General features: G+C 40.3%; 1 long non-coding RNA gene across 4 annotated transcripts; it reads right to left on the minus strand.

The window, feature by feature from the left end:
* Positions 1-379: 379 nt before the first annotated feature.
* LOC115605000 lies at positions 380-55,438 on the minus strand. Of its 4 annotated transcripts, none has more exons than XR_003990468.1 (6): positions 55,294-55,438; positions 53,847-53,996; positions 52,673-52,809; positions 50,737-50,782; positions 50,547-50,645; positions 380-878 (listed from the first exon to the last, which is right to left on the minus strand). It is a non-coding gene; the product is annotated as an uncharacterized LOC115605000 (long non-coding RNA). The 4 variants fall into 4 exon arrangements; XR_003990469.1 differs by lacking the exon at positions 380-878 and adding an exon at positions 1,608-1,793; XR_003990467.1 differs by lacking the exon at positions 380-878 and having other exon boundaries at positions 50,524-50,645.
* Positions 55,439-64,415: the final 8,977 nt, after the last annotated feature.

The raw sequence follows: 64,415 nt of genomic DNA on the forward strand, positions 1-64,415 counted from the left end.
CTTCTATGTAAAGGAATATAGGGCACAAGTGTTTTTACCTTTGATATACTATAGGATCTAACAATATTTAACTGGTGAAGTCATTTTTGTTTCCAAACCTGTGTCTCAAATATGCTTGGGAACGTGGAAACTCACAATGCCCTTATTCATGACATCAAAATCAGTTCCATGGTAACACATTGTGATGACAAAATACACAGATTGCAAGGTCACAAGTCACACTTAAGAACAGGCAGGGGAGAAATTGTTAGTTTAATGAATAACATTAGCCAATTCCAATAGGAATAAAAATAAAGAAAAAAATAAAGTGCCTAAAGTAAACACCCTTAAATGCACTTCAGAACCATTTCATCTTAAGTAGTTCTTCAAAGGCAGAAGGCTTCCACAGCTTTCACCTCTGCAGCAAATAGAAGCCCACATTAAAAAGAAAAACAAGACGCCATACGCTAATGATGGCAGTAGCAGTGCTTTCCCTCTGTATGCACAGAGAGAAACTGCAACTGCAGGGAAGAAGCTTTAGAAGAAAAGGAGCCATGTTAACTCCAGGCTAAATCCCCCAAAGCAACTCATGATTCTTATGCTTAGCAAAGGCTGGGTTTTCACACACAGTGATGCGCCACTTTTGAAGCTTGCATTTCTTTGGTCTGTAGCCAGGTATTTGAAATATTTCTGTCACAGAAGTCAGCAATGGCAACTGTGGTACAGATATTTCTGATGATTTTGAAGTGATTCCTCCATTGATTATTTACTGAACACTGTGTCACAAGAAAGCAGTTCAGATTTACAAGGTTTTAATGTACACAGGCCATCTCTGAAACTTAAGCTGCAAGGACCCTACTATACGTAGGTATGAGAAATCACTGCAACTAGATCATCACCTGCAGAAGAGATAAAAGAAGGAAAAACACAAATGAGAAAATTGCCATCCCAGTATCCAAACAAATGCCAGACACCTCTAAGACTTTGACATCACCAGCAGATTTGCTTGTGAATTCTCAGGGTAATGACAGGAAAAATTTGGAGTACTTCAAGCAAATGAACCAGAAAATCCCGTGGTTAAGGGAATGTTCTTGCATATGGCATGTCTTAGGCATTAGGTGGTTGGTCCACGAAGTTACTGTTCCCTTCTGACTCTTACATCAAAAACTTCTTTGAAATCACAACTAAAATATATCACATACAATTTGTTTGATGTGACTGTGTCATAAAATTGGCATTGTATGTTCTATGCTTACCACAGTCTGAAAGGTCAATTGAGAGGATAGATTTCCTTTAACCTCTTGTTCAAATAACATCTTATTTTTATTACAAAAGATGTTATTTCTTTTTTTACCATATCATGGCAGACAGCCCTATCCCAATACATCCTTACATAAACAGTGACTGAATAGCCAAAAAACAAATTGCAGCTTAAACTCTACAAAGAGAACCTCAGATTAGTTTCCTTTCCGTATATCAGAGCAAAAGATTTGAAAGATCAGAGCATTTGAAAATAGATTGGGAAGCAGCATATTTGATTCTATTTAAATGACATAAAATCACTGGATTATTCAAAAATAATGAAGCACACTTTTGTAAAACATTAACATTTTTAACATATTCTTGCACTCTGGCAGCAAACAGGATGTTAAAATTCCCTCTATATTAAATAAAATGGCTTGACAGTTGCATACATACTTAACCACAGGTGGGGGGTTCTTCTTAATCTGTTGTCTATCATGTGATGCTTCATAAGCAAAGAATAGCAGGCCATGCTGCTTTATTCAACTGGGTTATGCTTTTACTCTTTCTTCCTGCATGTGAAAAGCATAACAGAGAACTAGCAGAGCAGAAGTAAGATGTGTTTTGTTAGTTGTCTGAAGCCCTGGGGCCCGGAACCGGATAAGTCCTGATATTATACCCTGGATTGAGCAGAATAAATCCATTTTGTTTCCTCCAAACATTTAGCCATTAAAAAAATATGAGATAGAAAAACAGACTTTGCTGTCTGCATGCCTTCTTGTAAAGCTTGTATTGTGGAAATGTCAGAATCATTAGGTCATTGGCATATATTTTGCAAGCTAATGCTTCTAGTTTAATTCTCACTGGGGACTGCATGTCTGCTTTTCAAATAAAACCCAGACTGAAGAAGGTGAAGAGAGCTTAAAATGATGCTGGTAACACTCTGTGATGGCTGGTAATACTTCTAGATATGAATAATTAGGAAATATCAGCCAAGGTTGATACAACCACAGCTATTAAAGTACCAAGCCCCACAAAAGTAATTGGTAAGTGTTAAAATTGCCTTGTAAATATCTGTGGCTCCTTTTAAATGTGCACAGAGATACGTGACTGAATAAAGTTTTAAAATAAATACAGCACAAGAAAAAGATTTAGTATGTGAAATTGTGCACATAATAAAAGAAGCACGGCGGGTTATACTTCAGAGAAGACAAGTGGATGAATTCACTCCTGAATCACCAAAGACAGATGCAGAAGAAGTGGTTACAGAAACACAAGCCCCATTCCAAAAATAGCTACTTGCCTGTCAAAACATATATCGCTGATAAAATCTGGCATGAGTTGAAGAAAGAGGTTAATACTAGTAGACATAATAAAGCAAGTAGAAACACTCTCAACTCACAACTGGATAAATAAGTCTTGAACTTGCAGCAGTTACTTCTCTGCCTGAATGCATACTCTCCAAATCAGCTCTTCAGCCCTTTACAGACACACAAAAACGCTTCCTTCTGCAATAGAGCGCATAAGCGCCTCTACCCCCGAGAGAAAGACAGATCCCTTCACTTATAGTCCTGCCCTTGCAGAAGCCAACATGGCTCCCCCAGCGTTGGCACCTCCAGGCTTTCTACCTTGAGCTTGGGGCTCTAATGAACTCTAAATAGCCGCTCAAAACCCAGCCAAAACCACAGAGAGCTACCTTGTTTTTATAGGATGGCCAGTTTAAACCATACGAAACCACAAGCTTAGCGTGATTTTTGATACCAGTCTATAAATCAACCCAGGTTTATCTAAAAATGAATTTAGAGTCAGTAGGCAAGTTAGTGAACTTAAACAAACTTTTGGACAAACAGTTTGTCAAAAGACAAAACAGTTTTTAATCTGAATTTTAAGCAAATCCTCAAACTAAACAAATCTCATGCAGTTTCTGTTTTCATTGTGGACATCTTGCACAGCCCTAACTAGTTGCAGATTTCTGGGTCCATTTTTATGTTTCTGATCCATATTTTGTGGTTGCATGCTCCATAAGAAACCTACAGGATATATCCTGACTGACTTTCACAGGAACTTCATGTACTGTGACACACTGGCTTAGAGTTACATTGCTCCAAAACATAGGAAAATCAGCTGTGAACACTGAAAGATGCTATTTCACCTGGCTATCCATTTCAAGCTACACATTTAACTTCTGAGTACTTTAATAAATGAAAACTTTCCTGTAAACTTCTTTAAAGTGTAAATGCAAGACCCAAACAGATCCTGGGCAATGAATAAGCATAACTGGAGCTATCAGATCAGAGATCTGTAAAAGCTAAATCATGCTCTGATGTAGAAAACTTTTCAGGTTTTGCTGATCTCTTTCTTCAACCTGTTTTCCTTTGTATTTATTTAAATTAAAATCAGTTGGGCTCTACAATCTATGCTATGTGCTACAAACAAATATACAAAGATTGCTCTATGTCGTTCCTCTGAAACTGTGACAATTGCATTATCCTATACAAAAAATTATGATGAATTCATAGTCACACAGCTTTTATCTGTAAGTGCCTTCCCCTTTTTCAGCTGAAAAAGAGGGTGAGATGATCTGTAGAAAATTAGAAATGCAAAATTAAGTTTTATTCAATTCTGTTTATGGTTCATTCTTGTCCTTCAACTAATATTTGAGCAGTTCAAAGCCAGTTGGGAAAAGGTGGATTTCCAAAATCTTGAATACTGGAATAAAATAATTTTCAAAATGTATGTCCCAAAATAACTAAAAATATAATCTGTGCAATGTAAACAATCCTGTTAGAGCAGCAGTCTCTGACAAAGAGCAGAATGTCATCTTAAGTACCAGTACCTTCAGTGAAAGTCTGTGGACTATTCAGAGAGAAAGATGGTTCACAGAAAAAAATGTAGAAATCTGAATTAACACAGTTTCTTTGAAATATTGTGGAACCAAGTAAGTTTGAAAACATTTTCAAAAAACAGATAAATATTTTCACAATCAGCTTTGGATATAAATTTTCTCTGATTATTAGCTCAGTGGTACATCTATTTATTCTTAACTGCTATAAAAAGGGTTTGCCAAGTATTGGCCTCATGTATTTTCTTTTCTAGATCAAGCACAAGAGTAACTGGAACATGATTAAAAAGAAGCCCATGTTATTGTTCCTGGGAGAACGACGGCAATGTTTCTGTGGGTTAGAACAAAAGAAGACACATTAGTGGATCACAGAACCAAAACTGAAGAGGAAGACTGATCTGATTTAGGTACCAAAAGGAAGTCCACAGAAGGTGGAAGCAGAGACAAACGGCCCAGGAGGAATAGAGACACTGCTTGACCTGGCAGGGATGGAGCTGGGAAAGCCAAAACTCAGCTGGAGCTGGCACTAGCAAGGGATGTGAAATACAAGAAGGATTTTTTGTAAGTACATTGCCAGCAAAGAGCATGGGCCCATTGCTCATTGGGATCTAATGACAAAGGACATCTAAAAGGCTAAGTTATATGATGCTTTTTTGCCTCAGTTTTCACTGTTCGGCTTTGCCCCCCCTGACTTCCCAGGTCCCTAAGCCTCATAGCTGAGTCGATGGCAATGAAGCAGTACCCACAGCAGAGAAAGGTGAAGTTAGGGATCACTTAATCCACCTGGACATACAGGACTCCACGGACCAGAGCAGATAGGTCTGAGGGTGCTGAAGGAGCAGCCCAACAACACTGTGAGGCTGCTCTCCGTCCTCTTCAAAAGGTCACGGCAGTCAGTGGAGATTCCTGACCACTGGAAAGGGCACATACCACACTGCTCTGCAAGAAGGTAGCAAGGAGGATGGTCCATGTCAATCAGCCTTACTTTGGTCCCTGGGAAGGTTATGTATCAAATTTCCAGGCATGAGAAGAGCAATAAAGTGACCTGGAGCATACATTTACCAGTGGCAAAGGATGATGACCAACCTTCTCAGTGACCAGCCCTGCGGACAAAGGAAGTGGGGAAGGCAATGCATGCTGCATACCTTGGCTTTAGCAAGGCTTTGGCATAGTCAAATCCCAGAACAGCAACAAAACCAAAAACAAAACAAAAAAAAAACCAAAAACCAAACCAGAGTGTGCATGCCCATACTGTGAAATGGAAAAGAGAGGAAAACGTTGTGGGACTTTTCATATACATCTAGAACCAGTAACTGAAATATTGTGTTTTCATAGGTAAGAATTCAGTGCAGAAGTTATTCTCACACTCAGAGTGTGTATAGGCTACTAGTTAGCTGATGTTACAGAAATGGTTTTGAAAAGAAAACCTCTATTGGAAAAAAATTGATAAAAGCTTTCTTTGATGACACTAGAGTGAAATCAAAACATTATGTGTGGATATGAACTCCATGTGAAAGTATAATAAAATCTTGAAGAAATAACATTTATAATTGTTTTCTTATAAAACATTTTCAGGAAAGGGAGTACTTACTCAAGAGGTGAAAATGCCAGATATTAGGTTGTTAAGAAAGTGAATAGAGTAGGAGGACAGAAGCCATTAAAAGGTAGAAATTATATTCTCAGATGTTTTTAATGGCATAGAAAAGCTATCAATGGAATACAAAATACAGTTAACAGAACCCAATTTCCCTGTTATACATGAGCCAACACATACTTCGAAGCGTACTTAGATGAAAACTTAAGGAAGAAATTAGACTTCTTGCTCTGAGTCTAGCAGAGAGTACTAATGCACCTTTTAGAAGGGGTCTTTTCTACACCAGGTCCAGGAAAGAAAACGGAAAACCTTTACCTACGCCTGCCTCCCAAGGGGCCGAGTCAAAGTCTTTGTACAGAACTCCACATACCTACCAGGAAAGACACTTCTTAATAAATGTATTTTGCCTCTCTCCCTCTCATCTCACCCTAAGTACTTCAGATGGGTTGTGGAAAATTTCTTTAGAAGAGGAAATCGTGTCTGTGAAATTTTAACTTATGCCCTCTGAACACAGTGCTTTACCACAATTTTTAGGCTATGCTCTGCACCCATATAATTCACAAAAGGATATCCAAGCATGGGAAGATACTGAAGTTTAGTGATGGTATTTTGCTGTAAGTATAAAGAATGAAACTGTACCACTGGCACGGACCTGGCAGTGTAAGCTTGGAACTTAACAGACAGCAATGTAAATGTAGGGGTGAATAATTAACTTATGTAGGAAAACCAGGACTGATCTAGGGGACCTGCTCGGCCTTGGGGGGTTATAGATGGTTATCAATATTTCTCTACTTAAAGAGAAGGAAAGTACACAGGAATGATAAATTTGGCTGAAAAAATTCTACCCAATCTTGCTGCTGTAACTGTTGATCTAAAAACTTTAATCTGAAAAAAAGGACAGTGAATGAAAGATGTTAATCACAACAATTAGCTGAAGAACAATTTATAAAGAAGATGCCCTTCCTTTGATTTTCTGATGGTAATTGCTATACAAAATTGGCAACTGAGCCCACTATGTGAGGCCTCACAACAACATTTTTGCAACAATGGGAATCACCAGAGACTGTACTTAATGCTGCAGGAAACCTGACTCAAGCTGAATGCTAGTGAATACGGACAGGAAAAGGAAAAATCTCTGGCGTTTCTGCATGCACAAAAAACCCAGTTCCTTGTTTGCAGAAGCAGACTGCAAACCGCTTATGACAATGGTGCCAAAAAGGGTTTCACAAACACAACTTTCCTTGAAAAGGTTATTCTTTCAATTGTAGATGGATGATTTATAGCTAGAATATAAACCTGGGAAAGACCTTGTGTCAGCAGACATTCTGTCTGAGCTTTCAATAAAAGAGAGGTAGTACAAACACCAGAATCTGTTGCTGTTCATGTAAACAGGTTCAAGAAAATGTTCTTGGTCTCAAACAGGATGCAGCCTGTCACTGGAAGAGACCATAATGCAAAATTGAGACTGCAAAAGGTAATACCTGTGATTAAAGCTGGCTGGCCTTTCAAACATAAACCTACTCCTTTTAACAGCTTGGGAAGAGAAATTTATGTTGCAGATGGCACTTTACTCAAAGGTTCTAGATCAGTTGCATGTAAAGTTTTAACATAGGGAAAAAAAAAAATGAGTACATGAAAGATGGGTGGACACCAGAAGCTGAGAAGACTAGTTAAAAACACATGGTATTTGCCTCAAAATTAATGCAGATATAGGGGGATCCCCCCCCAACAAAAAAGTCAAAATAGGAGAATTCAGGAACTGGGCGAGAGGGAAGAAACTATGATTGTAATTTTAAACAAACAAGGTTAGACCTATAGGCCACGTTTGGTGTACATAGGTTTATGTACATAAATGAATAACTATTCATGGTTTTATTGTGGATTATTATTCCTAATTTCCAAAAATATCACCAGTAGAGTATGCAACCATGAAATCACTTAAAAATCTCTGCATAGAATTTACCTTGCTTGGAAAACCCATGATGCTGTGAATGCATTTTTGTAAATTTTAATAAATATATTGAAACAAATTGAAGCAGCAGACATACTGTGACAGTATATCACATGACTTAAAGTCTTTGTAGTCGCAAAATAGCACACACAAGGTATCTGATGGCAAATGCTGTTGTAAAAATCACTTGTTTCCTGTAAAACAACTTTATTAATTTCTATGAGGAGAGTACTAAGAAAGTCCACACAAATAGCACACACAAGGTGTCTGACAGCAAATGCTGTTGTAAAAAACACTTGTTTCCTGTAAAACAACTTTATTCATTTCTATGAGGAGAGTACTAAGAAAGTCCACACAAATAGCACCCATCTTAAACCTGCACAAAAGAAAGAGGAAAGACAAACATCCTGAGGTTACAAGTTTCAAACCAGAGCAGACAAGAAAAGAGAGAGGAGGTCAGCTAACACTGGTTTAAGGGACTGAACAAAACACTGTGGAGAGCTACAAGCAAAGCAGCACCAGCTCAGAGCCCGATGGAGAGCAATGCAGAATTTGTTGCATTGTCACTTAATTTTTTCCCCTCCTTCATAGAGAAATAAAAGTCCTTTGTGAGATCTGACACCTTATTTTGTTTACTTAGCTTACAGCTATAAAGGTAAGCAGCCTAACTGTGATGAGGGATCCATCTCCCTTTTTCCCAAACTCTTCCTCTGAGCAGTCATTAGCTTACATTGAAAATGCCAAGTGATTTGTTGGCCACCACCTATAGGCATAAGATGAGCTTCACAGAACTTACAGTTGAGGTAGACAACTGTGGTGATGGCAGATGGCAAAAGGAAAGCAACTGAAGTTGAATATTAAGACATAGGCAGAGAGAAAAGAGACATACTAATTCCTTTACTATGTTATTAAAAATTTCCCTTTCCATCTCCTCTAGCACCTTATTTCAAGAAGTTTAAAGAAAGTTTAAAGTTTAAAGAAACAGGTCATCTTGTGGGCAAAGTGAATTTTGAAAAGAGAAGGTAGAAGACAGGCAAGATTCATAGTGCAGATATTCATCTGCTCCAAGGAAAATCTCCCTGAGACTATGGGGTGCAGTCATCCTGCAGTGTCTGCTCCTGCTTAGCTGTATTACTTCTCCAAAATTGGTGAATAGTAGTAGTTCAAGATCCCTGAAGTAAATTTCTTGATTTGCAAGAAGAGACCTATGGTTTTCTTATAGCCATTTGGCCTGTCTTGACCCCTTCCTAGACCTCTGCCCCATTTTGTGCATTTAGACCTCAATGAAGGAAAATAATTTATAAATGTACTTAACTTTAAAGAGACGATTAAAGTCTACAGACATCAATAGCAGGTAAGCACATAATTATGTATGTCTAAAATAAAGATGAGATTCATACACCTTAAGTGCATTCCTGAAAGGATTTCTTATGGGAGATTTTTTCATCCTGTTTTGCTCACCCGTAAAGAGTCTAGCACAAAGACTTCTGTAAAGAAATAAAAGCAGAATAGTTTCCTTGGCAGGGATGTTTAAGAAAGAAACAACAGTTTGATTTGCTTAGAACACAGGATATTTTATTGCATTTTAATTTCTTCAAACATTTTTAGTATCTGTGAGAAGAGGTTTTCAAGTCAGTGTAATCTACTTTTTTGATTTTTCAAGTATAATGCCTATGCCTCTACTTTTGATTCAGCCACAGTAAAAAAGAAAGCTTCCTTCCTTTTTTGTAAGGCCTGTTTGATGCTGTTTCTTAATCTTGAACTAGTTGTTGACTCATATCAAATGCAAATCAAGCCCTTTTACAGTATGAATCATAGCTGCCCATGGTTAAGGGGGTAAGAGGAGATGAGAAGGGAAACATTGCATTTCTGGACAATACTGATGATTGAGGGCTGGTGTGACTCATACAAGAAGAGGGCTGATATGCACTTTCAAGTCAACAACTTTTAGGAGATTAAGAAGCAACTTCAAATGGGGTTTTCAAAGGGAGAAGAAAACAGGAACTGGAATAAGCAACAGAGTAATGTACAGAGCCACATCCTGAAGTCCCCACTGATGCAAGATTCCCATTGACATGAACTTTACGGTTTGAAAGCACTAAGATTAGAGTTCATGGTTTAAGACTGACCATCAGTTAGCTGGGAGTTTCAAACATCTGCAAGCCCACTCAATAGAGTTTTAAAGTAAGTAATACCCAAAAAAAAAAAAAAAAGTAAAGTTTATATTTCTCATACATATGGCATTGTTAGGAAATCTGTGGACATATCTGTGGTACAAAGAAGAGAATATGGAGGGGGGCCTTTCCATTTGCTGAAAATGAGATGTGGAGGACAGCTCACAAAGAAGGATCAAATAAATTATTTTTGTATCCCACCTAGTTTTACTCTGTATGGGAAATTACTGTAGAATTAGAAAAATGTCTGCCCATGCAGCAAAGCACCACTTTGCTGATGAGAGAAACAGAAACATTATAAAATCAGGAAGCTAGAAGCGTACCCACTTTTGCTATTTATCATAGACAGAAATAACTTTTTCTTCACAAACATAGCTCATAATTTTTCTTCAGTTCACTAAAAACTGAAAGCGATTTTTTGCTGTTCCTTTAAAGACTGTTTTGGGGGGTGTTGTTTTATTTAATCAGAGCTTGTTCCATGCGTTACTTTCCTACCTACCACATACATTACTGCACATGAGCTCCTTTTGTATTTGGCTACACCAGATTAAATTGCAGAACCTATACTACTCGCTCTGGAGGACAAGGAATCAACATGTCTTTTGTGTATGAGCAAGATTCTGTCTTAATCCCATAATAATTTTCTAATTCCTTTCATATTCTTGTCACTGGTGATTAAGACAAAAACTTGGCAAAAGGGCTTTGAAACAAAATCAAGACGTTGCTCAACTAGTTAAAAAGAGCAAGGAAGAAGAGATTTACTTGTTTTTAGAGCTGCAACGGAACAAATACTTCTACTTCAGAGTTCAGATGACTTGGTTAAGAACATTTTGGATTAAAGAACAAACACAATTAGGATTACTTGGCAATTACACTGGGATAATCAGCCAATGATCCTGCACAAAGATATCCTACTTCTATCACTTTTACCCAAAGGAGGGCATTGTACTTAATACTGATGATCCAACCAGTGCCTGCTATCAGCAGGGGGCCATCTATCAACCCTTTGCCAAAATCTCTGGCCAAAACTTCACCCTCCTTGTCCCCATCATGCTTGCCAGAAGGTGGGGATCCACAGTGGGGCTCAGGGCTGCACTGTCTGTGGGCTTCACCTGCCATCCTTCCCACTCTAGAGAGCACCAACCAACTGTACTAAGCCACATGTTCTGATATGACAGATTAAACACCAAGAATGAGGAAATCAAACAGCACACGAAATCTACCAAGCAAGTTTGCTGGACAAATATTTCCAATTAACTCTGCAGCTGGGGCCAAGTTCACTCTGAAGCTGGCTCTGTAACCAGAAACCTTGCAGTCGGCCAGACAGGTTTCATGTGGTTGTACTGTGCTGCATGCAGTCTGGCAGTGGAGAAGCTAGTCTTGGGGAAAGGACACAGTGGGAGGATCATAAAATTGGGGGTACTGTGTGCTTCAGGGCTGGCACTCATCTTTTTTTAGTTGCCATTTTAGCAGGCAAGGCAATGGGATTCAGGTGCCATACTCCCCTGGGCACCTCTGGAAATGCAGGTGGTACTCAGAGACCACAACACAGAGATGTCCCTGTTGCTTCCTGCTCTGAGCAGACCTTCTGCCTCAGCCCAGCCTTTGTGGGACAGTTTTATGTTCATTCACCATGAACAACACAGAAACTAAACTATCTGCCTGACATACAATGTTAAAAAGCTTAAAACCTTCTGTCTGTCAGAATCACTCCTGAACGCAAGTCAAGCACTCACAACACACTGTTCCTTCAAACCAATGTCAGATTTCTGTCTTGCCAGACCTTCAGTAACTGCAGCTTTCAGGTTTTGGCTAGCACTGAAACAATTTCTGTAAAATATACCATAGATAGCTTCACATTTGAAAATATCAGCATGAATAACAATATGTTTGATATGCACTCAACCAGTTATTCATTGGTTAAAAGAGTAAAGCCTCTAAGAAATATTTGAGAGAATATGCCCACAGAAGGGACCAGTTTGCATTTGTGGTGTTCACTCTTGTCTGCTTAAAAAGAAAATAGGAAATTGGGTTGACTAGGTTTTCCATTCTAATGCAACTTTCTATCATGATTTCAAGGTGTTGATTACACACAGGTGGTGTGACAGTCAAGTGATGAAATTTGAGGCTTGTGACACAGAATACTTACAGTTTTGCATAGATTGTAACATTTTCAAGTGAGCAATGCTATGCCAGATTTACAACCAGATTTACAAAAAAGAACCATGATGTTAAGGCCCCAAATTCCTACTTGCAAAGAAACGGGCACAAAAAGCAACGCTCCCACTACCCAGTAGTATCTCCTGTGCACCTCAGATCAACCTCTGATGGAACTGCTGTGTACTCATCATTCATTTAGGTAAACTCATGTATCGGGGTTTCTGTTTTAAATTCCTCCTTTAAAACATTGATTCAAATATCTTAACATGTACATGGAAATGCTGGAGGAATAAGCTCCCCAGCAATGTTTATCTTAAAAAATTAAAAAAAAAAAAAAAATGCATTTCGGCATATTTTACATAGCAGTGTTTTCTATTTCTTCAACCAAAATAAGATTAAAAAAACCTCCTGCCCTAGCTCACAATCCCACCTCTACTTTTCTCACCCTTCTTTATATCCCAGCTTGGTACATGTTTATTAAGGGCATCTAATGGCTCTTTACTGTCTCCTTCCTCCACCTGCAGTGGCTGCTGCAGTGCACTGCTTTGGCTCTTGGATTGCTGTGTGGTCAGATCCAGGCACTAGACGTAATTGAGTGTATGACATCTGCAAGCCCTGACCAGCAGCCGCTGCCCTGCCCATGTGGGTTGGACACATCCACAACTCATGGGCTCACAGCAGGACCCTGGTTACTCCACGTTCACTATTTGTGACCCATGCCTGCATATGCAAACTCCTGAATGCTAACAGGGCTGCAGCCAGCCCTGCATACACCTATTTATTCAGGCCACCATGTGTAACTGATTAACAGAAAAGAACATTTAATATCAACATCCCCTGGTCAGGTTATTCCAGCCTAGATTTCAGATTCGTTCACTGTGAACTCCAGTTTGGTCCTGCATTTGTCCACCCAAGATGCCATCACTATTACTTGAGACTGGGATCCCACTGCATTAGGCCAAAGGCACATACACAGAATCAGCTGCAAGAAGCAGCAGTGCTCCAAAGAGCTGGCAGCCTGAACATTAGGAGGTGAGGTGGGAGGACAAACAGACAACACAGACACAACAACGCTCTGAAAGGCTGAAGTAGCTCAGGAGCAGAAGTCTTACTTTCAACAGTGCTTTTGAAAACTGCATCCAAATTGACTTCTCCAAGATCACATAGGAAGTCAGCAGAGAAGTTGATATGAGTCCAGTACCCACACGACCCCAAAGCTCCTGCAGGAAGGCTGGAGATAGATTTCAAACAGTATAGATAACCAAACCATGAGATTAGATCCGAGTCAGGAAAAAAGTTAAGCAGTCCCACAGCGCTGCTGAAAACAAGCAATATGGCACTGGCGCAAACGTTAGCCTCAGCATCCAAACCACTGAAAAGAAAACCATGGCGGCAAAGCTTGCAGAAGAAAAGGGCTCAAAACCTCACAAGCAGCTATGAGGGAGAGGAAAAGGATCTGCAAACTATGCAATCATCCATACAAAACTGCATCAGAATGTACGGGTAGCGAGGTCCTCATGGTGTGATGAACAACACACATCCCTGGCTCATGACTTAGTGCAAGCTTAACATGAAAGAACTGCAACTGGAAAGAAAACGAATGTAACCAGAAGAAATTGGAAAATGGACGAAGGGCTAAGGGGGAGGGAACAAACCCAAGTCCTTCATTTCTCTCATTCAAGCAATAGAAAGTCCCAAATTTAAGCAGCAACTTCGAATTCTGTTTTGGGTTTGGCTTTTCTTTTTATGTGGGCATTTTTATTTTTTTTTTTAATATTATTTTTTATTCTAATATGATGCCAGCAATAGCAAACCATTTGCTGCAAGAGACGGCTGTCCAGGTAAGTAATGAAGTGGTAAAACAAGAGTTCCTAATGCCTCAGACATCTACTCTGTCTAAGCAGAGGCCTGGCTTTAAGGTGCTAATGGACAAACCAATATGGAGACAAATCAATCCTAGCCTTCATCAGCCAGTGGGGTAAGCACAGTCCACTGAAACTATAAGGACTTTTCTAGACATCCCCAAAAGACCACGCAGGGGAAAGGTTCATGCTGTGTTTGCAGAAGCAACCCAGTGCTGCTGCCAAGATCCAATTTGCTGCCCAGCCACACCACATACCTGCAACTGTGCAGCCCTACATTGTCCCTCCATGGCAAAGGGGACCCTGCCTACTTGAGGAGACACAGTGGCTTGATACAGTGACAGGTATGACTGGAAAGGGTCTCTGCAGGGAAGCACACCAGAGTTGTGTGTTGCACTCATGGCTGTTCCCAAGATAAGTCACTAAGAGCTCTGTAGACACCGTCATGGGACAGCACTGTATAGGGAGAGGACATTCAAAACTCCATGCAACCACTGCAGAAAATTGCTTTATCTTTAACCTATATCTCCTCAATGAAGCCACGTAGCTGTACTCATGTTCTGGGCATTGTTTATCACAAAGGCTTTTTGTGTGTGTCTCCATAGCAGTCCCTTTTCCCTCCACAGGGGTGTACAGGTTAGGTTGTCTTCTCTGTCGGCAGCAGTCTGGGCTTATTTATCCTCCTGGAAAGAAGTCTGAGTGAAATAAATATTCTTCGGCTCTCAAAATCAAGGCTATGAGAGGTTTAGGGTAAACAGGCTTTGTGAAAACTTTCTATACAGATGAGCATTTCGCAAAGAGAAGTCCTTGGCTGTATCTTGCACCCCAGGCAATAGCAGGCATCACTGCTTTTCACATTAAACAAATCTGTCCTTGGGGTTTGAGAGGGGGAGACGGCCACGGCCTGAGTTGTGGGGGTTTTTAGCACCTAGGTGACTGTAGGTGACTTCCCACTGCAAATTGAGGCTCATACTGGTTGTTATACCTTATACTAACGTGACTTTGGTAGTATCAGTCACTCACAATGCCAGAGTTTAAAAATCCTAGTGATGAAAGAGACTACAAAAGTGATATCAGATACTGATGCATTAACCAGAGAAGCATGACACTGAGATCGGTGTGCCCAGACTCTTATCTTAAGCACCCTAAAAATACTTATTAGGCTTTTAAACTGAAATGTTATGTTCATTGCCTCCACTCCCCTGCCCTGCAAAAAGCCTTCAAAGTGAGACAAAACAGAATAAATAGATTAAAAGCAATTATTTCACCACCTGAACCCTGTGCTTTTGCAGGGTGCATCTTTTGGGGCTTGCTTGCTTTTACCATCCATAATTCTGCTTACAGTGAGGTAGAACCTATCTGCCTTGCAAAAGTCTCAGCACATCTTGAAGTACCTCAGCATGCATCTGCCCTTTCCTCAGAAGCCGCACGCTCCCTGCTGCTTTACAAGCCCCGTGCCTGGCGCTCCTTTTTCTACCCCTTGACTGGCACTTAGGACTTTGCAGAACACAGGCAACTGTCCTGGGAATTCCATGGGAAGGATAAAAAAAGAAGGAAACCCGCTACATTGTTGTAAAAGATGATTTACAACACTTGCAGGTAATACAGTGCAGAATAATCATTGCCCTCATTAAAAATTGAAGATCAACTAGCAACTTTAAAAAATACAGAAAAAGCATAATTTAGTCACTTTCCTAAGGGAATAAGTCCGAAAAAATTGCAAAGCAGTGTGCTGCACGACAAGGTTGACTCAGAAGCTGAATTTTGTGGAGCAAAGCTCCCCTTGCCTTGCAACACGAAAGGCATGGTGAGTTTAGCAGACATCTACATATGCTGGTAACATTGGGAAAAGCAAGAGGACAACAGAAGGTACGAACGTGGAGATTTCACTGACCAGACCTGAGCCAGAGCTTTCAGAAAATGGGGTGAAGAAATGTGGACCTCCTCTGGTGATGGTGGTGTCCATCTTCACCTGGAAAACAGGGCTGCTCACGCAGTCTCTCCTATACAGTCTTGCACTAAAGAATATTCCCAACTTGCACCACCAATTTCTCCTCTCCATATAAAAGGTTCACACAGTCATAACATCAGCTCCACTAAGCTACACAGAAGCACTCAGAAGGCTAATGTTCTTCTCTCAGTTGGCCTGTTAAAAAGACCCACAACTAGTAATTTTATTCATTAAGTTTCCAACTATGTTACAGTCTGTTAGTCTTGCTGCCTCTTGTTCAGTCATCTACGTGATGGCAATGTTCAATGGGAAACGTTCTTTTCTTTTCAATAATGGCAGGTATGTTCCCTTGAAAAATCCAATCCTGCAATTTGATTTTTACTTCATGCATACCAACTCTCAGGAAGAGATGTTGGGGGATAACCTTGCTGTGGGAAAGACAGGTTGCTTTTTCTAAGAGATGTTTAGAGCCTAGGGAAAGTGAGTTGGAGAAGCATACAATCAGCAGAGAAAATAATTCAAAATAAGGGAGCATTTAAAATCCTTTCTTTGGCTAACATTGGCAGTAAACATCTCACTTGAAATACTGCAAGGAAATTCAGCTTGCCTGCATGGGAGAGCAATGGCAGAGTAGGAAACTAAATCCAGTAATTAACAGTGAGATTTTAGCTCTGACAACATATACATAGACAGCACAAAGAACTTTCTAGTGTTTTGTATTTCTCCATAAGAAGAAGGGCAGAGTTTAAAATAATGCAGCGGAGTTGGGTGAAAGTTAATCATTCAAAGGCAGCTCCCAGCAAGAATCCCCTGACCCTCTTTTTGGAACTCTGTGGACACGTGAGTCTACATGAGTAGATCATGTTTTGCAAAATCGGTGCCTGATGTCCTGGCTGAAAGAATTCATCCTTACTGCTTATGCAAAGAGTGATCTGGAGTAGATGCAATAGAAGTACAATGAAAGGGATACAGGACTTGCCTGATCGTTCAACCGTAAGGGTGTGCTGAAAGATTTCTTTCTGAGCCTTCTCCGACACAACTCCACAGTGAAAGCTACTGCACTGGGTCTACAGAAGCCTGATTACTGTGCACACCATGCACTAGCTTGGCAATGAAGTCATTCAGTAGTCTGATTAAAATAACATCTTCTAATTCCCTTTTTGTTGTAATTTACAGTCTCTCTCCTTTGGCTGAACCTGCCAGCCATCCTGGAGGTGAACAAAGAGAATGTGCTAAAGTTGCCAATTCTGGGGCCTGGTGTGAGAGAAAGCTTTTGTTTCCAGAGGTTGTATTTACTCTGGAGACAGTTAATCAAAGCTCCGCAGAGCATTGTAATTCTTCTGTTCCTTTCGTACGGGTATGAACTCTCGGTGTCTGATCCTTGCGACTCTCTTTTAAACCCCCACAGTAAGCTCACTCCAATGTATCTTACAGTAGGGCTGGTTAAGTAAGATCCATTGCTTTTTCAAAATGGGTTTGGATAACTAAATTACCTCACTTGTGGTGTTGTAGTTCATATTAGCACCATGGACACCAGCTAACACAGCTGAAATGAGTTTCAGGACTATTTCAGCAGAAGGACATTTAACACTCAGCCCAAAGGGGACTTGGATGGGGCCAGTTCCATCGAGGAAGGGAACATTTGGGACAATATAGTCAATATGTCATATGCTTAAAATAAAATCAATGGACAAGCCACACAGAGACATCCAAAATGAGCAGGTGATAAAGGTGCGTGCCTCAGATCTCCTGATCTTCTCAATATGCTATTAACACTCCTCTAATAATCCACATTGCCTCTGACCATACATGAAGACTGCACATTCAAAATCAATGCCTGGCAAGCCATTTGTCTTTCATTTAAAAATCACATGAAAAACTCTCTAAGGTACTCTGGTGACACTAGTAGAAGCTTTTTATTCTCAGGTACAGCTAAACAAAATGATAAATCTTTTCAAACAGCTAGGTTCTTGATTTGGTCTTACACCAAGTCTGGAGTCTATGGCAAAGCAAAACTACACTGGAGCTACTTGTGCTACTGAGATTCTGGCAAATTTAGTTGGAAGCTTTGTTACAAAGCACAACATTCTCTTTTCAGCTTAGAATTATATAGGGAAGAAACTTTCTTGGTAAAAAAAATTGTGTGGTACTTTACATGCAAAATTTATAAGCCTCTTTTGAAATACAGATACTTGACTAAATAGATTCCTAAAGCCAGTAAAGGTTTTTTTGAGTATGGACATGGATGCCAATTATCCTAAATAAACATTAAATATGAAGATCACTCATTTATTTTTAAACTGTTATTTATTTTTTAAATGATTCCATTACAAAAATGCAAACAAAGCACACCAGAAACAGAGTGCTCTGAGACAACTCCCCTGAGCACTGCCTGCGTGCACATAACAAGCCCAGAATATGCGTTATGGGCAGTGAACTCTAAATAATTTCAGCTATCTCCTTGGAGAGGATGCTGCTGTATCTAGGACCAGTTCTGGGTGGTCTCCAGTTGCATTGGAGAGACAGTTTTAATAGAGATAATTTAACATTGTAAACTATTTTGTGACTCTGGGGAATGATGACAGTGAGAAAACTGTGGTATTTAACCCACATTTTTTTCACCATCTCTATGAGACGAACCACACCAACACCTACCTATGTCACCTTCAGTTTGTTTAGACTGAACTTTGGCCAACTCATTCTAGCATAAGCCAGATAATGAAGCTGTGAAAGAAGCACCATACACCAATCCACCAAGTTTGGTGGACAGGGCATTAGAGCAGGATGCGGAGCTGCGGATTTGTCCCAAATTTACTGACTTGTGACCTTGGTTCACTTTGCCTCTGCTTCAATTTTAGCTTTGGTACTCTTCCAGCATGCTTTTGTAGAAATATCTGCAACTGCAGGTAAGCTAGGGCTTCTTGTATGCTATGGTGCCAAATCCAAACAGCAGTAGCAAAGCATCAAAGAGGCTGTACTCTGAACTACTAACTGAAGGTTGCCTACACACCAAAGCATGGAAATAGCTCAGAAGCCAGCCAACCCCCCTCTTCCTGCAGGGAAAGCATCAGGAGTGCAGCTACACTCCACATACCCCAGGTTGTGGTCTGCTGAGAATTGCTTCATCACATGGCATGTGGTCCTTGACTTCTGAGCTGTGGAAATTATGAACTGATGATATCCAATATCTTTTCTGCTTTCCCAGTATCATGTTTCAATTAAAATCATTGCAACAGATACTATAGAAGGACAATCTGTGCTCAGAAACAGTAGGAAAGGTGATCTGTGACACAGGCTTTGTGTTAAAATGTAGTCTACCACACATATGAAATCAAGTCTCTGAAAGACAGCAGAGGAGAGCAATACAACCCCAGCCTACAAACCAGTGCACTCAGATGCATTAACAAAAGATCATGGCCAGTTGTAAAAAAATACTTGAACACAAAGCCCTTTTGTATCATCAGAAGATGATTGTGATCTAATAAGTCCAGCTCAATATCCACCTGAAGCACTCTCAATTTGCTTCTGTCGTTCCTCACTCTTGCTTTCTAGCATTAGGTCCACGCCAACATCTGCGAGAAAGCTGCTTCTAATTAAACATGGAAATTCGTATCTCATGCACTTAATTCATACTGTGCTAGCATACACAATGCTGATAAAGTAACAGAAGTGATTCTAAGCCACAAACTGCTAAATGGGGCCTCCTCTCCTTTCCAAAGTGTTGCTTATTGAAGTGGCAGCATTTTGACTTATTCTGTCTAAGACTGTACCACTGAAAATCTACAGTGAAATCTGTGCCCTATTGAATGGCAAAACCCCCAGCAACTTTAGCAAGGCCAGGAACAGATTTCATCCCTTGTATCTATAGCAACTCAGAGGCATAAATTGCATCCATGGGACCTTAAAAGTCAGAAAGCAATGGGTGGCAATCATAATGAAGCTGTTTTTCCCAGGATTCTTAGAAAACAGTAGACAAATAAATAAAAATCCAGAATATTTTAACATTTCATTTCCCCAACCCCTCTTTATGAGCAGCTACAAGTCCTCAGAGTTTCCCACTGCCAGTGGTCAATGATATCATTCACAGTGATTTTTCTACACCCTTCATTCGCTGGCCTTTCTTGGGGATGTTACGGTTTCCTGTGGGCTTTGGTTTGATTCGTGTTTTTCTTGGCCATGAGCTGACCTGAAAATATGAGGCTATTTCAGACAAAAAGTATCAAAAAATAAAATAAAGTATGTTTTTTCAACCCCTATGGCCGCACCCCCATGCCTTCTGCCATTCTGCCCAGTTAGCATTTTTAAAACACGTTTTATTTAATATTTATTTGTGCATTCAATTCAAACTGCAGGACTACTCAAGGCAACCAGACTATAATTACAGACGCTGTAATTTGACAATAGAAATCAGGTTCTTTCAAAAAGTGCTTCAAGTCTATGGGGCTGGATGGGATCCACCCAAGGGTACAGAGGGAGCTGGGGAAAGTGCTCACCAAGCCCCTTTCAATCCTTTCTCAGCAGTCCTGGCTTACTGGGGAGGTCCTAATTGCATGGAAGTTAGCAAATGTGCTGCTCATCTACAAGAAGGGCCAGAAAGAGGATCTGGGGAACCACAAGCCTCTTAGTCTGATCTTGGTGCTAAGGGAGGTTATGGAGCAGATCATCTTGAGTTCCACCAAATGGCACGTACAGGACAACCGGGTGATCAGGCCCAGTCAGCATGGGTTTATGAAAGGCAGGTCTTACTTGACTAACCCGATCTCTGTCTATAACAACATGACCCACTTAGTGGATAGGGGAAAGGCTATGGATGTTGTCTAACTAGACTCTAGTAAAGCCTTTGACACTGTTTCCCACAGCATTCTACCGTAAAAATTGGCTACTTATGGCTTTGATGGCTGTACTCTTCCCTTGGTAAAAAACTGGCTGGATGGCTGAGCCCAAAGAGTGGTGGTAAATGTAGTTAAATCCAGTTGGTGGCTGGTCACAAGTGGTGTTCCCCAGGGCTGACTGCTGGGGCCAGTTCTGTTTAATATCTTTATCAATGATCTGGATGAGAGGATTGAGTGCATCCTCAGGAGCTTTCAAATGAAAGCAAGGTGGGTGGGAATGTTGATCTGGAGGAAAGGAGACTCAGGGAAACCTTACAGCTCTCTACAACTACCTGAAAGGAGATTGTAGTGAGATGTCAGTCTCTTCTCCCAAATAACAGGTGATAGGACAAGAGGAAATGGCCTCAAGGTGCACAAGGGAAGGTTTAGACTGGATATTAGGAAAAAATTGCTTCATCAAAAGTGTTGTCAGGCATTGGAACAGGCTGCCCAGGGAAGTGGTTGAGTCACCATCCCTGGCGGTATTTAAAAGACGTGTTAATGTGGCACGTAGGGACACGGTTTAGTGGTGGACTTGGCAGTGCTAGGTTAACAGTTGCACTCAATCTTAAATGTCTTTTCCAACCTAAAGGATTCTATGATTTTATAAATTCTTGCAAAAAGACACTTACAGAGGCTGTGCCATGACTGGTACATTGATTACTCCTGTCACCGAAAACAGGCCTCCTCTTGCCACAGTATGCCACTTGACACCACAGCAAGGCATGAGTTAGGGCTGTAGGACCAGACCTCACCCTGATAACCAGCAGCACCTTCCTGTACTGCCTGGGTGTTCCTTTGGAGTTTTCTTTCCCTTCACTTTCCCCATGAGCAGGCTCTGCTGAGATGGCAGGATTAGGTGATACTGCAACGCATGCTAAAGGCTGTCCAGCCTCCCCTTTCCTTCTAAGGAAACCTTCCAAGCTTGCCATAGTACAAATTGACATAGTATTTTAACAGATTGCCTATGTCTATGTAGGCAGCCAAACATATAATTGAAGGAATATTCTGAATATTCTAATATTCAATTAGTCATATTTTTCAACTGGCACGAGTCTAACACTGTAATCACGTCATTACAGGACACTTGCACAGTTCGATGTGGTCTTTTTCTAATAATACACAAGGCAATGGCATCATTTTGTCCAACTGAAAATCTAGATGGTGGCACTGAATCTAACTTTTTCCAGCTGCTAAAATGAATTTCATCATTCAATGAAAAGAGAAGAAAAAGCCCCCAAGTGAATTGTATTTCTAATGCCTTGAAAGCTTCACATAAACCAAAACAGCCTGCCACTCTGAACCCTGTAGATTTATCCAGTCCTTCTTGCATGTTGAGGTGCAGTCATGAAGGAACTGTAAATTATTAAGGATAAAACTACCGTTATTGTGACTGATGCTACTTAGAACTACATTCCTTCTTACTGAAGAAAGGCATATACTGAAGTCCAGACCAGCCTAACTGCTGCAAAACTACTTTGAACTAAATGAAATAAAATGATTCAATAAAACAGAAAACAATTTTGCCAGTGGGATGTGAGAATTGCAGAGTGCCAGATACTACAAATTTTGTGCACTGTCTTCTGATAGATTTGCAGGGAAAATCCCTTATGATTCCACAAAGAAGGTGAACATGAAAACAACCCTCTGATGCAATAAAGCTCATCAGAGTCATCATTACCCAGGGTAAAGGTGAGAGTCTTAGAGGGTATCTACAACCTGGGTGATTCCTGGAGAATTTTAACCCAACTTACAGTTTATGTTCGTAACCGTCTACCCATAGCTTACTTTATAACAAGAAAACTCATGAAAGAGCTATTTGGACAATGCCAGTGAGACAAAGGTCCCCCCACATAGCCAAATGAGCAATACAACTTGTATTTGGCAGCCCTTTGGTCCCACAGCCAGTCATTAGAGATGCATATCCAAATGATTGTTCTTGCTGTTGCTCTTACTTGTCTTGCTTTTGTTCCCTACTCATGCTAGGCAGCAGAGGAGTCAAGGAAGGCTTAACATTGGACCATAAGCAAGTATTCAAGTCATCTCTCCACTGAAGAGGCCATTAGGTCCTAAGGTCAGAAGACTCTCCCCTGTAAAACAAGCCAATACCACTCAATTACCCCAGCACTGGAGCTGGTACTTTCTGTCTTGTCAGTACTTATCTTCCAGAACAGGCTTTGTCTGAAGACATTAGGAGACTGAGGACACCCTGCTTCCTTTAGCATTTTGTTGCAACACATAATTACTCTTCATTTAGTCATTTGCTCCAACTGCTCCAGTGACTCATTAGAAAATGAGTGATACTCACCCACATGAATGCAAGCTCACAGGACTTCAGAGAACAGTATGCAAAGTTTTTTATCTCTGCTTTTCATCTGCAGCTGACTTCTCTCCAGCCTTGCTACAGCTGCTTTGATTTCACATTGGCCAGCTTCCATGCCATCTTTCACTTCTTTTGGGGAAGACTGTACTGTTTCATTGTGAAGGTGGTTTTATGCCAAGCTCCTTCTGTTCAGAGATGAAATTTCCCAAAGCGGTGCCTACTTCTCCATTCCTAAACCCTTCTTTGAAAACTTTGGTAATTGGCTTTGATTTTCTAAGATTTGGAGTATAAGGCATCTTCTGACAAGAGATATCAGGTGCAGGCCCAGTTTTATGGAAAACATAGATCTTGTTTTCATGTCCCTAAATAGCAAATTAGAATTACGGGTTTTCGTTTGTGGGCTTAAAGATCTTGACAAGAATGCTTATCCACTGGATTATAATTCCACATCATTTGGCAGCAATTGCTCAAGTTGTCATGAACAGTTTAAATCTCCACCAGTCACACAATTTGCTCTTTGGGAAGCAAGTAGCTGGTTAAAACCAGATGGCACAGGATCAAAATGTGAAGAGATATCCGCATGGGACAAAGCTGGGTCTAATGGAAATACTTATGAGACCTCTAAATGGTACCAGAAGTAGGTGTGTGTCACATACTGGTTCCATAACTTCATCAACTTGCTAAGTATTTCTGGACTTTAGAATATTACTCTAGAATGGGATTCCAAACTTTCATCTATTACATTAGATCTAATATATTAGATCCACCGCCACAATGATCTATTTTAAAATATTTCATATGCTTAACCTTACCTCTGTGAGACACTAACTTTTAGAGTTAGCTTGGATTATTACCCTTACTGTAGAGTAAACCTCTTTTATGCTTTTCTGGGTTTTAGGCTGACAGTTCTCCAGCCTCTAGTCCTAATGGCATTCTGCAGATTTAATGGTATTGACACCTGAAGCAGCTAAATCATCAGGGGCATTATTTAGCCACAATTTGTTCTACAGGTATTTAGGAAAAAGCTTCTCAGCCCAAAGAAAAACAAAATACGGTCCAGTACCCATACAGTAGTGTAGGAATAATGCACAGGGACAAAAGCTTTGCTGTGGAAATGCTTCTACTGGGGCTACATTAATTTAGAGGTCCATTTCCAGGGCTAACTTTGCTGTCTTGACCACTACACCTTGCTAATGACCTTTGTGGTTACAGAAGAAATTTATAATGAAGTTGAGAGTGGAAACCAGCTGTTTCACTTCTTAACCAGTGTCCTGATTTCTGATTTATCCTTCCTGATAAGTCCTTCTGATTTATCCTTGCACAGCACCAGTTTCTATCATCAAAAGTTGAAGCTTCAGGACAACTAAGAAATTGGGCTTTTTTTTATGTCACAAGGATGGTAACCAAGTTGCACTCTGAATACTCTCAGTTGCTAACTGGTCCACAAAGGCTTCAACTCCCCACAGTCCTGATGGATAACTTCTATCAGGGAAATGAGCATCTCTTTCTTTGAAATCTAACAACTGCTGTGCCTGATCCAGTTCCACCCCAAAGGGGCTGCAGCACATGGGGGCTGGATGACTTGGTGATGTTGCCTGACACTGGTTGCACCTTGACGATTGGTAAGGCCTCCAGGACAGTAGACAAGATCAAGATAACAATGTATCCACCAAACAAAGTGGCCTCCTCTCCATCAGGCTCCTTAACACTGATGTATGGCAAATCAGACAAGCAGCCAAAGCCTAAAAAAGGGCCAACAGACTCTTATCTTGCTCTTTTTATGCTGCTGTTGTCACTCAGACTTGGACTCTGTTGGATGGGCTAGACACAACAACCTGACAGGGTGGAAACTTTGTAAACATCCCCAAAGATTTGCCCCTTGGAGTACTCTTGTCACCTACAATGGAGGACATAAGTTGTTAAGAAGCTGCATTAGGCTGATCAGATTTCCTTCATATCCTTACCTCTCTCCTTTTCACTCTAAGGTAGCTTACTGCCAATGCAATAAGAAGTTGGAGAAAAACTTAATCTATTATTGCCTGCCAACAAAAACCTGTAGGCTGACTGGTACAAGTTGGTGACATTTCCTATATGTCTGCTCAAATTAGGGGCAAAAGATGTCCTACAAGCTTATTCACTGTAATTCTTTTACTGGGAGGTGTGATTTCAAACAATACTGCGTTTCATCTCAAAAGCAGTACTGAACATTTACATCATAGTAAAGAGGAAAGCACATTTATTCCTATGTTTAATTTTTTGCACTGGCAATACCACAGAGAGATAAGTTGCATGGAAATGACCATTTCTATGTCTTACAATGAAATTACACTGTTCAGAAGCAGCATGCAGGTTTATTGAGGGGAGGAGGGTGAATGTATCTTGTGTACCCTCCACAGCTGGAGTGGTCATACAGCACAAATTTCTGTGCTATGTGATGCTCTTCATCACTCTCAGACCCTGCTTGGTCACACAGCAGTGCTATGGTATAGTTAGTCTTTCCAGACATTGCTTTGCCAGGCACAGGTAGTGGAGGTGAGAGGAAACATTCTTCAGGTGTGGTCTTTGAGACGTACTAAAGGGCAACCATCAAGATGGTCTTAAAATAAAGTTAAGGAGAGCCACTTTTAATAGAGCCATTGCTCTTTCCTGTTGTAGCTGTAGGTGAGGGATTTGCTAGCATGACATTTCTGTGATACGGGATAACATCTTCTCCTTTGGGAACTGAAGTAATATGACTTTATATGCTAAGAATTGTCCTTCAAAGGTTCATCTTCCACTCCTGAGTCGGAAAACAACTGTGGCATTAAACATTACCGTCTTAGGGATGCAGTCTCTACGCCTTCAGTTCCCTACAGGCACGTCCTGTGCTAATCTAGGATAACATCATGTTACTACAATTACTGGAAAGCTTCGCAGAAGTCAAGAAAAGAAAAAAATCAGTGTTAAGTGAAAACAATCTTGAACTAACGTTATGCTACAGCATCAAAATATTCCAGATGGATTGTAATGACCAAAAGTGCAGAATGTCAGCTATATTGGAAGCCTCTGCTGAGTTTGATTTGTGGATTTTTCTTCCTTCCCTCCTCTGCTTTGGTCTTCTTCACCCCCACCTTATTTTTATCATGTCCCTTTTACCAATGTTCTCAGAGATCCTCATCTGAGTTTGGTTCCTTTGGAACAGAGCCCTGCACATAAAATTATCTAAAGCAATCTTCCTTTTATTCTAATACTGACATTCATAATCCTCTAAGGACTTAAAAGAAAAAAACAGGAATAATATCAATTACGGGAAAAAGGCATTTATAAGCTGAAAAGGCATTTTGATCTGTTAAAATAAAATTTAAAAAAATCAGCCATTTGCGCAACATTTCCCAGGCTAATCCCCAGCATAATTCAAATGAGATGGTTTAGCATACAAAAAATAATAGAAATTCTTTCTATGGGATAAAACCACAAGATTTTATTTATTTAAAATAATTGCAGCTGGGGGATAAAGAACTTGAGCTGTACCAAACATCCAGTCTCTGTTCAGATATCACAAAAATTGCTTCCCCTCTCTTTCTTGTTTGTAATCACCTTTCTATTCTAAAAAGAATGAAGCCCAGGAAATCTCAGTTGTTGATTATTCCAGATCTTTGAAAGACACAAGATCATTTGTACTCCCTTTAAGAGTACAGGAAAGGACAAAAAGTGATGCCTTGCACAAGAAAGAAGAGAACATCCTCCTCCTCCTTCCCAGACAAGTGTATTAATAGCCCTCTGCAAGCTATCTTCTGAGAGCAGGCTTATGCTGATATCTAATGCTCTAACTCCACAACTATCCAGCTATGCCATCATGACTGGGAAGATGCTATATGTGTGGTAGGTGTGATCCTCCAGTATATAAGACATCTTTAATTAAATGTTTGTGGTAAACTGCTATTTGAAAACACAACTATTTTAGAAATAGATCTAAAACCTAAGAACCATGGTTCTTCTCCGCACTTCTATCTCTGCTTTCACTCCAGTGCATATCAACATAAAACCATCATATTTGCAATTTCACTTACAAGTTAATATTTGGGAAGATTTAGCTTCACTCCCTGCATTGCTCAAATTTCTAAATTCCTCCATGTTCACTAAAAGAAATTATCGAACAAATAAATAAAATATTTAAGTCTTTTTCCACTTCCCTGAAGAACAGACTAAGAAGTCATGAGGTCTGGTAGCCATATGTTCCTTAAAGCTGGGACAGCTCTAAGAATCGTGAATCTAAATGATACTTTTATGTTGCGGTTTTCTTGTTCAAAGCGAAGAGCAGAGACCTAATCCGTCCTCTGAGCACCTCTGAGTTAGGGTCAAAACTGGGACTAGGATTCACATTTCTCCAATTCTTGCTCTTGCTGCTCCTTTACATCAAAGCATGACTGTCTTAGAGTTGTGCATTTGCTGTCAAATCATATACTTTCCCAAAGCTCATAGACCCTCCAGCCCTGTCTCTCTTCTGCAACTGAAAGACTCCTCAAGCCCCACTCGGAAAACTCATGTGCAGTTTGACAGAGGACAAGTGATCTGAATCAACTGAGTTCTTTTGCATACCTATTTGAGGAAAACATGGAAATAGATAAAATACACACAGATGCGAGACTGTATGATGCTTTCAGCACCACCTCATGCAGTCTTACCACCAGCTATTATTAGCGCACAGGGACTAGAATCTCTCTCGCTGTCTGTACTGTGCTAACTTGAAACAATCCTCATATGAGGCTGAACAGCCTCATATGAGATTCACTGGGAATGTGGGTTCATGTGGTGCCTTCATGGTATCTCCCACCCAAGTGGCAGGGTTGGCTGGCAGGAGTGAAGGGGTAAAAGCTGAGTTTTTCCACTTCATGCCTTTAAGAAGACTGTACTCCTAAGGGATAAAAGAAATATCAAGAGTTTGGATAGTGTCCTTTCCTATAAATTAAGCAACAATTCACTTTCAGTGCCAGTGGACTGAAATTATGTTGGAGGATCATAAATCTCCCATGTCCATAGGTAGCTGTAAGCCATACCTATGCCTCTGGGGTTAAGTGGGTTGGCTGTGAACGAGTTGTCAGGAAGCTTCAGGTCTGAATGCTGAAAGGGGATGGTGAAACCTCAAAAAAGCTGCCTCGAGCTACTTTTTTCCTCTCACTGCTGCATCCAGTTTGTCCAGCTTTATTTGCTCTGTCCCTCTGTAATTCCCAAAAGAATATCCTGGTCTGCTGCCATATCTACTTCCAGTTGAAAGCCAGAGTTTCCAAGGCACACATAAATTGAAACTTGTGGAAGCAACATTAACACTAGCTTTTCCAAAGTTCATGCTAAGCTATCAATGGAACAGACAGTAGCTGAAGTGAAGATAAGACTAATGCATTCACTTTTCATTAACAAACTTCAAATTAGTTCATTTTTTTGAGAGGGTGATGTTACCATAGCTCTTTAAATCATATAGAAACACAGTCTGTCACATTAGCATACTCCAGTAAATTATTCTAAAGTATTTTCCTGCATTCAGGTGAACATGGACTGCACAGCTGATAGTCAAACAAGTAAAATGTTTTAGCATTAATCTGTTTCTATCGAGTTGCATGGATATATCTCAGAGTATTTGATGTTCATACATTTTACAACCACTAGGAATATGGGCTTTCAACTTTTAAAGAAAAATATGCTACTGAACTGGATGGCTGCAAAAAAATAGCTAGGAAGTATAATCAGTGTTCTTTGCCAAGGTTCAATCCTTCCGGTTTCATACTTTGCATTTCAAATTTTTAATCCAATCATATTATTATAAGACTTATGATTCCTGAACACTTAAAATCACACAAAGGACTCACAAAGCTACTTGACTATGCAATTTCTTCTACCTCTTTCTGATGCTTCATTGCTATGGAGTAACCAGAAAACTCTCTCCTTTGTGCTGCTGTATACCACACACAACACAATACTAACCACAGATATAGTCAGACTTCTTTTTTTCCCTGTAAGTTTAGAAAATGCAACACACTTTGAAACATAACTTTGAGGTCTTTAGAGCCCACTGCTCTGCTATTAGCTTCATCTATGAATACTCTGCAATGAATTGGTTTCTAACCTCTTACACCAAAAAAGCCCCCAAGCCCCCTTTAGACAATTTAAAACGTTTAAGATTTCTGTAAGTTCAACAGTCTAGGGAACATAAGCATGAGGAATTGTCCCCATCAAAGGCAAATAGATGTTGCTATAACCTTTCGAAAAAAACCTGCTCTTGGAAGTGTTATAGTAAATATGTAAATATGCTTTGAAATCTAATATCCTTCCTGAAGTGGAAGCCCTGGAGTACAAGAGCTCTTTGAGAGTATGTTTTGGTTTCATGAGATCGTACATATGCGATACTGAGCTGTGACCAGCAAGGCCAAGAGTCATCGCTACCATACCCTCTTGCAAGAAGATTGCAGGGAGGAGAGCTGTCCCAATGAAACGAATGGATAAAAGTGTGCACTGTGACAGTATCCAGAGGTCTCTGACCAGGAGTTAAGAATCTATTAGCCCAACGAGTAATCTATTACCACGAGTAGATGGCTTCTGCCGCAATGAAAATCATCTGAAACACTTTCTATGTGTCTTCCCATTTCTTTCATGTGGAGTTCCCTCCCCTCACACAGCATTTCACCTGTTTCTGCTTCCAGCAATAAAAGATATTAGAGGTGACATAAATTACATTGCCAGAGCAGTTGCACTGCTCTGCATCAGCTGAGCACCTTATGTCTCCCTTTCCTTTGAAAATAATTCATGTCACTACTGCTTTCACCAGAGCAGTCCACACAGGCTGGTGGCTCTGATGGGTTTCCCGGGAAGGGCGATCATTAGGTGAGCCCCAGAAAACTACTGCCTTTCCCAGACAGAGTCTGAATTGCACAAGATTTCCTCCTCTGGCTGTCCTGCACTATCAGAAATCAGTTGTACTTTCTTTTTCTACTCTGAGAGAAATAAAATTTTTGTTCTTCTCCCTCAAAGGGTTCTGGCTCCAGCCCACTGGTTCACTAAAGAGGATTGGGAAGTAGGAGCAGCCATTTGTCCTCAGGAGACTGTTTCTAATTGTGGAACATGGGTTGGTGCTGTTACAGTGAGTAATATCCCAGCTGTGGCGCAGGAAAGGACATTTCTAGGCCAGGAGAAAAGCAGAACCAACTCAGATGTTTCACAGGCTTGGGGAGTTCAGCAACAGCAGAAACACAGGTACTGGGTGGAAGAGACCACATGGTGCTCTCCAACAGGAAGGAAGGCACAGGTTGATGGCACAGGTTGGCACAGGTTGATGAAGAGCTGCTTTCTGCCAGACCAGTGCACCGAGAAAGTACTCTTAAAGGGTGCTATTTTGCTCCCACAAGCAGGCAGTCTGAATAGTGGGTAGCTCATGATCAGCTTGAATGACTGAAACCAAATCATGTTACAAAGCATTTCATTTTCTGTTCAATTCATGTCTCATAAATTTGAGGCAGGGAATTCATAAGCTACCCATTGCTTGTGAAGCATCTTCCACAAATATTCCTTTGGACCACCTCCAGGGGAAAGAGCTCTCTCATTTTCAATTCTGTCTGTTAACTCCTTCAGAAACCTACAGATGACATCTGGAGAGTTTGCATTCAGAAAACTACAACAACCCTTTGCTTTGCGGGCGTAACCCCAAAATTTCAAAGGGCTTTCTCCTCTGAGGGCTTTCAAAACTCCTCCTGTTCCTTGATAGGGCTCTGTAGATCATGCAACATGAGGAGGCTCTTGGCAAAGTTCCCACCATGGCTCTTTACCTGGCGTCTGCCCCACATCAGAGCTGGAGCACTAGTGGGTAAGCCGCAAGGAGCAGCCAGGGGAAGCAGCTGCAGAAGAAGTGTGAAGAAGAAAAAATTATTTGGTTTTGCTATGAGAGAAAGCACAAGCAGGACAGGAAACACTTGATTTACCTAATCGTGCTTCTAATTTTCATTATGGAAAGCAAGGGCAACATGGGTAGCACTGCAAAAACCCATCATAGACCAAAATCACCTAAACTCCAGTCTTGTCCTTTATTTTTGCCTTTTCTGCACTCGTAGAGGGGCTGGAAATTCTGGTGGGAGAGGGCCCTCATCTGCACTGTACTGATTTGCAGAGGCAGTCATCCAAAAATAATATTCTGGGTCGAGTTCCTGGAGAGGGACATTGGGGTTTTGTGGTGGGGAAAAGCTGGCAACAGTGACTCTGATCTGTAAAAATCTTCCTTCACCCCTTACACATTTATTGGCTTGTTTTCACACCTTGCCCTCTTTGAAGGATTATATACAGAAACACGATGCTGTCTGGAGCTTCAGATTTTTCAAAGCTTGAAGCAATTCCTTGCCTCCCCAAACATACAAAAAAAGGTCGTATCTGCCTCAATTTCCTTACTAAATTTTTCCTTTTTGTTTTAGAAAGAGCTGTGCCACTTATGTGTGTTCTAACATATCCCTCTTTACTCAACAAAAATGCCATATCTAAAGCTTTAACTGCCATATGTCCTATATAGACATATGAAGCATATTTCTTTTTTATTCATATTTTATTGGAAGCCTTACAAAGCATACAGAACAGATGCCAGTACATCAAATTCATCATACCGAGCCTTGATTATACAGACCCCGAAGCCCCAACACTGCCATACAATCCTTCCTTTCAGGAAATAAAAGCCAAAGACCAGTTTTCCCGCAGGACCACTTGTGGGTATAAGCTGAAGCCCTTATTATCGAAGGTTCCTTGGATACGATTTAAAGTTTGAAAGTTCCTCATATAGCTATTCACTCATCATAAGGTACCTCTCAAAGTCTAGGCATGCTGCTAAAAGCAGGAACACCCGTCCAAAACCAGGAAAGCACTCAGCCAAATATCTGCTTCCAGCTTAGTAGCAGCAGCCTTCTCTTTTTCTCTGAGGGTGCAGCAGATGAGGAGAGAGATAAGTGTACAGAGAGTGCAATGTCCCAAATACCAACTACCAGAAGCTGCTACTATGTACAAAGGAACTTCATGCTATTCTCAATGAAACGGGGTTGTTACCAGAACCGAATCTACTTTGCAAAGAGGAGATAAAATTGTTCCTGAGGGCTTGATATGCTATGCCATGGCAAAGCAGCAATTAAAAATAAATGAATAGAGGAGAGTCTCACTGGTCTGACATTTCCTCCTATAGTTTGTGGTGTAAAACAAAGCAGGCATGACAGCCTCCGAAATTTTAGCTTTATTTACATGTGTTTGGGCTGACCATGTTTACTCACTCGGGGTTTCACTCCACCACTTGTTAATGCATTTGGCATGCTCTCGTGTAAATACATCAACAATTTCAAAGGCAGGTCATTCTCTATTCCCCCCTCCATGCAAAGGGAACATGCCAGAACTATGCTGAGGATATGGAATGAGATCACTCGAGATCAGAGTCATCATGGGTGGGTAACGATGAGGTTACCCCTATGGTGTGCATAGATGTATTCCAAACCCTCATTACAGTTATGATATATTCACAGGAACACAACAAACCCATCTTTGAAACTGTTCCTTGATTTTAAGTCTACTTACTGCTTTATGGGAGCCACTCCTGCAGTGATTTTCTGCTGATGTAAAAGGCAGCAAATAGAGGGAGAAAGGCAGTGGGGGGAGGTGTGGGAGTGTGGGTGGTGGTGGGGGGGGAGGGCAGTAAGAATGGAGGAATACAGAAAAGAGAATGCAAGGAAAGGACGGCAGAGGAGAATGATGGAAAACTAGGGCTCCACCATGCATTTGAAAATGTAACTTCAGAACAATTCTAAATCCCTGTTTATAAATCACTATTAGGAGTCAGCTGTGTGTATAAATCCCAATACTTAACATGCATAATCAGGTCAGGGGAGACTCTCATCAGCTTCACTGCACTCAGAATCAAACTCTGTCAAGCCTTGTGCTACATTTTTGTTATTTAGAGCTTTTCGGTCAAACAAGACCTTCCTGAAATTCAGCCAAGCACTGGAGGTTGCAAAAATATCAGTTTCTTGACCAAAACAGGATTCAGTGTTACACAAGTGAGAAGATGCCTCTACCAACCACAAAGTGCCTGTACCAATTCACTTCCTCTGTGAGTCCAGGCTATTGTACTGGTCCTTGCTAAGGCAATACCCTGGAATGCATAAATATCAGTTCTGATCCCATCTGACATGTATTTTTTCATATTTATTCTGTGCTTTTGTGGGAATAAAGTCTATGTTGGTTTTTTGTTTTATTTTTTAAAATTTATGGTAAAAAGCTGTGAATTGATTTTGCTTAGAATAGAGCTTTCTTTCTTTTAAATACATCTGGGTAGTTGGCATAAAATATCACTATAGCTGGCTGAATCCCTAGAGTTTAAAGAAATATTTCTGGTCACAGGGGATTTAGAACAAAATTTATTTCAGGATTATGCTTTCAATGATCAAGGCAAAATAAAATCCATGCAACACTTGCTATTTTATATTTAAAATCTAGAAGCTGCTTTGAAAAACCCAGCCAGCAAAAATATGTATTTTTTTAATTGTTAAAGATTATTGCTAATCTTTCAAGTTTTAATGCTGAAGTTATCTTTGTAGAAACTGTACATATCTGTGAAATGCCTGTTTGCATAAAATAGAAGGATTTGATAAAGTCATACTTCAAATGTGGGGGTTTTTAATTTTTATTTTTTTATTTTATTTCTTTGGAAGAATGTACCACATTGATACTTAGGATGAGATTTCTGAAAGTACTTAATTTTGCATCTAATTCTAGCCCAGTTCAATCCCAGTGGTGGCTTAAACGGGAGCAGTATTAGGTCATCAGGGAAGACTTCTGAAAATCTCAAGTTGATCCCTACTGTTACCTCATTTAGGTCATGATAGCTCCTTTTTGCCCAGTAATGAACTAACACTTGTAAGGATACAGATTTTCATGACTCAAGAAGAACGCAAAAAGAGAACTTTAACATCTGGGTTGGTAAAAGGCCAGAAACACTGGGCTTTTACCCAGGTTTTGGTGCAAGAGACCAACAGGAGGAGAGATGCCCGGTGTTGTACAGCTTATGTGGCAGTTTGTGAGCTGATGCAAAAAGGCGCAACTCCACCACCAGTATCAGGGTTTTTTCAGTGAAGCTATGGCAGCTGAGCTTATTGTGCCTAGTTTAGAGCAAACCACTCAGTAAATTCTACAAAGCTTATGTTATTCAAGAGCAGCTGGTACATTTTGCCATGCTGACGATCCTGAGGAGACACTCCTACAGAGGTCAGTGCAAAGCCTGTCATTGACTTTCAGTGGTTCAAAGAAAGCAGGTTTTCCATGCTATGACAAACTTCAAAGCTGCCCTGTCCCACTGTCCCCATCCCTGTTCCTTCTCTGTTGATAGCCACCTCCATAGCCAACCCCAAAATCCCAGCCATACGGTCCGCAGTCGAAGCACTGTCATCTATGTGCACTTCAACGAGTCAGCAGAAAGTGGGTGGTCAGAAAGTCTTCTGTCTCACAGAACTAAACATTAATAGATCAATCTAATAGATCAATATTAGATCAATACAAGTTTACAAGTGGGTAAGCAAACACACAAATGTAAAAACCAGCCTTTCTTCTGATTTCCAGCGTAACACCATTTCCCCTCCACTACATTCAGCTCCAAATATTATCTGCCAGTCTCCTTTCACCTAGCTCCCACTAGAGCTGACTACAACAAAAGTAATATGTCTTGTGACCTTATTGCCATGTGCCAATTCAGCTGAATTAAATCTTTGTATGAAACTACCCAGTTCAGGTAAGGGGGACTTTTAATAGTTCTTGGAAAGCCAAAGAGTAGTACTGAGATGGATAAGCACTTCCAGCAACTAGCAAAAATAGAAGAAGCTCAGAGAAATACATCACACCAATCAACAGTTTGAGAATTGACAAAATCATATTTAAATGGTAGCGAGAAGGAGCCATGGTGGCACATTCAGCCTTTTGCATCCCTTTGGAACTGGCATTCTATAAGTTTGTTGTTTGGCTTTTTTTTTTTTTTTCCATCTTTAGCTAAGGTTTGATTGAAAGTCATCTTAACCAGGCCCATTCACTCACCCACAGCTTCATAGCACAGTAGTTGTGTTTGCGAAGCATGAGTGGTTTTGTGCAGGGTTTGTGGATATATCCACTGGGGGGAGGAAAAATTATTTTTACACATATCCTGATGCATCATGGTGTTTATGTAGAAAATTTAAAAACAGTTGGTCAGAGAAAAATTTACTTTTACCATGTTAGCACATGAGTGAGAGCTGACTCACATTTTCATTATCTGAGTGGGTCTCATCTACTGGAACCATCATTTCCAGTAGTCATATCTTGTACTTCTCACATCATCAGTTCTTCCTCTGCAAGGCTCTCCCACACATATTTCAACTTTCAAGTATCAAGAATAAGGGAAGTGGGAACACCCTACTCATTCCCATATGCAAAATAAACCACTATTCTGGGATGAAGGTCTGAACAGTAGTTTCAGGATATAGATACTAGTCAGTTAACATATCCCGACTGCTTTGTGCAAAGGTGATGTGGAAGACCAAAGAGAAGCCCCAGAAAGCAAAGGCTGTCATATTTTTAGCAGAGCAGTCTTTGCTAAACTATTTCAAAGAAAGGAAATTATGAGGGATCTTTAAGAGAAAAATTTCTTTTCACTGAGATATTTTCATATGAACATTAATATACCTGAGAGTTTTGTTGCATGAGACAAGTACTCACAGAATCATAAACCTGGATGACATCTGAAGACATAGTGTAGTGCACACTGCCATACTAGGACAGGACCAGACCTACATTTTTCAGTTCTTCAAAACTTTTATCTAGTCCCTCTCATTTTCAGTGATGGAAATTACACCAACATCCCAGGCATTCCTGTCCCAGTGATTCACTATTCTTACTATTAAGGTTTTTTCCTAATGTCTATTTAAATCCAGTCCTTCTTGTCCTAACCACCACTGGTGTGAGGGCCAGAGTTTTTCTTCTAACATTGTGGCTTACTATTATGGAAAACAAAATTTTGAATAAGAGGAAATACAATTTTTTCCAAAAGATAATCCAGTGCTTGAGATTTCAAAACATGAGTTATTTTTTGCTTTGCTTTAATGCAAATCTTCTCTTACTGGTTTTAGACAAAAGCATTATGAAAAAAAGCTCTTTATGGTGTCTCAGAAATTCAGTCCCAATCTAGTTATGCAATAAATCAGAAAAGGCAGGCTATTTTCATGGGACAAGAGGGTTGATTTCTAGACCAGAATGGTTTCAGAAAAGTTCAACTTTGAGATTCTTATCTGAACCGAGCTCTTTGAAGCTAGCCTGTCACTTGCTAGTAGTTTAGCTTTTCACCTCCAGAGACTTCAGTTTAATTCCTGGTTAGGTCACAGTGAAAATGAGTTTGGTGGTTTGCATCCTAGTGGACTTCTGTCAACATTGAAAAACCACCGTACAATCCTGCACGACTGGACACTTTTGCTTAAAAGAAAGCCTGGACTGGAATACCAGAGATCACTACAAGTTGAGACAGAAGTGCAATGCTACAGCTACATGGAGAATTTTGAACAGCACCTGACACAAAGAAGTCCAGTGACAAGCAACAGAAATTAACTGCTAGCTTAACAGGGACATTTTTGTTTGTCCAAACTCATACATTTCTGAATCAGTATCTTCATATATTAGCCCAAAAAATTTCATAATGATCAACAACAACAGAGAAACTGATCTCAGACACTGCACTTTAAATTAAATGGTTAGCAATATGCTTTACCATCATCCCCATAGAAATAATGTCAAATACTTTGTTGTACAAAAGTATTTCTATATGAAGATATATTCAACAGTTTGATACTGTTGACCTCAAGGGAAATACAGAAAATAAGAAAAGACAGATAAAATTGTGAGGTTTAGATCAGAGTACAGATTTACATTTACCATACTAAAAAAAAAAAATGCCTGAAGTAAAATGAAAAAATACAAATAATGACCTTGCCTTTCAGTCCTGTTGCCCTTTTCTCCTTCAATCACACACACACAAATTGGTTTTCAACTGCCCTCTAAACACAGACACAAATGAAGCAGAAACACTCTCATATATAGACAGTGCTAAGCATGAGTTTCTTGGTTCAGGTGTTCCAAAGCTACAGATGACAACAGCAAAAGAGTGAGCTTTCCCGTAACCCAAAGGGCTAAGAAGATTTTCCACCAACTTTCCAAAAAAAGTTCATATCTGGTTTCTAGGCTAGAGATGAAAAGATTTTTTTTCCCCATATGCGAATTAGAGGAAAATTGAATGGGAATGAACAGAGTTTTGCACATTGGGAGTTGATGTCACTTCTGATACAGGCAGAATGCTGTGAATTCAATCATTTGTGGTGCTGGTGTTTGCAGTACAATTCATCACTTGCTACAGGTTATGTTCCAAAACCTCCACTTTTATTAAATAAAACCAGAACAATCACTTCCCGCCCCCCCCCCCCCCCCCCCCAGTTGCAATAGAAGGCTTGTATTTTGTAGGGCCACATAAATGAATATAAAGTTTGTTTTCCTGAGTTTGTGGTCTGCCTTAAGCAAGACTGAAGTCATGTGAAATGTCACATGCATCTCAGCAGAACATCAGCAATGAAGAAGAAGGAAGACAACAGAGTGACCCAAATCATCTTAAAAAGTGGGGTCCCCCTCCTATGATCAAATAAAATTTAATAAAAACAAAGAAACAACACACATGAGAACTATGGCACTGATTTTATAATTAATTCTAAGATGTAAATTTAAAATACCTATTTCTCTGACGCTATCTATATAGCATCTATAGGGAGATATATCTATATATATCTATATATCTATATCTGTAGGGAGATTCCTGAAGAGTTCAAAGTACATGACACCTTGATGACAGCTTTCTCATCCAGTGAAATCTGTTGCATAACACAGTAACCTAAAGAACATGTTCCTACATGGCTTTCATCTACTCACTTGATTTAAAATATTAGTATCTACAGCCTACAGAGAAGTGTCAGTTGTGGAGCTGGATCAAAATCCAGCTCTTCAGCCCCCTTATAAAGTGGACAATAGTTTTGATGGTGGGGCAAAAAAAAAAAAAAAAAAAAGAGAAAGGATTTACCCAAAGGTAAAATCACAGCAAAATATCATAGAAATGAAAGACCTGACAGAAAAGAGAAACCATTCAAAAGCTATAAGCATTGCTGGGAAAAATGCCCCACAGGGTCTTCACTCCAGTGCTCCTAGAACAGGAGGGAAGATAAGTAACAACGCGAAAACAACCTCTTCAGAGAGTTAGAAAATAAAAGGATGCAAACAAATCAGAAATAAAGAAATACCCTCAAAGCATGCGCACTGATAAAGGACGCAGAAAAAGCACACCTGACTTCTGTAGGTGAAAGAACAGTCAGAAGGACAACTGATCAACAGCTAGCCTATGAATCTGTATAAGAATAAGGAGATCTCATGAACTGGAAAATATGAATAAAAGTTAACAGAGTCACTTATGGATTACACTATTATCATTTAATAATTTGATTCAGAGTAAGACCAATCAAAGTTGCTTCCAGCCTTTCATATCCATCACTATTTGCTGTCATCCTCATGAGGCTCAGGTACCAGGATTTTACAGTGGTCTAACAAATGATGTGCTTGATTACCTTAGAGGAGGAGAAAATCAAAACATGTGTGAGGACTGAAGAGTGCTTGGAAAAATGGCATTTAGACAAGAGTTGGTAGTGTTGATTCACATAAGAAATCTCAAGCCCTAGCACCTTCGAGGGATGCCCTACAAAGATTTCCCTGGAGACTTCAGCTTTTTGTGAGGCCAATTTGTTTTTCAGTCTACAAAATCAGTTAGTCTGATATGATGAAGGAAGAACTGGATCATTTGATAGTTACCAATAATTGTTTGTATTTTCGGATTGGATCAGTTTAGAAAAGAACAACAGATGACTATAAATGATTTTTTATTAAGTCACAGGTGTACCAGTATGGTTCATGGTACTGAATTTTGCTGATATCCAACTATGTATCAGATAAAGACAGGTAAAACAGTTTCCATTCTCAGCAACAAGATTAATGAATTTATGGAAACAGTGAAATAAAAGTTCATGTAAATGTAATGAAAGTTAAAAACTATACATTATTCTGTTTTAAAATGGGAACACAAGAAAGCAGAGCATGGTAAACAAGTAAAAGGTTCTTAAAATGAAAGGCTCTTAAAAGCCTCTCTGCTGCAAGAGCAAAGGTTCTACAAAGTTTAAGTTCCATGTTTGCTGGTGTCCATCTCAGAAACACCAAGGATCAGCTTGATGCATTTGAAGCAGCTGATCACAGTCCCATTAACTGTATATAAAGTGTGTGCATAATGTAGGAGTCTGCATCTAAGCAGGCTTTATGCTGCAATGCCTTTGAAGGGAGGACTGGCCCCACTAGCGAGTTCCTGCTCCTCAGTTGATAATGCTGTTTAAAACATTTAATTTTGGATTAAAACTAAATCAGAAGCCTTGATTCTTTTGGAACATTATATTCCTCACAGTGATTTTTTTTTTTTTTTCTGCAAGAATATAAATTACCAGATGGAATTTCTGCACTAAATTCCAATTCAGACAATGACAGCTTGATGAAGACCTACATGCACTTTTGGTTTGCTATACCTTTGTTACTGCCAATGTCTTGCTGTGCTATCATTTTCAACTCAGAAGTAGATGCATTTCAGTAACTAAAATGTTCGTAAGTGTGTTCAGGATCTTCAACAATCTGTAGCACATAGGTCTTAGACTTGTAATTTAATCATCATGGTAAACTTACTTCTGTTTGGATCCCATTAAAGTTAATCTTACTAGAGTAGCCTGCTTCCAAATTCAGTACAAATGTACATCCAGTGCAATAATCAGATAGTAAGTTTAAAAAACAGAGGAAGTACTTTCTCACAGAACACATTATTAAATTGTAGATCTCACTGGTACAGGAGACTTGGGGAGTCAGATAAAAAAAAAGGACTTCAGATAAATCCATGGACAATACATTTGTCAGCAGCTATTACAAACAGTAGCGCAGGCTGAACCTCTGGCTGAGAAAGTGCCTGTGCCCCTGACAGCTGAAACCTGGGAGGTGTTGTGGGAAAACACAGTGCTACAATTGGCCAGGCTAGAGACAAAATACTGGGCCAGGAGGACATTTGGTGTGATCCAGCACAGCAATCATTACGGCTAGTAAGAGAACTGAAATAAGGATTCTGCAGTGATAGAGCACTGCATATACAGGAAGGACAATCGATACAAGACTTTGTTGTTAATCTAAATTAACAATGATCAGTTGGACATTTGTGCCAATGTGCCAACAATGTGCACTCACAGCCCAGAAAGACAACCATATCCCTGGGCAGGAAGTCAAGGGACGTGATTCTCCCCTCTACTCCACTCTCATGAGATTCCACCTGCAGTCCTGCATCCAGCTCTGGGCCCCCAATACAAGAGGGACATGGACCTGCTTGAGCGAGTCCAGAGGAGGCCACGAAAATGCTCAAAGGGCTGCAGCACCTCTCCTTCGAAGACAGGCTGAGAGAGTTGGGATTGTTCAGCCTGGAGAACAGAATGCTGCGGGGAGACCTTGTAGCAGTTTCCAGTGCCTAAAGGGGGGCCTATAAGAAAGATGCTAACAAACTTTTTAGCAGGGTCTGTTGTGATAGGACAAGGAGTAATGGTTTTAGTTCAGATATAAGGAACTTTACAATAATAAGGAATTTTACAATGAGAGTGGTGAAACACTGGCACGGGTTGCCCAGAGAGGTGGTGGATGCCTTATCCCTAGAAACATCCAAGGTCAAGCTGGATGGGGCTCTGAGCAACCTGATCTAGTGGAAGATGTCCCTGCTCATTGCAGGGGGTTTGACTAGATGACCTTTAAAAGTCCCTTCCAACCCAAACTATTCTAAAAAACCTTAGAGAAGCAGCAAGAGCAGTATCTAAAGGAATATATGCAATTTCAAGGGGAAAAAGAAGGAGTTCACAGGCATGTGCTTTTTCCTCCTGTCCTGTTCAGGGGAGCAAGTAGTGGTATATAAAAACACAGTTGCATAAAATCTCAACCTCTCTCCACCCTTAGTCATTATGGAAGTGCTAATCTTTAAGCTTTATACCTCCAGACCATAGCTACAACCTGAGGAAGAGTTGTCACGTTGCATCTGACAAGCCTTGTCTTCAAGCCAGGACGGGTTATGGCAAAACTTACAATTAGCCCCACCATTATTGGCTGCACACCTCCAGTTAGAGTCAATAAGAAGAAACAGGATTGCAATACCTGGATTTCCCAAGCAGTTCCCTCTTTCACTTCTCAGAAAGACAGGAAGTGATTTCACAGGATGTGGGACATTCAGAGAGAAAACTCAGTGATGACAATCAGTTTAGTTTCAGAAAGAATGTCCTAGAGTATAAGTTCAGTAATGTTGTGTTCCAAGATGTATCAAGATATGCCAGCGTCTCTCTCAATAATTATGTTAGAGGAGGACATGCCATGTCTGCAGTGGCTGGAAAAATCACACATAGAATCATAGCATCAACTAGGTTGGAAAACACCTTTAAGTCCACCTGTTCCCTCAGCACTGCCAAGCCTACCACCAAACCATATCACTAAAGGCCTTGTCTACATGGGTTTTGAACACTTCCAGGTGTGGTGATTCCACCACTTCCATTACAGATGACAGTTATGCTCCAATCACAAGTGCAATAAACACTGTTTACCCCACAGAATACTACAGAGGCAAGGGAAGTCTGGATCTGCACATAAAATCACTCAGGTAAACACACCATTCTGCTTCTTCAGAACAACTTTTCTTCTAAATTGACTCCCTCAGCCATTTCTTAATCTGATATCATGGCTCTTTCAGAGTCAATGGCATAAATCCATAAAATATACCTCCACATAAACTATTTCAATGCAGACTGGATCTTAATGTGTCAAATTAGACAAGCAATTAAAATTTTGTAGACTTCACTTCCAGTGATAAGAATGGCTGAATGAGCAGGATGGGAAGGAACTGGAGCGTTATGATACTTGGGTTCGTCTTTCTGCAATTACAGGGATGAATTTAGATGAAACCATTCTGCTCTCTGTGGCTTTAATGAAGACCACTTGCTTTGCCTAATCAAAAAAACAAAAAGTATATATTTAAGAACCAAAAATATCTTGGTTTAATGACGCACACAGGCAGAAGTTTCTAAGTGGGTAAATTCCCTTGCTGCACAGCCCCAGTGCACCTGTGCAACAGCTGGATTTAATCTATTGAGGACTCTATTTTAGAAGCCCTTGCCAGATTTTAGGCTGGAAACCGAACAGTGCCCCACCCAGCCATGTTACAGTCCACAAACTACTTTTAACATTTCAGTGAGGGTACAACAATTGTATTCTGTGGGTTAAAGAAATCCAGGGATGATTTATGTGTCGCTGGGAGTTTAAAGAGAAAAGAAAACAAGGCAAATTCAGCTGACAAGGAAATCAACTAACCATTTGGTTTAGTGCAGTGAACAGAACATTAAACTTATCAATACCTGCCATTGACATTTTTGCTTGATTCATTACAGAACAGATATGTACAAACAGGATTGTGATCAATGCCAGCTAAGTTAGTAATATTCATAGCTTCATAAGAGCTGTATTTCCTCCATATCTTTCAACGGTTACTTATCTTCACAGTCTGCATCAACAAAACGCAGATTTAGACATAAAGATCAAATACTCTGCCCAAGGGCTGAGCACAAATAACTATCAGCCAAATGACAGCACAGTAAATAGGCGAGGGTCTGAAGCCTACAGGCTTTCCCAGCAGTGATTTAGGAAATCTATCTTTGGTCACTTTTTTTCTTTTTTTCCAACTCCCCCTCCAATCATGGGCAAAATCTTGATACCACGGACCTAAGTGGAGCCAGGTTTTTAACCGTTCACCTTACCATACAAATGCATCTGTTAAACAGATGGTATGAGGTCAGGGTATGATCTCATACCTTTTTGGGCATAATATCAAACCCATGTGATCACACCCAACGCATCTAAAGCAAAGGAGCTGGATGTGACAAGACCACCTGAGCACCACTGCTTCATCATGAAGCCGAGCTATTTTCTAACCTTGCAGAAGGCAGGTTTTTCAAAAAATATTGTAAAAATGTTGTCTTGCCTTCTCTGTAAGCTCCGAGACTCTGTGGTGCTATTCCTAAGGTTTGGACACACTTCTTGATACACTACCCCTTCTCCCTTCTGATTTTGAAGCTACTCTACTAGCATTGAAGATCACTAGACTGACAAATGAAATACGTTATAATAAAATTAACCAAAACTATTACTGGAAAACAAACTATATCTGTGATTAAACAATCAATTTATGGACATCTGGAAAAGTTATTCCACAAACTGTGAATCTAATCTAGTGACCCTTTCTACCCATCCAGATGCTAACGTTGCTCTATGCTCTAAAGGAGCATCTTAGTACTACTTGGTAATGTTCTGCTTTATATAGTTGGTGGAGGATTTGTTTTCTTGACCTTGCCTTTCCATCAGCTACGGATTGACATCCTCTCTCACTCTGTGGCTCAACAGATATCTGATATAAAGCAAAGCTGCTCCTCAAGAGAGGCTGATGAAAGCTTATCTCACAAGCCCTGACATTCATCTAGGGGTGGGACCCTGGATTGTGTTCCTTGTTTTGGGGCCTAATTTTGTGTGACCTAAAGAGCCATTGCAACCACAGAAATTAAGACTCCTCCTGAGTCCAGTGACCAAGACCTAGCTGTGGGAGAAGCTCTGCTTTAGATCAAACAGGTTATTCAAGGCTGAATGAAGTGGGAACACTTGCTTTTCATTTTAATGAGCAAGAGGGAGGGAAACTAGCTGCAGTTGACCTGAAGCAAGTATTTTTTCTAAAAGTTTTGCTGAACTGGAAAATCAACTTTTCACAAAGCCCTTAATCAACACAGGCTTTCATGTTAAATACAGATGGATAAAACCCTCTATTGTATATTACCTTTTTTTTCCCTTAGAAATACTATTATTTTCTTCCTTTGTTCCACTTTTTCCCTGGAATTAGCTTTGCTTACACTAAATTAAGTGTTTGAGCTTAGACACTGAGAGGTGCAAGGTGAGTCTCCTAATCCCATAGTCCAAGTCAATCTATGGAAATTAGGAAACCTTCTTATTTTAAAGATTTATCAATGAGTTTCAGTTAATCAACTACAAAAGAAGGATCTCAGCCTGCATATAATTTAACGCTAAAAGGAAAAGCAACTTACCAGAAACACACATTTGAAAATATATGAAAACCCCCAATCCTCTGCCCAAGTAAAACAGTAGATCTGCAACTTGCAAAAGCTGTGGGGTGAGAAGACAAAGTCCGGTTCCCGTGGTGTGAGATTTTGTGTACACCAATTACATCTGGAAACACACAACTTGTTGTATTATTTGGAGGCTGAAGGTTTCACCACAATAGAATGTGAGAGGGTCTTTCTCTTGGTGACAAGCCCTTTCACATGTCCTTGCCCTGAAAAGAAAGGAATGCCAACACATCGAGTCACTTCTTCATCTCCCATCCCCATATTTTTCTTTCCCATGCTCGTCTTCGCCAGCTGTTACATTGTCCCACCTCATCTTTATTTGAACAGCTTGATGGTATTCCGGAGCAGCAAGGCAGCCCACCAGGCAATTCCCATCCTGATACACTGCTCTTGCTCATTTTGGCCATATTTCATTACACAGATTTACAGGGACAGACAAACAGCTGACTGACAGACAGATAATTGGTGGATGATAGAGCTCTGCAAGTAAATTCAGATTCTATACTTTATTTGTTTGTGTTTTAGTTCTTGTCAAGGGCTTTGACGCAAAAATCAGCACATTTTCTAACATGACTTCCTTAACAACAAGCTCTGCAGAAATTCCTTTTGCAGAAATTCCCAGGAAGCAATTTCAACACGGCTTTATGCAAATCTCACTTTTAAATGGCAGCTCTGATTCTTCTACTCACCTCTGCGTTCATGAAACAACTTGAGATTTTGACAAACTGTGCTTGGGTGCTCACCATATTTCAGCATACATATGACTCCTATATTACAGTGCTACTTGTTTGCTCAAATATTTATCTTAACGATATCCCTGAATAGTTAAGAAGTGTTATTAATTTCCTATCTGCAAAACAGGAAATTAGGTTCAGAGACATTAAGGAACAGATACTCCCCTCCTTCCCCGCCAACCCCATGATAAAAGGCAAAGTCCAAAATCTAATGTTCTTGAGGTGAAATTCAGACTCTCAAAACCTGAACACATCTTTCACAGATACATTGACTAGGCCAAACACGTGTCAGTACAAAAAAATAAATATATAAGTACCTAAAATTTTTCCACTATGCTTACACAGGACTGCAAGCTTCTCATCAGAAAAGAGTCTTTATCCTTAGCTCATGGCAAAACTGGTTTGGGAATTACATACTAAGAGGAGGCCTTAGGCCTAAAATCATTAGCTATTAAGGAACTTGCATGGTCAATATTGCCCTTGTCAAGTACAACAGAAATCCACTGCAAGAGTATTATGATTTCAAGCTCATATTGCAAAGGAGGTAATTATAAACAAGTAAAAGGAGAATTATAGCATTAAAAGACAAGCTGAAGTGCATTCCCAGTGTTGGAGGCCCAACTGCTACTGCAGCTTTATATTTAGCTCTGTTCACCCGACTCACTGCAGTTTATGCAAAACTTTGCAAAGTGAGTTCACAGAGGATGGACAAATGTTCCCACTTTGGTTCAATAGCATGTTACAGGAAAGCAGAAAACAACTGAAAGAGGGAGGAACAGATTGTATAGTCACTTCTTTTGGGCAAGTCTATCAGTAAAAACACACCACACTGCTGTGTGATAGTTACACTATTGGTGACTGTATGTCTGGAGAAGGCAATATAAATGGACAGATTTGAAATCAGTGAAGCTGGGCTGAGAATCAATCTGCTCCCAAAGACTTTGCTTTACCTCTCTGAAGTCTTCATCCCCCACAACACTGCCTTTTATAATCCCTTATAGAAAACTCCAAACATATTACCTTCTACTGTGAAATGCAATGCAATTGAGTCCTGACACTGAGAAACAACTGCACTGTGTCTTCTATTGCTTTACTCCAGGGGTCTGTTAGTCACAATTACTGCTTTACAATAGTCCATCTTTCAATTTCAGGAATGGCTTTCAGCTCTGATATGCTGGGAAACCACAAAAACTGTGAAAATGTCTGTGAGAGTTTCATACCCAGATACTGTTAACTCTTATCTAAAACTCCAGTGGATTAACACAATAGATTGACTCATGCAGACAGAAGTCTACCCCTTCAATACAACCTCAGCCTTATCTAAATCATCTAAATTGAGCTAAAATTATTCTTAAACGCAAATGTATATTACATCTTCCATAGTTTTATCTAAATGGGAGACCACAGTGCCATTTGTGCAGAATAAATGTGATGGGGCAACAACTGCTTTGAGTGGCAGCTTCAGACATGGAGGAAGACCAGTCTCAAGAAGAATAAAAAGCTGTTAGCCTCAGACAGCACAAGGCTGCATTATCCAGAGGATGCAGGCACTGTAGGGATGGAGCCATATAATACTGATTCTCTGGCCACACAAAGGTGTGACAGGACTTGTTACTGACCCGATGCACCCATCATCATGTTCGTCATGCCCAAAACAGGATACCTAACTCTTGTAGAAAATTACTGCCAGTCTGAAAATTATAGGCATCCACTCAGGTAATTGTGTTCAATATTCGAAAAACATTAATTGGCATTAAGGAAAGCAGATCACTTTGGGCAAGCCCTCCCTCTTGCCAGAAGTGACAGATCTTCTCTCAGCTGCAAGCCTTGCTCTCAGCACTCCAGCTACTCATCACGCTGTAGGTTCAGTTGCGATGGATGTAACTTGTATGGGCAACCACCAGTCTATGTCATTGTGCTTCCTATGCAGCTGCTCATAACTTTAGGCCTCTCAACAGCACCGAGCCTTCAATCAAAACAAATTGTTTGTTTCTTTCTGACCACAAGAAGAAGTCTGGTTTCATTGTTTGCTTTGGCTACGTTGCCTGAGTAAAAACACACTATAATGCTAGGAACTCCACTCAGACCTCTCCAGAGCTAAAGCCATGTGGTTGCAGTTTACCGTTCTGACTGGCAAAGCAAAATAATTCACAACTGCTTTTGAGGCTGTTGCACTCACCAAGGAAAACTTCTTTTTACACCTTATTCACATACTGAGCTCCCACATGACTGCGAAGGTGAAGATACTTGCTGAGGGGTTTTGGAGGATGGCATGAGAAAGGGTTTCCAAGGATGGTAGTGCACAACATAGGGGTGCTGAAGCTAGCATAGGAATGGAAAGCTACCCAGCCAGCACAGTGTTGGGCTCCCCAGGCACCAGTTTGCTCTGTCCACAGCACCCAAGCTTCCTTAGCTCATCCTAGGCTGCACTGTAGGGTAGGCATACTTGGGGGAAGCGATCTGCTTTCACTCCTCTGACAGCAGCTTGGGAACAGAAAGACAAATAACCTTTGAAAACCTTATTTTCTGACTTCATGCTCCTCCTGGCCGCTGGAAAAGCTACCCTGAATCCTCCTCATTCTTTATGCTCTGCTTGCTAACGTTGCTGCCTTTGCCCTCCACAGTCCCCAGCTCCCTAGCACATCTTCTTGTAAAACAGAGCCACCAGCAGAAACTTGTGATAAGCCTCAGTGTGGGTCCAATCCCAGAGCTGATGGAGACAGACAAAAATTACACTGAACTGGGACAAATCTGTAAATTTAAACACCCATCTTTTGTATCATCTAATGGTATGTCAGAAGATCGTAACACAGTCTGAAAGAGGGTAACACAATGTGGTTTCCTGAGACTGGAAGGGACTGGAGCCAGTGACCCAGGAGGTCCCATCCCTTCCCATGCTCTTCTTTTCTTTCCATGCTCCCTTCTTGCTGCCATACATCTAAATTTAGGCTGTAAACTAATTTTAACTGTAAGGGGCATGGAGTTGACTCTTCTGAGTGTCTGACAATCTGTAACAGCAGGGTAACTAAAACACAAATGCTTATGTAAATTCATCTTTGATTTTGTAATCAATTTAGTTCACTAATTTGTTGCAGGGATTGGCTGAAGTAACATGCCAGAATTTTTACTGCCTCTCTGCCATAAAACTGACAAGCGTAGGTTTTCTGGTTTTGTTTTTACTTCCTTTCAAGTGTAATAACTTCCCTTTTCATAAAATGCCAACATATTCTTTTAAAACTGTCAGGCTGCCATCAACCTGGTCATGATCCAGTGCCAGGCCATAGCCAGACAAGATGAGTTACAAGGTAATCTTTTCTCTGCCAAACAATACAAAGATATTGGCACCTTTCTCACGGCTGCAAATCAGCTCAAAGGGCTACAGAAATCAGAAACCCAAGAATCACTTCTTCCTCCTTTCAGTGTTTGCCTTGCAAGGAAAGTGGCGTTCTGCAAGAAGCCTAATGTTTTCATTAATAGCACGCTGGCTTCTTCCCTTTCTCCAAGCCTTTTCTTCCACAAAAGTCCTGGATACGATTTTAATGAAATTGAGGATATCCCCCCCTCCAAGTTACACACTGAATTCCTGAAGACTGGTTTCAAGGAAATGCTACTCCCAGATGAAATACAAAGCAGCTGCACAACTTTGGCAGGGAAGACTGCACGAATGCCACCAAAAAGTGAATCGCTGTCTCAGCCTAACTGGAAGTGTATCAATATTCCTATTCAGGAAGGCCTTGCAGCAGTGGAGACTGTCCCTTACATCATGTAGGAAAAAATAGTTCAAAAGTCCACAGAACTGGAGTATTGACCCCATTTTTTCCATATGACTGACATGGAAAATGAGGGTTTGCAAAGTCTACCAGCTGGTAAATTAATGCATCAGCACAGTAAGAATTTTTAGACAGATCCTTAAAGCAGTCATAGTTTCATGTGATTTTGAGACTACAGCTATGTTCTTTGCTGCTACAGTCCCTCCAAATTCTTGTTGCTTTTAAGTGATTTGAAATGTATGTGGGTGGTACAGAACTTCTACCTTTTACCTCCATCCCTCACCTCAAATTTCAAAGGAGGATGTGTCAGCCTCTTAATTTCATAGTTCTGAAAGGGCATCAAAAATTGTGATGAAACAAGTGTTTCCATCCAGTACTTTCTATGCCTCTTATCCTAGTAAATGCATAACCAGTAGCTTTGCACACACAGAGAATGGGTAGGGATTGCAAGAAGATCCAGTTAGTGCTGCTGGGAGAATTTTCTTTTTTTCTTTTAACAACTTTAATTGCATGACCATAAAGTATACAGTTAGCCCAGCAACATTAGTGTATCAACCCTTTCTCATACCAATTCACTGAGCAGCATGGTACTACGGTTGCCAAGGTCAGAAAAGTTAGCCTGGGTTCTGAGTGAAGCCAAGCTGGATTTAATTTGGCCTGCATAGCACCACCAGGAACAGAGATTCATGGAGCCAAACTTCTGCCCTCAACTCAATGTGGACAACTCCCTGTTTCTAATAAGGTAGAACAAGGGTAAATTAAAGGCAGGATTTGCAGTCACAGTAGCAAAATAGTTAACAATGCCAAGACTTATTCCAAAACTGAGACAGCCGCACACTTTGGCAATGCCTGCAGCAATAAAAGCAGTAAATATTAATTTCTTTCACAAGATCACGCATATAGGGATATGTTATCAGGTATTTGCTGATAATGGTGTGTTATGGAGCAATAATGGTATGTTATGAAACAATAATGGTATGGAGGAAAGGTGAAATTTTTTCATAATGACTTTTCAAAGTAGAAATGTCCTCAGGAAAGCACTGGGTTAACTAATGTTACTGATATTTATTGATATTACTGATAATTACTTGCCATTAGAACAAATATGCATGTGTATCCACACACAGTACTTGTAAAAATGCCCACACAACAAGCGTAGCATCCACACACATACTCTTTGAAAACTTGGACTATCATTAGTCAGCTTTGGGCTCGACACAAATGATTTAGCAACAGACAATAGCCATTTAATAAAGGATTTGGCCAACATATTATCTCTGGGAAATGTGAATAAGAATTTACGGCAGTAGGTTACAACTCCCCAGGCTGGTAAGGGTACATAACTCTAGTAGTATTCACAATTCTAGTGTTTGCATCCCTTAATTCAACACAAGGTATCATTAGAAATTTAATGTTTGCAGTCACATTAGAAATCACAAACCCTGAAGCATGCATTATTAGAGAGATGATAGTTGAATATCAAACACATTAATTTTAAGGTATGAAGTTTGAGACAAGCATGCAGAGGATGATAGTAAAACTTTCGCAATACTACTGCTCAATTGTTCCAGAAGCATGAAAAGAATGATTAAAGAAAATAAAAAAGAGAAAGGTGACACAGCTCACTGAAAGCATGAAGTGATTTGGGAGTTTGTCTAGTTCTGCTTAGGAAGCCAAACGAACAACTCACCAAGGGAAAATGATATCCAGTAAGGAAAGGAAATCAGATGAATACACAATTTACACACCGTCTAGATAAGAGATATTTACCTTCAGATAACTTTAAATTCAACTACTGAAATCAAGTATTTCCGGTCTCCAAAACTCTTGTGGCTTAGACCAACATCTTACTAGCTCTAATCCATGTAGCTGCAGATGAAAAAAGAAAGGAAAAAAAGAGAAAATCAAACAGAGCTTGAGGTACGTTACACTCCAACTTGGTCTGTTACTGGATACCTACCAAGATAAGGTATATTCAATAAGGAAGTCCTCGGGCAATCTTCTGCCTATAGAGTATTGCAAACAAAGCTCTTTAGCTTGCTCAGTATGTTTCATATGAAATGTTTAACTAGAAAATGGAATTATATTAAAAATAAATTTCCAGGGAGAGTTGCACTTTGGCTGCATTCCAAAGCTCAGTGCAAAATATTAGACATGCAAGTTATGATGATGGAGAAACCAAATTTCCACTCTTAAATTTATGTCGTATAATTAGTGACAAATCTACACAGAAGAATATTTTAAAAATACTTCAGTGGTTAAGCAGCACCTTCCTTTCTTATGAACTAATGCTATTCTTTACATCAAATCTAACCTCACTCGGTAGTTGCTTTTGATATCAGTGGAGCCCAGTGCTATGAAAGAATATTAAAGCTGGTGTAAAATTTAATTTTACATGCTCTTTAAGGCATCTTAAAAAAGTTGTAAAGGTTGTCTTGATACTATTGGAACCCAGCTTCTTTGCTTATACATGAAAAGCCTTTTAAGGTTTCATTTATAGCATCATAGAACCATTTAGGTTGGAAAAGACCCTTAATATAATCGAGTCCAACCACTTGCCCAGTCTTCCTGTTCTTCTTCCTCTTGTTTCCTGGAAAGCAACGACATACTAGCATAATACTAGCATAATACTGGATCTCAGTGGGTCAAGAACCAGCACCACAATCATTCTCCTCTTCATCTCTGTGCTAGTCTCCACGAAGTAGCCTATTATAATCCCAAAGAAGTCAGGAGGACACAGCACCAACAACCCCATTTTACACATCGTGACCACAGCCCCAAGGATTTTGGACAAAAGCATGTAGAAGAATGTGGGGCAGAGGTAAAGGGGAAAGCCCACAGTGTATGTATGTCCTATCAGTAAGCTTGCCATCTTTCTGTCTAGGTGAAACTTCATGTAAAGGGACCACTGCTTTTGTGCCATAGCTGTAAAAGCATACAAAACAAATTACTAACTTAAAAGACCAACCTTATAAAAGACTAATCTAACTCCTCTCTTAAGGAAAGGACTCATTCTTCTTAGGAAGTACCATATGTTGTTGGATGTATGGAGAGTGAGCATTAATTGTGGACAATGATCTAGGTGCTGTACTCATCTATAATGTAACAGGAACATTTTGGAGGAAAATAACTACAGAAGTCTTCTGACATATGAATAGTAGCAGAAGGGAAGCTTGATACATTCAGCATACGGCAATTCATCGTTTTTAACAGTCTTCACTAAAACAGCTCATGAAATGTCACCAACATATCTTGAACACGGTGGTATTTTTAAATTATCTTTATTTGTTTTGACATTTCAGCCTTTATTATTTACATACTCTTTAGCATTAATGTTGAACCAATCTGGCTTTATTTTAGCAGGCAACACTTTATTAACACTCTAGAACTTCAAGTTTCCTTGAAAATGCCTTCAACACACAATTTGGATGACAGCCAGCCATAAAAGCTACCTCAAACTGAAAAGGATTAAAAAAAGGAATGGACTTTGGAATGAAGAATATGTAAGTTCAGTTACCTAAGTCTTATGAAAATATAGCAAACACAAAGAGTAGATGATGTGCCACAGGGAAAAGTCTTACACAGGTTGATTGCCTAATCAACATTTCTTTCATGGATACACTCTCACTCATAGCATACTGGTGAGTAAAGAAGTGCCAGTGCTTTGAGTTACATTCACATGCCAATTCAAACTTGATCTGTATTTAACGTATTTGCCTCAAAGAAGAAACATTCTCATGGTAACCTCACAGTTTACCTCAATCCCTCCACCCTAGGCACCCTACAGCTGGGAGGGGATCACCTTCTGCAACATAAATGGGAGTGAGAAAAGCCTAGTATTTGAAAACTTGATTTGAAATATTTAGCTATATTTAACTTTTTAAAAAGTAGTTTACCTTGAACACATATCCTGTTTCCCCTCCATGCTCTATCAGCATAGCAGAGCTCTCAGCAACACGGTGGTGACTCTCTCCACTTCAACTCCAAGGGTAGTTGTAAACCTTCACAGCCATGTTTTGCTCTGGGTCATTTGCTTCAAAGAGAAAAGTAAAAAAGAAAAGAGAAAAAGCAAAACAGGGCACGGAATTAGCACTATCCTTTTCACTCCTGCGGCTGACCAGGAGCGAGGATTAGCTTGCTTTCAGAAATCCTCCAGCCTTTAGCCTTTAAGGCCCAAAGAGAAATAATGGAATCTTGCTTGTTCCTCTTCCTGGGGGTTTAAAACATGACCAGATTTTAGGAATTGAACCAACAGGAGAGGGAATGTGTTCTCACAACTAAGTGCCTTCCTAACATTCTTTCCCAGCATTCATGGGACAGAAAAAAATCCAGAATAAAGTGCTTACCCTGCCACACCTGGTCATTATTAATTACATAGTTAATCAAACTGGAAAGGCCACACAGCCTAATTTAAGCAGAAACTTGGACAGAAATCACATTTCTTTTTTTTATTTTTACTGTTGATCTTCCACTGCTTTGTGTGTGTGTAACCAGAAGCTGTCATTTTCAGGCTGTGTGGATGGGCAAAGGCCAGAACTGACATATTTAACTTGGGAGGAGGAAAGGTGAGATTTATGGTGAATGGCAGAAGCCAGTTAAAAACTAAACACCTGTCATATTAAATATAAAGAAACCTGCTATCTACTGAAACTCTACTGAGCAGAGTCCGACCCCACCTACAGAGAGCTTGAATTACAGGATATTTGTTATAACAAACAGAAAAATGCTAAGGAACCCAAACCAGGAGTCAGGCTGGGCAGTGTTGCAGCTGTCTTCCCAGGGTGACAACCTTTCCCCCAGTGCAAAGAGCTGCCGTGGAAGAAATTGTTATTTGCATAGCCAACCTCCTTTTTGTCCCTTGGCCCCAAGACTAGAAGGAAGGTAGTCATCCTGCTGTTTGTGGCTATGATCCCATGGGAAGTGCTGCCCCCTCCTCATATAGGGAATGGAAAATAGAATGTTTTATGTGAACTGCAGAGATTCTTCAAAAATCATCAGACAGGGGAAAGAGTAGGCCTACTAGTGATCATTTGGAGAATGCTTCCCAATGACCAGCCCAAAGGTCCTTACCAGAAGAAGCTGGAGAACTCAGGACCTCACATGTTTCAGACTGGTCTAATGGAGCAAGAAGCAGGACTGCCACGGGAGCACAAGCCATTCACTCGCTCCTTGGAATTCAGTGTATCTGGCTGGCTGATGAGAGAGTACGGCCACAATTCCCTTATAACATAAACGAGAAATAAGACTAATGGCATCAGAAGAATTACAGCAGGGCAAAGGCGGTAAGAAAAGGGAACATGCTCTCTGATTACTTGACATAAGATGGGTGAGAAAACAGATCCCATCTTAGGAAACTACTGTATAAAAGCATGCTAGGTTAGGTCAAACAACCAGCTATCCCAATATCCTGTCTCTGACGTTATCCAGCAGCAGATGCCTAGGGTAGGTGCATGAGAAACACAGCAAGAATAAAACAATCCTCCTTGAGATATTCCTTCTCAGCTTCCAGCAAACCTAACTGTTACAGGGGGGATGTAGAAAAAAAACCAGATCATATTCCTGCTGATGTGCTTCCTGGACCTGTGCAAATCACCATCCTTGGGTGCCTGCCTTGGCTCGTCCTTCTTCCCCCAGTGATTTCTCCTGCTCTTTAGACTGAAGCAATGGCTGCCTTGCAGTACATATGAATGGCATTTAATACAAAAAGCCCTCACCTTGGATGACCCTCAACAAGGTCTACAGAAGAAGTTGTAGGTTAAATCCCACCCTCATCTAGAAAAGCCATATGAAAAAGGAACAACTCGTGTTCTGCTTCTGCATGCAAAACCAGAGGGATGACAGATAAACCCCCTCAATATTTAACCTTTCCCTACTTTGCTGCCAGAAAAACAAAGGAATGGAAAACAAATTTTTTTGCACCTTTTCTCATTTCCATATAATGTCAATAGTATAGATCAAATTCAGAAAGTAAGCTAAAATATAGAAGATACAATGTAAGAGCTACTATTGCTGCATTCACAAGAACTGAACAATCTGATGATTCATCGGGGAACTAAGATAGCATAGAGGATTGAGAGGCCAATTGCTGCCTTCCATATACAAACTGAATATGCTGTAATTATTTTCATCTTCTTACTTGGAAATAAATCAAAATTTTATTTGAAAGCACAGTCATAGGAAGCAATGGCAAGTATAAGCCACAACCTTAGCGTAACCTACTTGCTTCCCAGTGTATCAAAAGTGTATGCATGCAGCTGAAAGGTTTGAACAGCTATAACTGAACGGAAAATCCGGCCTGGTCTGTAAAATCAGGATAAAATGATAGTCAGATCCATATTAAGTACAGCTTCCCCTCCCCTCCTGTTTTTTTAAGCATCATATCCATAAGTTTCCTAGCTTAAACCTCTTGCTGAAAACTTACTTTAAAATCTGATACTAAACAGCCCAGCCATAGGCCTGATACAAAATACAGTACTACAGATGACACACTGGGAAAAATAAAACAAAATTAACATACCAATGTTTGTGGCTGGACCACTATACCATTACTGGCATTTTGCTTATGTAGTGATTCCATTGGTGTTTTGCATTACACGGCAAAACCATAGGTTCCCCTTCTAAGAAAAGACTTGCTTAATGTGCCAAATGGTACATCTGGAGAGAAGAACTGCCAGCCTGCAATGGCAAAAAAAAAAAAAAAATTTTAAAAAAAGAAAAATAAAAAAAAAAGGGGAAAAAAGGCAAAAAAAAAGATTAATCTGATGTCTGCTGGCTAGGTTTCTAAATGATGGTGCTCCTCCTAACATTTCTATTGAGAATTGTATTTCGGTAATGTATTGTCTAAAGCTTTCAGGCTGGGAAGCATCTTTAATCCATTATTCTATGGCTTTTTATTTTTTTGCCAAATCCTGTAGCTGCAGGGGAGACGACTGTGGTTTTGGTGAGATAACATGTACTATTAATGCTTTGCTTTAGCTTGTTAATTAAAATATTCTGTTGCTTTCCACCATCAGAGACACTATCAGGCACAGAATTTGTTTGATCTTTGAATGAGTAATGTAAAATGAAGCCTTTTGCCTTATAGTGTAGATTTAGTGTCATATGGTATTTAAGGCTTAGCATATATATATAAGAGAAAGTAGGTAGAAAGGACATAATAGATCAGACCTGGTCCACGAGGATGATAAGAGGGCTGGAGCACCTCCCATATGAAGACAGGCTGAGAAAGTTGGGGCTGTTCAGCCTGGAGAAGAGAAGGCTGTGTGGAGACCTCATAGCAGTCTTCCAGTATCTGTAGGGGGCCTACAAGGATGCTGGGGAGGGACTCTTCCTTAGGGACTGTAGTGGTAGGACAAGGGGTAATGGCTTCAAACTTAAACAGGGGAAGTTTAGATTAGATATAAGGAAGAAGTTCTTTACAGCGAGGGTGGTGAAGCACTGGAATGAGTTGCCCAGGAAGGTTGTGGATGCTCCATTCCTGGCGGTGCTCAAGGCCAGGTTGGACAGAGCCTTGGGTGACATGGTTGAGAGTGAGGTGTCTCTGCCCGTGGCAGGGGGGTTGGAACTAGATGATCTTACGGTCCTTTCCAACCCAAACCATTCTATGATTCTATGATTCTATGGTCCATTAGAACGTATTTTTCTGAAGTGTATTACACTACTATCACGTAAAGTCTAGTCGTCCCTTCCAAGCAGTGACTTCTGCTACTTCTTTGAAAGGTTACTGTACAAATCAAACTGTTACTTGCAATGGGATTTCTGCAGGGGGAACCCCTCTATGTCCCTGGTCTAATGCTACAGGGCTCTGGGCAGTGAAAAGGATCTGACTGTGCAACTCTGAGCAGAGACCTGAGTTGCAGCAGACATCCACCTGAAGTTTTTAATTTAATTAGCTTCAAACTATGCCTCCTTTTTAAGTGTTTTCTTCCTGACATTTTCACAGAAAGAAAAAAAAATCCCATGCATTTTAGACTTTGGAGACCCAAGTTTGCACAGAACGATACAAGCAGAGGTCAGATCTGCAAGGCCTTAGCTCCAGTGGTGTAAAATATAACCGCTATTAGGAGAAGTAATGTAACAGATGTCATGGATGATGCTACTGCAGCATGGTACACAACTAATTCATGGTAGGCTCAAGACATCACCAAGCACATCTGTCCCAATAGACAAGGCAGGGATACAAAGAAGCCTTGAAGCAAGGCTCTGCATTGCTAAAGCTGTGCCAAACCATCTGAGAACAAAACTGTACAAATCTGCAGCCATTTCAGAAGCTGAAGAAGCTCTCTGGTTTTGAGGTTTGTAACAGTCCCTGCATTACAAAAGGCCATCCAAAGAATACAGGTGATTTTTTCCATTAAAGGTGAATGATTTTCCAACTGAATACCTCCCTGATCCACTGATTCTAGGCATACTTTCTGGAGTTTTTGGAAAGAGGCATACATTATAGATCTCTAAGCAAGTGTTCCCAAAACACTGCTCTGGAGTTGTTCATAACCAGCCTGAAATTGTCTGTGGACCATACTAAATACTCAGTGGAGAAAAAAAGTGATGCCTTTTTCTAAAGAGTATTTCACACCAAAAAATCCCAGGGAGCAAGCTGGGATAGCTGAGACAGGGTACTTAGTACAGCACTATGAATGCTTCAGGGATGACACATCACTGCATGTGACAATGTAGACACAACACAGGTAAAATACTTGAAATTCTGTAAAAAGGCTATGGGTCATTATTACTACCTCACACTGCTAGGTTAGGGCTCGGAGGGGGAGGAGTGAGAGATGTGCCTTTTAGGGTTACACCCCTTGGAAGCTGCCTTTATGCTATGAAATTTATCAGTTAGAACAACGACAATGATAAGAGTTGGCTTGGTCAAACTACTGTTTTTGAATGGCACATGTATGGCCACACCTTGCCTGCTTCCCTGCCAGTTTAGGTGTATGTAATTGTGCAAGAGACATCCCTTCAGCTCTGCTGGGTAGACGTACTACTCCAGCCTTCAACTAGGTAATCACCACTTCCTGTAGTATTAATAAATACTGAAAAATAGAATTAAACCCATATTGACCTTCTAAAAAGTCCCTGTCATCATCTCCCTTACACAGACAAACTGTCAGCTGTCACAGGAAGCTCCCGTGTTTCATAATGTAAATAGTGTAAATTGCTTTGACGTTTATCAGTGCTTCCTACATCTGGAAGCACCTCCTCACAAACTGACTGCGCACATTAAAAGACAGACTTGAAGTTTGCAAATAAGTCAAGTTTGGCAAACAAACTCACCTGTCCTCGAAATATATTGACATTTTTCATGTCACACAGCAGTCTCTTTATTTTCCCAAAGATCAGAATTTTTACATTCCAGGAGGTAGTTTTCATGATCACTCTTTAGTTCCTTCCTGAAGAAACATGTTTGAAAATTGATCTTATCTAAGTTATTTCCCTTCTCTGACACAGAATATTAATGGAAATTTGAACAAAGAATTCAGAGCAGCATGCCTGTCGACAAGTGGATAAGGAGTGTGTACATTTAGACACAAGCTACTGAGCTTTTCAAACAGCTTGGGGACACTGATCTCTACAGAGCCTGATGTTATTTGTTTACTTTCAGTGTCCAGACCTGTGCTTCATTTTATTGAACAATCAGCTCTGAAGTCTTTTCAGTGGCATTTAATGTGCATCTCTTATTTTAGTGTCAGACTATTTTAGTATCAGGTCTACAAGTAAGGCTCATGAATTTCTGCTTAACTTCTTTTTATGTAGTGAAAACATTCTTTTTCCTCCAAAAAAGAAAAAAAAAAAAGTAATTGCAAAAGAAAAAAGCTCATAATGAAAATAGATGTGGCATGGTTTTATCCTATGATACAGTAAAAGTTCCTTAATATTTAACTTTCCTAATAACAGCTAAATTAGGTATATGCTTTCAGAGACACTAACTGTTCCAAGCCTTGCTGTTTCACAGATGGTGGATGCAGAGATTAAGTGGCTGGCTGAAAGCAACACAGCAAGTCTGTGGCAAAGTCAAAAACTGATCCAAGAACTCCTGATTCCTATTCATTGTCTGAACCACAAGACTGTTGTGTCTTCCAACTTGTATTATTATTTTGTACCTTTATATGTCGTTTGCCCTCACCATGCTCTGTTAAAATTGCTCTCAGTACTATAGAAAACACCAGTTTTATCATCGATAACCCCCATGTTCAGCCTCACAAGCCCTGAACCCATCTCAAGGGAGGTCCAGGAACCCCTTCCATCACCATTCCCAGACACATAACATGGACAGCCCACCTCTCGCCAGTCCAGTGAACAGAACCCCATAGACCTCCTTCCTCCTCCCAACCTCTTGAACACAACCTGACTTGCAATCTATTTACTAAACCTGCAAATCTGGCAGCATAGCTGCCAAACTAAGCATGGTATATGTTTCTCTGCTCTACCCATTAGTGTCTTCAAGGTACCTGTGGTTCAGAAACCTCTTTCCTACCTGGTCCATGCTCTCCCTGGTGACCAGCAGCTTCATCCAGCGAGCTCCAGCTGCAGGAGCAAGATGCCAGTGCTTGTGGAAGGACCATGCAGTAAATGTCACCTCTGCAAATATATTTTTGCAGAACCTAAATTCCAAGGAGGAAAACCCCAAAGCTTTTGCCTTTTTGGGGGGATGACTGAGAACATGGTAACAGAAAGGCTGCATGGGAGAGATTCAGAAAAATACAACCAGCTGTTAAAGACTTCATGTTACTGCCTGTCAATGGGAAATAAATACTACATGTATGTCTCTGAAAGCATCCCTGATGTGATATGTCTAGAGCTGCAAAGCACATACCAGAAATCCAGGAATTGCATACCATTGTTTCCTGGCACTGACCACCACAGAATGGCTCACTGTACCTCGTGTTCACACGTGGAGCACCTCAGGTTCTGGCTAAGTGAAAAGAAATTGTGGTGGTTTAGAAGCCATCAAATCCAGCTTCCACAAATCTTTTAAAAATGCTGTGGGAAAAAATGAAACAAACATGGGAAATATTTGTATAGAAGAATAAATGAGTACAGAAGTCTACAGTGCATGTAAAATTTATCAACATTTAAAAAACCAGTGATTATTTCCCCTTTGAAAATTCTTTAATTTTCACAAACACACATATCCAGGTTTATTGTTCCATAAACCAGTTCATCCAGATTTGTTCCTATTAGCAAGATTCCATAACTTGGACCAAAAATGAAAAGCTGGATCCTGTCAATGGATGCCATACAAGTTGTGATTAAAAAAGATTTTGGGGATGAAGATTCCCAAGTAGCCACGGAAAAACCAAGTATTGATCATTTGAGTTCAGTGTTTTCCCTTTCCAAAGGGAAAGAACATGAAAATATGCATTTGTTTACATTAGTTCGAAAGGAAGTGGTAGAAAGAATGACTGTAATACTGCCCTGTCCAACATTATTTCCTGGCTCTCTCAGCATCTTCTGATGTTTGAGGTGTATCTGCACAAACTGTAGCTTTGCTAAACTTCTCAAAATATATGAAATCCCAAGTATTTCTGAACAACAGAATCAAAATTAGGTAATAATGGATATGCAAAATCAACGCCATCTTCTCTCTTAGTCCACCAGCAGGACCTAGCAAAGCCTATCCAGATTTGTATTTGCACTCCACCTGCACCAGTGGGAATGCATTATTCAAAAATCAGAAATCTCAGAACAATGGAGTTTATTTCAATATTACCAATAATTTCTGGTCCCTGTCTCCAGTTTGACCAGTTGCCATAGCAAAGTGAGGAAGCTGTGGAATGGCAATGACAGCAGATAAGAAAAGAGGATTATCATTAGACTTACCTTACAGTGATAATTTGCCAATATTTGAGTTATGCCTTCCACTACACTATTTGCCATATTCTTTATATTATAGACTTAGAAATACCGAGGAAATATTAATCTCAAACTATTAAGTTATTCCAACTGTGATCATTTGGAAAAAAATAGAATACCTTACTCATGAATTTAGCTGCACAACATGGAACCCCAAGAACCAGTACAGGTTGGGGGCTGACCCTACAAGAGAGCAGTTCAGCTGAGAAGGACCTGGGAGTATTGGTGCATGATAAGTTGGCTATGAGCCGGCAGTGTGCCCTTGCAGCCAGGAGGCCAATAGTATCCTGGGGAGCATTGGGAAGAGTGTGGCAGCAGGTCGAGGGAGCTGATCCCCCCCCTCTACTTGACCCTAGTGAGGCCACATCTGGAGTGCTGTGTCCAGTGCTGGGCTCCTCAGCACAAGAAGGACAAGGAGCTGCTGGAGAGGATCCAGTGGAGGGCCATAAGGATGATCAGGGGCCTGGAGCATCCTCTTATGAGGAGAGATTGCGGGAGCTGGGCCTGTTTAGAGAAGAGAAATCTGAGAGGGGATCTCATTAGTGCAGATCAATATTTCAAAGGTGGGTGCCAGGAGGATGGTGCCAGACTCTTTTCAGTGGTGTCCAGCGACAGGACGAGGAGCAATGACCATAAATTAAAACACTGTAACTTTCACCTCAATATGAGGAAGAACTTCTTTACGCTGAGGGTGGCAGAGCCCTGGAAAAGGCTGCCCAAGTGAGTTGTAGAGTCTCCCTCCCTGGAGACATTCAAAAGCCGCTTGGATGAGTTTGTATGTAACCTGCTCTAGATGGCCCTGCCTTAGCAGGGGGTTGGACTGGATGATCTTCCAACCCTAATGATTCTGTGAAAGCGGGACTGTGCTCTTCCTAACAAGCATAAAGTGGAAACAAATAGGTCTCATGTGGAGACCCATGCTGTTAATTTGATAGGTAATCCCTGAAAGACACTCCGTCTGGCATATTATCCTCACGTTCCACAACACATCTGACAATTTGTTGACAAATTATTTCTCTGACAATTGGGTGCAGTGGGCAGTTTCCAGTGTGTAGCAGGCTCCAAAAGAGCATGCTACTAAACTTGAAGGGCCTCACAGGCTTTGGTAACAAAGTGAGAAGAGACAAGATGCCGAACATTTTATGTGAGGGTTCTCCTGCTCAGCGATTCACAAAATTGGATTTGTAATCCCATTAACTTTGTTATCTCAACAATAACAGGATTCTTTTTTGGAGGGGCGGTGCTGGGTTTTTTTTGGGAGTAATAGGAGATAACAGTATGGCAATGAATGAAATAGAGGATATCTGTTTGGCACTCAGTGCTCGGTAGTTGCTAATGTCATGGGTTGGAACAGTTTAATCTAGAATCTGCCTTAAGAGAGAAAAAAAAGGGTGATAAATAAAAGGAGATATATGACTGTGGTGGTGGAGCCGTTGGGGTCCAGCATTTAAGAATAATCAGTGGATTGGGTGCTCAAGGAGAAGCAGTACTGCTCTTCCCTCCATACCAGCTTCCACACAATCTTCCCCTCCCATCTCCAAAACATCCTTTACAGCAACAAGTTGTCCTTGGCATGACCCATGTTTCCAGCTAGTAAAGTCCTCCTCTGTTCCCCCCATTCCCTCAGAAGGCATCAGTTTTCTATTTTAAAAATATCAAGTCACCCTATCTCAGCTGCATTATAAACAAAGACAAACAAAACAATCCAAAACAGTTTTGTGTGTGTGGAACGAGAAAAAAACACTTCAAACCCAAAGAAGTTTCCAATAACTCACTCATTGAAATTCAGGAAGAAAAAACCCCAAAGCGTAAAAATACCCCCATGTATCCAAGTTCTCTGAGGCCATTTCTTTCCCTCATCTGTGTTCCATCATCTTCTTCCTTATCCAAAAAAGTTGTGGTGTCCGTGGGAGTACGAAAAAACATTGGTGTGACCACCGAAAGGAACTCTCTGTCTGGCAGCAAAAAGCCACGTGTTATCCCATCTCCAGGAACTAAGCCTTGCTTCGACGGTCATAAATATTCTCTGATGACGAAGCAAAGGGTAGTCATTCATCCAGACTGAATAATACTTTAAAACCTTGAAAAGCACACTGGGATATGTCCTCTGTCCCCAGCCAGAACATTAAGACCCATGGGAAACAACCCCTGATTGGCCTTGCGTGTAGGACACCCCAGTGCTGCCCACCTCCATTGTCAGGGTGTTCCAGGCAGGAAAGAGTGTTGGGCTTCTCCCTTCCACAGGTTCCAACCCACCTGGTAGCCATTAAATTATCTAAGGACAGTATGAAACTTTAAAACCTTCCTAATTCTACCCTTGCAAAGATACTTCCTGGGGTTTTTTGCTTGTTAGCCTCATCCTGTCTCGAAAGTGTATAGGAAGCCAGTCTTCACATTATGTAGGCACCAGTGGATGTAGCTTCACAGGACTCAAGTCTTGGCATCAGTATTTACCTACCTAAACTGAAATACCATGTCTGTGAGAGTGTTCAGCCTCAACTACATCACTGTACACAGTGATGATACACAGACGATACACAGACACAAAGGCATTAAAAAAGCATCCAAGCACAGGCTATCTGAGTAATGATAGCTAGTGTATGCTATTAAAGGGTACTCAGAAATTTAGGTCGCCTTTTTAGATACATTCTGCCCTTGGAAGCTTTCAAAGCTTTACAAAACATTTAGACACGTGTCATTAAAAGGGGGAAGGGGGAAGACCCATTACAATATTAATTGCACTATACTGAGTAATCAGAGATCTGACTTTCAAATGTTACTTGACATCTTGTTGCATAAACATGCTGCTGGTGCAAGCAGATCCACAAACAATCAGTAATGTATGTCATAGCCTTGCAAAAGTTACTAATGAGAAAATTATCTTTATGAGTAGCTTTCATTTAGTCAGTGGAGAAAAAAGATCAAAACATGAGTTACTTGCCTGTTTTGGACTCCCTTTCTACCCCCAACCCAAAAAGTAATAATATATTTACAATGACTAAATAATAATTTTATGCTTACCTGTATGCCTTCCACTTTTTGGGAGTCTTTCGAGTTAAACATAATGCTGGCATTCAAGGCTGAAACAAGCAATAAAACTAACCTGTTCATTAGTCAGTGTAGTTTTAGAATTATATTCGCATTTCTTCCTTTGAGAATGAAACTGATTGTTGACACAATGGAGGCCAAGCATGCATTTATGGTGCATGATATCATTGTGTGGCTAATAGAGGGAGTTTACTTATTCCACAGATGACTGCCACAAGAGAATGTAATTGCTCAATAATGTGTCGATGTACCCATGGGAAGGATTTAAGTCATCTGAGACCCATATTGGGAACTTGCCAGGGACCCCAGCACTACCTCTAATTTGCACGAAATGGAGGAGTTGTGGCCATCTTCCGCAATAAACAGAAGCAGGGAGAAAGTCAGGAAGAGCCAGAAAGGCATCCCAAATCCAAATATTGGTTAATCTTTCAGTTGACATGAAAGAATTGTAGGTTTAGTGATTTAAAAAAATAAAGTTTTTAAGTTTCTGAGTTAAGAGAAAGATTAAGAAAAAACATTAGATAAAAAAAACCCTTAAAAATTTTAATTTTTATTTTTTAAGAGGTCTGAGATGTGGAGAGTATTGCCCTGGAGCCATAAGATCCCAGCAAATGTAAATGGTAAATGTATCCTCATAAAAATTATTATGATATGCTAATTAAAAAAAAAAAAAAAAGAAAGAAAAGAAAAGAACAAAGGAAAAGTATTTCTCAGAAAATTGGATGAAACTAGAAG

This window comes from Strigops habroptila, chromosome 3, assembly GCF_004027225.2.
Source record: "Strigops habroptila isolate Jane chromosome 3, bStrHab1.2.pri, whole genome shotgun sequence".
Classification (NCBI taxonomy): Eukaryota; Metazoa; Chordata; class Aves; order Psittaciformes; family Psittacidae; genus Strigops; species Strigops habroptila.